Source organism: Nannobrachium achirus (assembly GCF_963921795.1).
Source record: "Nannobrachium achirus genome assembly, chromosome: 22".
NCBI lineage: Eukaryota > Metazoa > Chordata > Actinopteri > Myctophiformes > Myctophidae > Nannobrachium > Nannobrachium achirus.
In genome coordinates this window covers 13,596,107-13,668,195 of record NC_137829.1, presented here as the reverse complement: position 1 = coordinate 13,668,195, position 72,089 = coordinate 13,596,107, and the positions used below count along the sequence as shown (strand labels likewise).

The 72,089-nt window shown below is 42.1% G+C and overlaps 3 protein-coding genes across 5 annotated transcripts; all 3 read left to right on the top strand.

Annotated features, from left to right (window-relative positions):
- Nucleotides 1-589: 589 nt before the first annotated feature.
- On the top strand, nt 590-12,959 carry LOC308308068 (frizzled-7-like; the record flags this gene model as incomplete). Its single annotated transcript, XM_080753438.1, has 8 exons — nt 590-853; nt 2,018-2,131; nt 4,265-4,406; nt 6,350-6,492; nt 7,020-7,286; nt 8,119-8,240; nt 9,236-9,380; nt 10,079-12,959. 8 exons carry the CDS (start codon nt 590-592, stop codon nt 10,601-10,603), a joined length of 1,722 nt encoding a protein of 573 aa, XP_080609564.1. The 3' UTR covers nt 10,604-12,959.
- A 16,279-nt stretch (nt 12,960-29,238) lies between these two features.
- On the top strand, nt 29,239-51,971 carry lrrc41 (leucine rich repeat containing 41). 3 transcript variants are annotated; one of them, XM_080753034.1, is made up of 14 exons: nt 29,239-29,498; nt 30,722-30,808; nt 31,031-31,089; nt 31,607-31,785; nt 38,227-38,407; nt 39,006-39,102; nt 40,521-40,781; nt 42,959-43,219; nt 44,658-44,738; nt 44,909-45,073; nt 45,738-45,839; nt 49,777-49,905; nt 50,362-50,434; nt 50,958-51,971. In XM_080753034.1, exons 1-14 carry the CDS (start codon nt 29,351-29,353, stop codon nt 51,175-51,177), a joined length of 2,043 nt encoding a protein of 680 aa, XP_080609160.1. In that variant the 5' UTR covers nt 29,239-29,350; the 3' UTR covers nt 51,178-51,971. The 3 variants fall into 3 exon arrangements, with proteins under 3 accessions (XP_080609160.1, XP_080609159.1, XP_080609161.1); XM_080753033.1 differs by having other exon boundaries at nt 39,006-39,111; XM_080753035.1 differs by having other exon boundaries at nt 29,444-29,498; nt 30,722-30,855; nt 39,006-39,111.
- A 2,543-nt stretch (nt 51,972-54,514) lies between these two features.
- On the top strand, nt 54,515-68,528 carry rad54l (RAD54 like; the record flags this gene model as incomplete). Its single annotated transcript, XM_080753076.1, has 19 exons — nt 54,515-54,566; nt 54,769-54,852; nt 55,540-55,653; nt 55,951-56,011; nt 56,888-57,023; nt 57,425-57,494; nt 58,090-58,251; nt 58,612-58,738; nt 59,086-59,210; nt 59,983-60,133; nt 60,223-60,349; nt 60,716-60,790; nt 61,164-61,294; nt 64,418-64,531; nt 65,221-65,344; nt 65,433-65,511; nt 66,168-66,347; nt 67,321-67,484; nt 68,324-68,528. Exons 1-19 carry the CDS (start codon nt 54,564-54,566, stop codon nt 68,526-68,528), a joined length of 2,232 nt encoding a protein of 743 aa, XP_080609202.1. The 5' UTR covers nt 54,515-54,563.
- Between the last annotated feature and the right edge of the window lie 3,561 nt (nt 68,529-72,089).

Below are 72,089 nucleotides of genomic sequence, written 5' to 3'. Positions count from 1 at the left end.
TAAAAAAAAACTCGTGTTTCCAGGAGCTTGTTGGACCAGAGAGAACACATAAGAGACCGCTCAGACGCTTCGGATGTTTGTTTAACCATTTGAAGCGGATTTTTTGTTTAGTTTTTTTCTTTTAACCTTCAACTTTTAAGTTTGTTCTTTCCTCCCCCCTCAACTATGACGGAGCAGTTCTCCCAAGTCTGCGTCTTGTGGGGGTTGGGGGTCTACTTTTGATATCATTTTTATTTGTTTTATTTTTTATATATAAAACTGGGAACCAAAGTGTTTTCCCCCTCCTCCCTCCCCCTCCTGGCGACAGCGGTTTGCAGCTGCCTTGAACTGATTCGATTTGACTTGACTTCGTTAGATTAGCTTTGAAAATCAAATGATCGCAGACAACAACTCATCCACGCAAGACGCAACACACATCTAGGATATATAAAAAACACAAATCCCAGCACACAAAACGGAACAAACCGCGACATTTCAGATGAACGAAGCGTCAAGTTAAAAATAAACAAAACCAAGATTAACAAAGAAACACCATCACACATAAAAACAGATCAGAACATAGATCAACAACCCCTAAAAAAATATAAGCATGACACAGATTAACCCGTCCTTGTTGCTCGGGCTTTGGGTGTTTGGGGGCTTTCTGGGGTGCTGTTGGGGTGAGCATGGGGGTGATCATAATGGGGGTGTGCATGGGGGTGTCTGGGGCTCAGAGCATGGCTTCTGTCAGCCCATCTCCATCCCGCTGTGCGCGGACCTCCAGTACAACCAGACCATCCTACCCAACCTGCTGGGTCACTCCAACCAGGAGGACGCGGGCTTGGAGGTGCACCAGTTCTACCCACTGGTCAAGGTAAGAAAGTAGCCTAGGTTCTCAAACGTTTACGTTTCAAGGTATCCATTTTGGCTCTGACAGTGTACAAAATGGAACCAAATTCGTTCCATTTGTACAATGTCAGACTTGTATGGGTCCACTCCATTTAGACCCCAGAGTCCCTGGAATCCACTTTGAGAACCACTGGCCTAATTCAGTGGTTCTCAAACCTGTACATTTCAAGGTTACCCCTTAACTCTGACAGTGTCCAAATGAAACCAAATGGTCAATTTGGACATTTTCAGAGGTCAATTTAGACCCCCGCCAAAGGAACCCAGTGTCCCTGGAATCCACTAGTGGTTCTCAAACCTTTTCATGTCAAGGACACCCACATTGATACACATTAGCCTGAGGACCCCCCTTTGAAAAGATATGCCAGGGACCCTCATAAGAGGAGAGTTTTACGGCTATAATTTCAAGGACCCCCAGTTTGATATGCAGGAGGCCATGGACCCCCATTTGATGGCATTTCTTATGTGGGAACCCAATCTACAATGTAAAATCAGTGTTGCCTCTAGGCCTAATTTAACTTACAAAGGGGGTACAAATGGACCATTTTGGTTCCATTTGTACACTCTCAGGGGCCTTTTCCACCGGCAAAGAACCGGTTCCAGAACCAGTGCCGGTTCAACTTTCTTGGAACCTTGGTTCGTTCTTGCGAACCAGCTTGCGTTTCCACCAGATTGAACCACAAAAACCAAGGATTTTGTGGTTCTAGTTCCGAAACAACTTTTACGGTTCGGAACCAACTCCGGTTCTCGGTGGAAAAGCACACCTCTGGTTCATCCCATAGGCGGGAGAAAGAACCAGAACCGGTTCTTTGCCGGTGGAAAAGGCCCCTCAGAGTTACAGATCCATAAGGGTCCATTTGGTTCCTAGTATATCAAGACCCCACTTTAAGAACCACTGGCCTAATTCATTCATTCTTTTTTTCTCCCCTTCACACACACACACACACACACACACACACACACACACACACACACACACACACACACACACACACACACTCACACTGGCAACAAACATCTCATTTCTATTTTGGGTCTTGAGCTAAAGGTAGGGTATATATTTGCATAATGCATACCGAAGTGCAGTACTTGAATAATTGTACTTACATTTAATTCCCACCCTGCTCATTAGGTGCAGTGTTCGGCAGACCTGAAGTTTTTCTTGTGCTCCATGTATGCGCCGGTCTGCACGGTTCTGGATGCTGCCATCCCTCCCTGCCGCTCACTGTGCGAGCGGGCACGTCAGGTATGACCGTAAACATCCAATAGTTTCTAATTGATTGAGCTGAGGTCTCCTTTTCCAGCGGTGCAGAGATTATACCACCCTTCTCTCCCACTGCTATGGTTGGCTCTGCAATGACAAGTTGCAAACAGACATAACATACTGTATTTTAAGGATTCATATCGAGAGAGAAGCTGTACAGGTCCATATATATAATGCAATGTGAAGTGGTCCCCATCAGACAACTGACTATAGCCAGGGACCCACTGGAAACATCACGAACAAAAGTTAAGGCCATTTGTATATTCACTGTCCCATTGACGCTTTAAGTAGCATGTGAGGGGTCAAACTAGGGGTTCTTGATGATTCTGAATTCATCGCAAGCATTTGTTTTGCATGAAAAACATTCCTAGGGCAACATTTAGGGCCCCCAAAACTGTGAAAAGTGATGATTCTTTTGATGACTCATCACTTTTCACAATTGGGGGGGCCAAAATTTAGCCCAAGGAATGTTTTTCATGCAATGGATTCAGAATCATGAAGAGTCCCTAGTTTGACCCCTCACATGCTACTTAAAGAAGATGTTTTTTCTTTTTTTTTTTAATTATTTTTCTTTTCCTGTATATACTGAAGTCAATGGGACAGTGGATTTAAAAATGTCCATAACTTTTTTTCGCAATGTTTCCGGCAGAGCAGGCCTCTCATTCTGTGGACCACAATGACTAAACTAATAGATAAAACAGAAATAACAAGTACGGCATGACATCACAGGTTCAACACTATTCCTTGAGCTTTTGGGCTTGTTGGTCCCCGACAACAGTCCTCCCCAGTCCTTTAATCTTGAGTTATACTTCGCCATATAGCGAGCTTGCATGTTCGGCGCACAACCCTGTCATAAGACAACGTACACATTCGGCTGTAACCAACACGAGCAGTATCGGGTTACAATAATGTGACTGCGCGCTGTCAGTGAACGGAGATGAGACGACAAGACTGTCTTTATGCTGCCATGCACCGCTCACTCACTGACCAAAACTTGTTGACAACAAAGAATTGTAAAACAACTTTATAATCAGAATGGCCTAAATTGATTAACATTTTGCACACGCTTTGCAATGTGCTTTACATTCAATCTGGCTATATTTGAAGAATTGAATTCTGCAGCCCATTATGATACATTCATTTTACAAAATAAAATTACAAATATCGCCCAAATAATCAGACAATTAAAAAAACGACTATTCCAAAACACCAATTGCCAACATATTTGCCATATCGTCCAACCTTAACACTTGGGATGCCATTATCTTTGTAATTATTTGGATACAGAGTTCCACCATTCACTGCGCTTTATTTTGAAGAGCCCTGGAAGCCACGATTGGTCCATGTTGTGGAAATTCACTAAATCCGGAAGTAGACCGTGATGTTTACTTTAATACGGAAATGAAAAGTTCTAACTGCGGCCGACCGTCGCGGCCCAGTGTCGCTGTGACGTTTTTGGAGAAAGATTCTAAGATAAAGCAGTTTCTTTGCAGCAGCAATGAATAGGAGGCATATGGAGATGACACTCTTCCTGATGATGGCGGCCAAGTTGCATCATGGGATATGATGAATTTTCGCTCACCAGCCGCTACCGCAGCGCCTGTCGACCTGGTTACCATAGTATCCAGCTAACACGTCCCTGGACGTGATAACGGGGCCGTGGCGCGGCTGGCGCCGCACCGCCGTAATTCTTATCACGTTCCTGGATGATTTTGGCATCAGAAATATTAATATACCTCTGTAACAGAAAATGATTGTGCTGTGAAGCAAGGACCCAGACATTCTTGCCTGTCAAATAGCATATACCAAATTAAGAAAATTAATGAATTGATTGATTAATTAATTAATTTTAACATAATTTAGCATGTTATGTTTACACTTTTCAATTTCAATATGTGACCCTTCACTCACTTCATCGAAGTCAGTAAGGCCCTCTGGAAATAAATACTGCCCCACCCATAATTTAAGTTCTATCTAATACACACAAATGGTCTCAGTCATGCACAATGTAGGGATCAAATTATTATTTTGTAATGATTGATTATTGATTGTTTTATAATCAATTGAAAATCAATTAGTTTGATTTTAACCGTTGCCCTTCTATCTCCCATGCAGGGCTGCGAGGCGCTCATGAATAAGTTTGGCTTCCAGTGGCCTGAACGGCTGCGTTGCCACAACTTCCCGGTTCACGGCGGACAGGAGATCTGCGTGGGTCTGAACAGCACCGACAGCGCTGGGAAGCCTACCGTCGTACCCGGTAGGATGCTAATGGTTTAGGCCTAGAATTATTGAATGCTTTAACCAGTGGAAAAATAGCAGATATACAAGCTCACAGCGCGGCACCGAGTGCAGCGCTGCGAGCTTGTAGATCTGCTATTTTTGAAAAAAGCCGTGAAAATGTGTGCAAATCTTTGAATAATATGTATTTTCAAAGCGAACGTTTGTAACTCAAATTTTGCTTCTGGGGGGTCCCTGGAACTAAATATTTTGAGATGGGGGTCCGTGGCCAAATACATATCATTTTGGGGGTCCTTCACATGAAAAGGTTTGAGAACCACTGACACAGTAGTCTCTCAAGAACAGACTAACTGAGCTCCAGTCAAGTGAAAAGGACATTTTCTTGCACGATGGCTGGCATGGCCAGATTGCTGACATAGAAACATAAGTTTTTCAAAAAATCTTAGAAGGATTCAAAAGACACTTATAGAATCGGGTCAAAATTCTAATTTTCACGATTTTTCAAAAATAGCAGATCTAAGTGCCCGCGCTGCGAGCTTGTATATCTGCTATTTTTCAATAGTTAAAGCATAAAATAATGATACACAATAATGTGTACCCGTTCTGAATGGATTAATCAATCGACTATCAGTCAATTAATTACCGATAGTTACAAAACTTGACTGTTTGAATACTTTATTCGTCCAAACGTAATCAGCACAACAACTTGGGCTAAAAGGATAACATAAAAAAAGGTTCAGGGGACTTGTTTCCATTGTGGTCCTGTGTATACAATTCATCAACAGTTTTTGATTGATTGAGGTATTTATTAGAAGTATTGCATAGGAAAAGTTACCGTTTCATGACAGTACAGTTCACTGATACAAGGTCAACTAAAAGGAAACTCGGGTCAGACCAGCTTATTTCCGTTGAGATCCTTCTCTTTAACTCATATAACATTGAATACAGACAGACGAATAGAAAACGGGTGGGCCTCATGCATTTTCAGAGCATGGTAACTTGCTGACGAATGATCTATGATCTATCAATCAATTAATTACCTTGCTGATTGATCGATAAAGCAAACCGGCTAGCTCTTTGGCCTCTTCATTGATAATAAACACTGGACCTTACCTGTTCGAAGATATGTGCTCCCCAAATTACGTGCAGAGTTTGGGTTATGGGGTGTGCACAGTATAGTTGGTAGAACTGGTGCTCGCAAGTGAAAATGTAGGAGAACCCAGCAAAATGTGTTAGTTTAACCCATGGAGGAGTGCAATGTATTGAGACAGAGAGTGTTGTTAAATGTGTAGAAGGATTGCTGTACTATAATATTGAATGTAGTTGCAGATGTTTGTCAGTAATATGCACAGTACTTCTAAGCCCTGGTGGCTCCTTTGTGCTTAAGCTGTTCACCCTGTATGAGCATTCCCCCCATTTGCATACCTGTGCTAAGATATGAGGTTCTCTGGGTCGGGGATGGAAAAGTGACTATACATTTTAGCCAACAACAGTTGACAACATGTGCACGTCCCGTCGCCGCATCACAGACCCACAGTAAGCACAACACACACGCGCCTGTGTTTGCTGTGTGTGTGACTCTGCACACACACAGAGCCCATGGGCACGTGTATGAACGTGCGCATGCATGTTTGGCCTGCATGTCATGCATGAACGTGCACATGTATGTTTGGCCGCGCATATGCATTAATGGCAACAACTGCGGCTGTAGAGTTAAACAGAAGTGTGAAGAAAACGCTAATAAACAGCTTGAGTTTGTGCAAAATGAAAATTGGGCTTTCTCACCGTCTGAATAATGCTAATAAGTCAATGCCATGTAAAAGTTGAGATCAGTTGCTGAAGCCAGTGAGTAGATAAATGTGGAAATGAGAGAGTGACTGAGAGCGCGAGAGTGACTCTTAAATTATATGTAGGTTGTAACATGTCCATTGATGATTGAATTGAACATTTGCATCCCTATAGGTCACCTCCTGCCCGAACCCGTCACCCTGCACCCGCCCCACGTGGGCAGACCCCCCATCCAGCACCCTCCCCACCAGCACACACCCTCCCCCCACTTTACCTGCCCTCTGCAGCTGGAGCTGCCCACCTACCTGGGGTACCAGGTACTGACTCTTTGTTCTATATAAATATTTTTTACAATTATTACAGTGTCATACTAAAGTAGCAAAAAAAGCAGATCTACAAGCTGGCAATCAGCCTTTTACACACAGCTCATGACTATGAGCAATCACCTACAGTAGTCTTCGAAAAGTGTTGTCGAGCTGCGCCACAAGCTGTGTTTTTATAATTATGCATAACAACTTCTAACAAAGACACTTAATTGCGAGGCTGCATTTACTATAAAAAACCTCCAGCTCCTGTGTGAGCATCCGTGTGTCACACGCCTCATGTCCCGCTGGCCAAGACGGAATTCATTTGCACTGACCTGTTCTGAAAAAATCACAATGATGACTTCTACTAGACCAGCTCAGCAGAAGGATATAGCTGACCTGTTAGGATACAGAAGAAAACAGATCAGTGTGTGCACGAAAAGAAACAAAGCTAAAAAATCAAAACCTTCGGGACACTAAACGTGTGCTGTGACAGTGAAAAATCCCTTCTGATGGTGGTTCTTTCCTGTTACCCCCAGTTCCTGGGTGCCAAGGACTGCGGCGCCCCCTGCGAGCCCTCCAAGCCCAACGGCGTGATGTACTTCACGGAGGAGGAGGTGCGCTTCGGCCGGCTGTGGGTGGGGACCTGGGCCATGCTGTGCTGCGCCAGCACCGCCTTCACCGTACTCACCTACCTGGTGGACATGAGGCGCTTCCGCTACCCGGAGCGGCCCATCATCTTCCTGTCCGGGTGCTACTTCATGGTGGCCGTGGCCTACGCCGCCGGCTTCTTCCTGGAAGACAAGGTATTTGACAGTGGTGTAAAGCAGTGGTTCTCAACCTTTTCAGACCGCGACCTCCAAAACAATCATATTTTAACTGACGAGCACCAAGAGTTGAGCCATAACATTTTGTTATTTTGCAGTTTAGTATGTGAACGGTCACAGCTTGACTGTCTGTCTGTCTGTCTGTCTGTCTGTCTGTCTGTCTGTCTGTCTGTCTGTCTATAACGCCTGACACTGTGGTTCCCCTGACAAATCACTGTGACATCACTGAGTGTCAGGGGAACCACTCTAACAGAATGGGTTTGCCGCTCTGACATCACACTCTGACTTCACTGTGATGTCAGGGGAACCACACTAACAGAATCCCTTTTATGCTCATACATGGAGATCCCTGATGTCATCAATATTAAGTCCATATCTAACAGGACTTCATTTAGGAATGCCCATATATGGAGGTCACATATCACAATAACAGAATCCATATGGCCAAGACAGCCCATATCTGTGTGGCTGGTTCTACATACAGGGATCTCCATGTATGGGCATAAAAGGGATTGTATGTATGATGTCAGATGTCATAGACGTCATAGGACTTTCACATAACAAATAACTGGTAAGCATGCTTGGGCTCTCACAGCATATCTCCATATACAGTACATGGATCTCCATATATGGGTACCAGCAGGGGTCTCCATATATGGGTAACTGGTCCGATATACATCACTGGCCAGAAGGCCAAGACACGGCGTGACCTCGCCCTTTAGGGTCACATGTCGCCCTGAGGCCTTGTAGTATAACAGATCTATTTAGCAGATCTACATGCTGATTTGGTCTATAACATTGTCCCGTACAGGTGGTGTGCATCGATAAGTTCAAGGAGGACGGGTATCGAACCGTGGCCCAGGGCACCAAGAAGGAGGGATGTACCATCCTGTTCATGATACTGTACTTCTTCGGCATGGCCAGCTCCATATGGTATGTCCTAATTACTTGAATAAAACAAAAATGTCAAAATTATTGACATCGAATAACAAGTCAAAGGTAAGTGATTTTTTTTTTTTTTTATTGATTAAAGGGATTAAACCGTGAATTTTCCTTTTTCCTGTTTTTATGTATTTCTTTGGTGTCCCACCAGCACCTTCTATCCTCACAAAGTCCTATTTCTGACCATTGTGTCTTTCTCAGTTTATGGGCGGATCTATGTAAGCAGGTCTCGAACGGGCTGTCAGATTTTCTCACCTGCTACTGCTGAGATGTGTTCTGTGCTGAGTGGGGGTTTTCTTATAATGTTGATTAGCTCTAGGTGGGTGATCTTGTCATTAACGTGGTTCCTCTTAGCTGGTATGAAATGGTTTGGCCTGAACACATTATGACGCAATATTTTATACTTTAAATATAAAAAAATAGCAGATATACAAGCTCACAGCGCGGCACCGAGTGCCGCGCTGCGAGCTTGTAGATCTGCTATTTTTGAAAAATCGTGAAAATTTGAATTTTGACCCGATTCTATAAGTGTCTTTTGAATCCTTCTAAGATTTTTGGAAAAAACCTATGTTTCTATGTCAGCAATCTGGCCAGCCATCGTCAAAGAAAAGGTCCTTTTCACTTGACTGGAGCTCAGTTAGTCTGTTCTTGAGAGACTACTATGTCAGTGGTGCTCAAACCTTTTCATGTGAAGGACCCCCAAAATGATATGTATTTGGCCACGGACCCCCATCTCAAAATATTTAGTTCGAGGGACCACCCAGAAGCAAAATTTGAGTTACAAACGTTTGCTTTGAAAATATATGTATATTCAAAGATTTGCACACATTTTTTTTTCTTTTTCAAAAAATAGCAGATCTACAAGCTCGCAGCGCGGCACTCGGTGCCGCGCTGTGAGCTTGTATATCTGCTATTTTTCACTGGTTAAAACATTCAATAATTCTAGGCCTAAATGGTTTAATGTATTAATTGTCTTGTATTTCTAGGTGGGTGATCTTGTCATTGACGTGGTTCCTCTCGGCGGGGATGAAATGGGGTCACGAGGCCATCGAGTCAAACAGTCAGTACTTCCACCTGACGGCTTGGGCTGTACCTGCTGTCAAAACCATCTCCATACTGGCTATGGGACAGGTTGGTGAATGTTGAAACTATACTACTACTGCTGCAGTTAAAACTGTATCCATACTGGCAATGGGATATGTTGGGGAATGTTAAAACAACCACACTGGCTGTGGAACAGCTGCGTCCTTGTCTATGGGATGGGGTAGAAACAGCTGAAATCTTGTGGTACGCTCGCTCAGGTGTATTTGTACCACAGTGGTTCTCAACCTTTTCAGGCCGCAACCCCCAAAATAATCATATGGTAACTGGGGGCCCCCCACCCTGACGAGCACTTGGATTTGTAAGAGTTGAGGCATTATATTTTTTATAACACGGTTTATTGTGACAATAGCAGATCTACATGCATGTAGATCGGCTATTTTCACAATTTCTGCCTCTAATATTTGACAATTTGGCCAATGTTTAATTTGTACTTTTAGAAGTATTAAAAAGTCCTTAAATGGTCACTTTAGAAATGTGCAGATACCCTCTATACGCTTAAACGTTATGTTGGTTTGTTTACTGTTGAGTTAGAAAACAATGTTGCACATCAAGTTAATCATCTGGGGACCCTGGGGGTCCCGACCCACAGGTTGAGAACCACTGCACTACCACAGAGTCTGGGGCAGTGGTTCTTAACCTCTGGGTCGGATTTGATTGGATGATGTTGCGCCACCTGAGCCTAGTTTAATTAGTTTTTAATTATTTTTCTGCTTTCCTCCCTCAAGGTGGATGGCGACCTGCTAACGGGCGTGTGTTTCGTGGGGATCTACGACGTGGCCTCGCTGCGCGGCTTCGTTCTGGTGCCGCTGTTCGTCTACCTGTTCATCGGGACGTCCTTCCTCCTCGCCGGCTTCGTGTCGCTCTTCCGGATCCGGACCGTCATGAAGCACGACGGCACCAAGACTGAAAACCTGGAGAAGCTCATGGTCCGGATCGGAGTCTTCAGCGTCCTCTACACCGTCCCTGCCACCGTCGTCATCGCCTGCTACTTCTACGAGCAGGCGTTCCGGGAGCAGTGGGAGCGCACGTGGCACATGCGCACGTGCAAGCGCTTCGCCGTGCCCTGCCCTGCGCACAACTTCGCCCCGATGCAGCCCGAGTTCACCGTTTTCATCATCAAATACCTGATGACGATGATCGTGGGGATCACGTCGGGGTTCTGGGTGTGGTCGGGTAAAACCGTCCAGTCGTGGAGGAGGTTTTATCAACGACTGGGCGGCAGCGCCAACCAAGGAGAGACCACCGTATAAAACCTTTTCCTTCCTCGGCTTATTTATCTTAAAATGTTGATTTAAAAAAAAAATGTTTTTATGAATACTTTTTTAAGACCCTCCGATCCTGAAGACGGCTTTATAAATGACTTTGCAGCGGGATACCAAGAAAGAGACGACCGTATAAACATTTAGTACGCCGTTTCTAATCGTCTGGTCCGGGCCCCACCAGGGGTCTGTGAACCTGAGAGTATGCAAATGGACTTTCTTTTTTAATTTTTTTTTCCTTTTCTCTGGGACCCCAATCTACACTGTAAAATCATCTGTGTTGACTCTTTTACGGCCATATGTAGGCTAAGCTAGGCTAATCTTCTTTTCTGCTCTTGCCAGCAAATTGCTTACCTTTGAGAATTAATAGAAATGTATCCATCCAATAGTTCCATCCGCGGTGTTGTTTAAAAGACCCGTCTTCTAGTGTCGGTACACATTAGACTGTGGCTTGTAAACAATCTGTGTGATCACATGACTTCAGGCTGCATGCACTGTCGCTGCTGGTGGATCACACACAGCGCAGACACCCGCCCCCCTGTGCTTCCATGCACAAATCAGAAAAGTTTCTTTTTTTTAAAAAGAGACTTATAAAACGATATTTGGACAACAGACTCCGCAGGAGCGACAACGGTATCTTTTCTCTCCTCTGTTTATTTAATTCTTAGGTGAGTTTAAAGGTGATGCATAGTGTTGTTGTGTTAAATAGCTTTATATTGTGATGGTATTCTGGTGGTACTCTAATTGCTATAGAGTGTTTGTTCAGAAACAGGGGGTCTGCATGTCTCCAGCGCTGTAGATCTGCTATTTATATTACATTTGTGGTTAAAGGACAACTTTGTTTTTTTTTACAACAAGGGTTCATATTTTAGATAGTCAATAGAGAAAAGAAAAGATGAGTGTTAAAATGTTTTCATTTACTTCTTTCTATCGTTTTAGTGATTTTAACAATTTTGATCATGCCCCCAGGTCGGGGGTATGCATGCAAGTGGCTAAATATGTATTTTTAGACACAATAAAACCATTCCCAAGATGCACCGCACTCTTTCATGGGCAGATGTGACTTATGGGGGCTGGTGCAAATAGTAACAAAGACATTGCCGGCTTATTGTTTCTAAGAAGACATATTTAGCCACTTGTATGCATGCCCCCACCCACTGAAATCAAAAACTTAAACTAAAAATACTAAAATTGCTAAAACAATGGAAAGCAGTAAATGAAAACATTTTTAATCTAATTACAATCTAAAATATGAACCCTTGTTGTAAAAAGAAAACAAAGTTGTCCTTTAATTCATATTATACTGTTTCCCTATCTTCATATAATTGGTCCTCACTAATGCACATTATACATGAGCATTTCTGTCATCTCACTCTGTGTCTCATTGGTGGGGTGTGGACTATTATTAATGTAAGAGGCACAGCAATGTGTTCCGTTTCTATGGTTTTGCATTAAAGCAGCACTTTCCTCTTCTACCCTGGAATTTCACCCTTTTTCCTGCTAAGTGTTGGCGTTTTTACCATTGAGCCGTCCTGCTTTCTCGGGGGATGCATTGAATCTTGACCATCAGGTCACAATTCGTGTCAGATCCTGTGTCTAGGTGAGACATGACCTTTGACACCATCTGAATGTCTCAATAGAAGAGCAGGGAGACAAAATGCTATCACCCCAATTGTATAAGTTATATTGTATTAACATACTCTACCATGCATATTGTATGAGTTGTATCGTATTAATATACAGTACTCAATTCTTTATTCATGAAAAGGGTTACATAATGAGGGTTTAATGTAGGAGCAATGTGTTCTGTTTTTATGCTCTTGGATTAATATAAAATATAAAATACCATAAAAGAAAAGGTTGAAATCTTGAAATGATCAGACCTGCCCACAGATGGGTGCCTGATCTGGCCACAGCCCTCCTCAGAGTACACAGAGTGAGTACACAGAAATGGTGGCATCTTGTAATGAGCATGAGTGAGGACCAATTACGTGAAAGATAAGGTTGCAAATGGGTGAAGAGCTCCTTTAACACGAGCAGATTGCAGAATGTAGGATATAACGCGTTGACGGGACACAAGCGACACCATTGTGTCGACGTGAAGACCAACATTCATGTGGTTTGTCTGCGAGAAAATCCCCTGATTCTGTTTACACATTTACAATGTGTCGAATCCTCCACGTGTCCCGTGTGTGTGTGTGTGTGTGTGGTCTCTGGATCTCGGTCAAAAAGGCTTTTTCACATCAGGAAACTCCCTTTCCAGGATTCTGTCACATTCATTTACTGTGCGTGTGGATATTTTTTACCCTTAAGTGTCTCCATTTGCACACCCTCAGATCATGTGTAATTTAACAGTGGAGATTTGACGGGGACAGACTTTCGGGCCAAGGAGGCCTTAGCAGAAAGAAAGCGCTAAAGCAGGGACCCTACTATAATTGTACACAATTATGTTGCATACAATACTTGCATACTTGTTCATAGATTTCATAGATGGCTTAATAGACTTGTTTGACAGCATCAATGTAAATTCAGCTTTTTTTGTTTTAGTATTTTGTCATTAGCGGTTATCACTTTTCTTTTTAAAATGTTGAATTCATGTTGATGTGCATTTTCAGACATTGAACCACTTAAACCTTCATACTTGATCTTTGGCTCTGTACTTTGTCTGCTCTTTTCTTCCCTCCACTCCAAATCTATGTGCCGAAAGATGGAAGACAAATTGAGCTTGTAGTTCTGCTATTTTCACAAAATGTTCCTTCCAGAATAGGGATGCTAGGGTTCAAATGGTTGATGAAGAATAAATATATACTATGACACAAAGGTTTCACCCCCTTGTCGATGACCCATGGTGCTGTAGCCATTTGTCAGTTATTACTGCATGTGTCACGCCAGTTGAACCACATGCTCATTGTCACGTTTTTTCCTGGTGACAGAATCACCATGACTCGATCTGCTGATTTCTGGCGCTGGAGCAAATATGTTCTCGTGTTCAACAACTCATTGTGTTTCACAGTAACACACATTACATTGTTGCTGTCGGGTATGTAACCTTGTATGTCCAAAACCATTACCTTTGGATCCAAAGGTATTCCATTGGATCCAATGTAGTTATTTAGTCACATGCTCTTGTTAATACTTTATATTGTTATATTGTTGGTGTTGGGCAGAAAAGTCATACCTCAACCTTTTGTGTTTTTGTATTAATGTCCTGCTTCTTCATACGGAAGTTGTCACACAAAAGTAGTGAAAATAGCTGATCTACAATCTCACAAGGCCTCGCTTGTAGACCACCATTTGCTGTGTTACTCTTTGGGTACATTTGTACATTTCCACCTTCAGTCGATGCTTCATATCCATATGAGTAAAATGTCCTGGGTGGTTTGTAAATTATTCCAACACAGTTCTTATATGAGGTGATCTAAGATTCCCCTATGGGGATTTCAACACCAAAAATAAACAATGGGAACCGGGGGGAGCTTGTACATCTGCTGTTTTCACTAGTTTGGGTCCCGGGGAAACGTCTTAATTTCTCTTCTGGGTCTCAAGCTAAAACGTTTTAAAACGATAATGCAGATCTGCTGTGTCTGTTTGTGACACTGTACTATGACAAACTAGGACATTCATTTACAGGGGAAAAAGTGGAAATATAGAGATGGAAGTTTTTTGCCCGACAGCAACTGTTATGAGAAAGCATGAAATCTAAGCAGTGGGTGTGGACAGTGTGAAAGGCAGACATGCATACAGGCATACAGTCTCACGTTACCAGAACATAGAAAGACACTCTGAAGTAGGAGCTGCTTCATTTCGAACTTCATTCTATAAGTTATGCCAGGGGCTCGCAAGCTTTTTATACCGAATTTTCTTTGGTGAGTTAATAGCGCGTGCACACACACACACACACACAAACACACACACACACACACACACACACACACACACACACACACACACACTGGTTTGGATGAAGCAGCAGAACTCTTTAAATGGCATTTGATTTCCCATTAAGTTTGTTTTTAAAACGCATCACCTGGAGTGTGTGTGTGTGTAGACGCATGTGTTTGGAAGTTGCTAGGTAACATCTTGTGTTGCCTGTATGACCAGCTCAGTCCACTAGTGTGTGTGTCTGCATTCCACGGCCAACACACTACACTACACTACCTCACACTGTGAACTCTACCGTTCAGGAACTGATGACACAAACTGCATGAAGAATTCCTCAACATTAGTTTAGCTTATAAGATCAATGTGACACTGCTAGAGCAGTGGTGTTCTGGGTTATGACGGTCCCCAAATTATTATTTTCCCCCCGTTCGATTTTTTGTGTGGGCTATTTAAAAGTGTGAGAACTACTATTTTACGGTAGAAGGCATTTGTAGAATCAGCCTTGGGTCTTAATGGGGTATGTTGGTTTGGAAACTAGTCTATTTCAGTTCTGCCTTAAACACACACACACACACACACACACACACACACACACACACACACACACACACACACACACACACACACACACACAGAGGTGGTAAGGGAGTCAGTCAATTGTAAATGAAGGCAGAGGTAATACAACAGATTAACTACTAGACTATAATTATACTGACAGTGACAACACACAATGCAACAATCTCACACACACACACACACACACACACACACAATAAACATTAACACAACACTAATGCTAAACCTTAACCCTTTATGTGCCAAATGGTTCTGTTCTGTTGTGCTTTGGAAACCATAAACATCATTTAACCCTTCTTGCACCAAATGGTTATTCTGTGTGTGAGGCATAGCCCACCATGAAAGAAGTACTTTCTTTACTTCAGTACCACAATGTAGAGATAGTAATAAACTAGTAAAAAACTCACTTGAGTAAAAGTACAACAGTATTGAATCAAAATGTATTTTATTTAATTGGTTAATGTACATAATGTAGCAAAAACTGTTATGACTATATACTATGACTATGTTATATCATTAAACTTGAAAATAAATGTACATAAACATTGCAGTAGGCTACTTTAGTTTATTTACTTTCCACCAGTGGTTAGTAATATAGGCTAGATATACACGGTTTACATACTGACAGACAGACAGCCCAGTAAGTTTATTTCATTTTTCAAATGGAACTATTGAATTCTTCTGGTAAGAAAATACAAGTATTATTTTGTACACAGAGCCCTCGACATTCCCCTAAAGAAATATATTTTGCAAGGTTTCGAAGATGACAAAAGAGCTAAGTCAAAAGTACATTTTCGTAAGTGAAGAGCGCAATCTTTGTTGATTGATTGAACACAGACAAACCTCTCCATTGTGTCTTCCACAGGGTTGGAGCAGACATTTTGGGTGGTGTGCGTGTGTGTCAGTGTGTGCGTGTGTGGAGGGTATTTCCTCCACATGAAAGGGTGTGTTAATCTGGTGGAGTTGAGGAAGCTGAACCAACATCTCCACACACCTGAGGATTACACCTGTCTCAGGAGCCAGACCTTAAAGCTTGTAGCTTGTCTACATCAGAGACCTGAGAAACAGGGGTGAAATAAACATTTACTGTATTGTACTTAACCACTATTTTTTTTTTCTAAACCAAATGTCTACCAAAAATAGCAACAAGCTCGCAATGTGTCACAAGGTGACATGTTGTAGATCGGCAAATTTAACAATTTCTGTGTTGTATCTCTGTTACTCAGGTCTCTGATAGACAACAAGCAACCCTGGCTTACCTTACTGCCTGAGGACACACACACGCACACGCGCGCACACACACACATACACACACACACACACACACACACACACACACACACACACACACACACACACACACACACACACACACACACACACACACACACACACACACAGAAGCAGCTTCAGTTTCAGTTTCTTGTCATTGTGTTCAGATGAACATTGTGAAACGTGAATGAAGGCTTGAAGGTGTAACTCTGTCTCTTCTCCTCCCCTTCCCCTTTGTTTATAGGGAGTTTAGGTGAGTTTACCATGTTGCACTTCCTGCCCCTCCTGACATCAAAAAACTGCTCAGCTGAATGTTGGGGGCGGGGCAGATTTAGCTGTTCAAACACACTTTTCCGACGTCTATAAAATGAGAATGAGAATGCCATATGATAACATATAAGTACCATTTTTTTCACATTATGTAAATATCCAGCATTTTATATTCTTTCAGACACTTCAGCTCGGGATTAACCAAAACCATTTATTCAGATTAATCAATGTTACCATTTATTGCAATGATATTGCATTTACTTTGGTGGTGTAGCTCTGCTGTGATAGTACAGACAGAATCTGAGATCACAAACCCCCCCAGAGCGAAGCATTATATACATATATTACACACACATACCATTGAACCTTCAGTTGGATGATTTAAGATATCACATATTATAATCAATCCATACGATCCATAAATCAAAAACAAATACATTAACATTTACATTAACATATGCAACTACATTCCACTGGGAGGAGGCTGGGAAGGTTTTAACACTGACAGCTGTCCAAACAGTGTGAGAACTAACACGTAGAATGAACATAGAAGAGTTAAATTACCTGAGATCTACTGTGGGTAGTAGGGGAGTATGCTTGTAGCAAATGGCAATGAACGTGAAGTGACAGACTGCACTTGTGGGAGTATGAATAAATTAACTTGTTAGTGAATGAATGGGGGAGGGGGGGGGGGGGGTAAATAGCAATGAACACATCCCGACTTGGTATATAAAATCATTTAGGCTCAATTTATGTTTCCCTGCCATAGCCGTGGGAACTAGGGGTGCTGGGAGTGGGTAGTGTTCCACACTTATTGTTTATTTACTCCAACCCCTGCCCCCCCATGTCAAAAGTAGTTCCCTTGGCGATGGCCCTGCCTTCAACTTAACTTGGGGAGAGGGGTTTTGAGGACTAGTTGACTATTGTTTTAATATTTATATATATCCTGTAATATTGGTAATCTATTTGGGTTTTTGTCAGCCACGGTACTTTTCCCCCCACAAATAGTTTTCATCCCTCAGTAAATTAATAAAGATTTTTGTAAAAGAAAATCCTCCTCAGATTAGCTGTTCAGACACACACAGACATACAGGGTGAAAACAAAGTCTGGTCCGGCCTGGTAGAGACGTAAAACACTAAAACTATAGTAAAAACCAATCAAAAAATAACTTCTCAAAAAATAAGCCAAACTTCTAAACTTCTAAGACTAATCAAAACTACCCTGAAATTGAACACTAACAGTCAAAAATAAAGTATACCAACTATCATAACTTGTTCACAAGCTTGTAAACTTGTTCTGTAAACTGATCTGTCTGATAGCAGAGAGCAACACTATTGTCTTAATCTGAGCTTGAGGCAGTACTACTGTTTGTGTTGACAGTGAGACAACGTTGTTGTGTTTACTGTGTCTCTGTCATCCAATCACAGCAGCCGCTTGTCATCGAGGTTCATTTGTGCAATCTGAGCTCGATGGATTGTTTACACAACATACACGTGCACGCACGCACGCACACACACACACACACACACACACACACACACACACACACACACACACACACACACACACACACACACACACACACTTAGCCAAAAGGCCCCAAGGCAATAAAATGAGTAGAATTCGTTCCCATTCAAACTGAACTAATGTGCAGTGGTTGAAAAGGTACTCTGTTACAAGTAAAAGACCTGTATTCATACTTAGTTGAATGACAGTACAAAAGTATTGGCATCAGCATACTTAAAGTAGACCTACCTAAGTAAAAGTACTCAAAATGTTCAATCTGACACATTGCCCCCGTTGCGCCTGTGGCCCCCAGGGGCCTGCACCTCGCAGGTCTACATGTTACGTTTGTGAAGTGTTACATCTGTTGGGCAACTGGGGCCATGACCTAAGCAGTGGAAGCTCTAGCTCAGTCTGGTTTGACACAAATTCAGTTGATCCCTTACGCAAGCAGGTAGGCTCTATTAGATCAGTGGTTAAAAAAAAAAAAGGGTGAAAAAAGAATAGGTCAGCACTTGCACAGGAGGCCTAGGTTGAAATCTGGGTTGGAAGTGGAACAGGGAAGTTACATAGTGTAGCGTTACAGTACTTGAATAAATGTACTTCTTAGTTATTTTCCACCTCTGCATGCCAGTAAGATGAGAAGAGTGTTTGTGTTCACAGTGAATGAATGGGAGATGAGAGAACGCTAAGTGGATACAGCCTGCAGCTGCACTCACTACAACAACACAATGGATGGATGCACACCAGTTGGAGCTTCCTGGTCCCCTGAGCCAGACTGTTGACTCACACAATGTTCAAATACTTCTATCATACAGTTAATAGCAGAAAGAAAGCACTGAAAATATGGGAGTGAAGCAGATGCCTTGCATTACTTCTTTGCTGTCGCATCATTTGTCCTACTGTAAACCAAATTAGTCATTTAATTCCCTACTTCATCCCACATGAGTGTCGAGCAAAAGTACTGAAAACACACCTTTTGCGCGAAGCCCGAAAGCGCGAAGTGGGGAAATGTCTCCTACCGCACCGTTAGCGCGAACGAGAGGGGAGGCGTGAGGACATTTTAAGCCGTAAGAAACTACACAACCACACAATATATTTGACTAAATGAAAAAGGGTGCCCCCTGTCGAAACTATTGTACTACCACACAATATATCTTCCTGGACCCTTATTGTGAAGGGCTGAAGGCAGAGAAATGATCTACAAGCTCACGTTGTCTCGTGGATGCGACGTGTTGTGAGCTTGCAGATCAGCTATTTTGCGAGACAAGCTGAGTGCAGACAGCATAGCACTGCATATTATCAACGTTCACAAGGAGCTGCGTGCGTGCACAGTGGAGCATGTGAATGAAAAGAGAGACATTGTACTACCATACAATATCGAGCACTGCATATTATCAACGTTCACAAGGAGCTGTACTACCATACAATATCGGTGCGGTAGGAGACATTTCCCCACTTCGCGCTAACGGTGCGGTAGGAGACATTTCCCCACTTCGCGCTGGCATCATTCCCAACAGGAACAAGGAATGTTCAGACTGTAAAGAGGCCTACCTGTGTGAAGGCCTTATAGAGGCCTGAACATCCAACTATAAATTCAAAGAAACGTGTCCTCCTTATACGTGAGCTGGCCATATTTTGTCGATAACATTTTTCATTTATTTGTAATATTTTGTATTGAATTTTTTTTATTTTTTTATTAAAGAAAATCGAAAAACCACGGCCAGCTCACGTAATAGGAGTATGTTTGGACAGAGTCACCAGAAAAAATAATGTGTGTTTTTAATGAATCTATCCGGGTTAAAATGTAGTTTGAAGTTACAATGGGTGTGTATGGGGAGGAGCCCTGGACCTGAAGGGCCTGATAACATTTACATCAAATATCTAAATTGAATCAAACAAATTAAAAACTGTTCAGGGTGTTCCAAAAAGCCTGATTAGTCTTGCATACAAGCATATAGCAGTTAACATTCTTGACGGACCATAATGGACACGACATTATGGTGGTCTTGTTCTAAATTGCACTACATACAGTACACAGTTAGGCTACGCACTGTATGAGTCTTTACATTGTTTATTTATGTGAATATGTCATTATATACATATACACATTATGACATGTTAAAACACTTGTGATTACAATCTGAAATTGGAAGTAAAATTACATTGCAAGCAGAACTCAGGTTTGTGATTGATGGGAAATTAAGCTGCAGTGTTACTGCCACCTTCTGGATGAAAACGTTAAATACAGTTGTGGGGATTATCTTATAGAAAGGGTTGTCTCCATTTAAGACAGTGATGAATAGTGGGGCAACAGTTAATCAAACTAATCGATTTAACTGATTAGAACAAACACATTTATGAAATGATAATCGATCCCCGATTCAGGCATGTCATGTCAAAAGGTTAAAACAGTCGAATGGTGAAAATAGCTGATCTACAAGCTCACAAGTAGTCACGATGCAACGCGTTGTGAACTTGTATTTTCACTATTTTTGAATGTGTAGGGCACAAGAGCAGCAATGTGGGTTGTGAAGATATTGCCCCATGACCACTAGATTTAAAATTTAAATGTCTATATTCTGAATCTAGTGCCAAAGTGATTGGGAAAATGTGTGCTGTGTGTGTAAAAATAGAGAAAAATAGCATACACACAATGTAGCTCCTTTTCAATTATTTTAATGACCAACACAAGTTGTCTTCATCAGGGTGTGTGCCGCACACATTTACACTGATTTGCATTTCTAACCACATCAACTTTGTCAGGGCTTGACATTAACTTTTTGAGGAACTTGTCCTTTGGACAAGTACATTTCCCACTTGTCCGGATAAATAATTTACATTTCACAGTCATTTCTTTCTTAAATGCATGCATAGGCATCAGATATTGAAATAGAATGAACAAAAGGACTGCTAATGACCCTTTGCTTCCTCCACTCCATATTATGGGCAGTCCACAGTCTGCATAATAATAATAATGAATTGCATTTTTATAGCGCTTTTCCAAGTGCTCAAAGCGCTTTACAATGGTTCATTCATTCATACATTGGGAAGTGAAGCGGCGAACATTCGACGCCAGCGTCCTCACTTCCCACATTCACACACCAATGGTGGCAAGCTTTCACCAACCAACTCATTGGGGGCAATGTGGGGTTCAGTGTCTTGCCCAAGGACACTTCGACATGTTGACAGTAGGAGCCAGGATTTGAACCTCCGACCCACGGATCATTGGCCAACTCGCTCTTCCTCCTGAGCTAGCCACCCATTTTTAGCATACAGCACAAAGCCACCAGGAGCGTCACAGAAAAAGTTAAACCAAGAGCCACTAACAGACAAGTACATTTTTAATGAGCTTTTCCGGCAGGATTTATTACTTGTCCTGGACAACAGCACAAACCTTAATGTCCATATGGGAGTGTGTTTTAAAACAACTAGTGAAAATAGCATATTTACAAGCTCATAACGTGCAGGGGATGAAGCAGGGTTCTACTGTTCACAATTGTGTTTCAGTATAGTTATTATTATATATATTCTCATGGATTTCAAAGATACATAGACTTGTTTTTTGTGTTTCTTTTTTCTAATCTATTTACTTATGATCCTTCCTATGAATAGGTTATATTCATGAGACATTTAACACATTAACACTTTACAGAGTACAGCATAAACATAAAAGGGAAAAGGACACTGGACTTAATACACTGAAAGAATGGGAATAATGATTTAAAAAGTTACAAAGAACTCTGGTCAGAACTAAATATAGACTCAATACTAAACATTGTCTTACACAATTTAAGATATTTCAGACTAAATATTCTCTTACAGAATTTAAGACATTTCAGACTGAATATTGTCTTACACAATTTAATTCTGTGAACTACACTACACAGTAGGTTTAAGCCATAATATATCAGTTTAAGCCCCCAGGGCCGAGGGGGATTTTTGAAGCACGACTTAAGTAGTGGCAAAACCTGGTATTGCAGGCTTAGCACATAAAAGGACACATGCTTTGCCTGAAACCCTAGTGCACTTGCCCTATTGACACCAACATTGCATCGAACAAACACTCTGGTGCACTTGACTGATCTCTGCACCTACTGCATCTCTGTCTGGTTTGAAAGCTGCAATGCATCGGACTGGAAGTTTGTTCAGAGAGTGGTGAGGACATCAGAGAAGATCATCGGGACTTCACTGCCTTCCATCAAGGACACTGCTCACAACCATTGTCTGACTAGGGCCAATGACATCAGAACAGACTCTACCCACACACATCATGTTCACTGATGTGTGTGGGTCTGTTCACTCTGCTGTCCTCTGGCAAAATGTTTCTTTCACTCTTGATCACGAATTTTGCCCTGAATGAGTACTGATGTGTTTTTTAGAGTAGCCCTTTTACCAAAGCCTTTGCCAAAAACTGTACAAAGAAAGGGCCCAGTATGAGTCCTCATGTGATCTTTTAGTTCGCCACTATTAACAGAGCCTTTGCTACAAATTGTGCAAGCACGTTTTGCCCCGATATGTTAACCTTTTTTTTAGAGCAGCCCTTACACCAAAGCCTTTGCCACAGACTAAACAAATAATCGTTATTCTCCTGTATGAGTTCTCATGTGTATTTTTAGTGTGTTCTTTCGTCTAAAGCTTTTGCCACAAACTGCACATGAAAAGGGCTTTTCCCCTGTATGAGTCCTCATGTGCTCATTTAGCTCACCACTGTGAACACAGCCTTTGCCACAGACCGTGCAGGTATAAGGCTTTTCCCCTGTATGAGTACTCATGTGTCTTTTTAGAACAGCCCTATCACCAAAACCTTTGCCACAAACTGTACATATATAAGGCTTTTCCCCTGTATGCGTCCTCATGTGTTCTTTAAGACAATTCTGATGACTGCAGCCTTTACCACAAACTGTACAAGCAAAGGGCTTTTCCCCTGTATGTGTCATCATGTGCTGTTTTAGCTCACTACTGTGAACACAGCCTTTGCCACAAACTGTGCAACTAAACGGCTTTTCCCCTGTATGGGTACACATGTGTCTTTTTAGAGCAACCCTTGCACCAAAACATTTGCCACACACTGTACAAGTTAATGTTTTTTCCCCTGTATGAGTCTTCATGTGCTCTTTTAGATAACTCATGTGACTCCAGCCTTTGCCACAGACAGTACATGTAATGGGTTTCTCCCCAGTGTGAATCATTGTGTGTCTCTTCAAATGTCCCTTCAGAGTAAACACTTTGCCACAAATTGTACAAAGAAAGGGTTTATCGCCAGTATGAGTCCTCATGTGGGCTTCTAAATTACTCTTTTGACTGAATTCTTTGCCACAAACTGTACACGTATTGGGATTTCCCCCTGTGTGAGTTATCATGTGTGCTTTTAGATGATGCAAATTATCAAAGTCTTTGTCACAAATTTTACAAGTAATTTTTTCCTCTGTATGAGTCTTCATGTGTATTTTTAGATCACCTTCTCGACCACAGCCTTTGCCACAAACTGTACACGTAAAGGGCGTTTCCCCTGTATGAGTCTGCATGTGCTCTTTTAGATAACTCATGTGAGTATAGCCTTTTCCACAAACGGTACATTTAAAAGGTCTTTCCCCCATATGAAGCATTGTGTGTCTCTTCAAATGTCCCTTCAGAGTAAACGCTTTGCCACAAATTGTACAAAGAAAGGGTTTATCCCCAGTATGAGTCCTCATGTGGGCTTCCAAATTACTCTTTTGACTGAAGTCTTTGCCACAAACTTTACAAGTATTGGGCTTTTCACCTGTATGCGTTAACATGTGTGCTTTCAGATTATTCAAATCATCACAGTCTTTTCCACAAGTTTTACAAGTAAAAGATTTCTCCCCTTTATGAAGCCTCAGGTGTATTTTTAGTTCACTCCTTTGACTGAAGTCTTTGCCACAAAATGTGCAAGTACTGGGCTGTCCCCCTGTGTGAGTTATCATGTGTGCTTTTAGATGATGCAAATGATTTAAGTCTTTGTCACATATTGTACAAGTTATTTTTGTTTTCTCTGTATGCGTCCTCATGTGTATTTTGAGATCACTTTTTCGACCACAGCCTTTGCCACAAACTGTACAAGTAAAGGGTGTTTCCCCTGTATGAGTCTTCAAGTGGTCTTTTAGGTAACTCATATGAGTAAAGCCTTTTTGACAAACTGCACATTTAAATGGTTTTTCCCCCGTATGAATCATTGTATGTCTTTTCATATGTCCCTTCAGTGTAAACGCTTTGCCACAAAATGGACAAAGAAAGGGTTTTTCCCCAGTATGAGTCATCATGTGGGCTTCTAAATTACTCTTTTGACTGAAGTCTTTGCCACAAACTGTACAGGTATTGGGATTCCCCCCTGTATGAGTTATCATGTGTACTTTTAGATGACTCAAATGATTACAGACTTTGCCACAAACTGTACATGGAAAGGGTCTTAGTTTGTTTAAATCTGACTGACCTTCCCTGGTCTCCACCCAAGCATCACTGTCTTCAGTGTCAAATTCAGAACAGTGTGAAGAGAGGAGCTGGTCATCACTAGTTGGTTGAGATTTTGAGCAGTCCTTTCTTCTCTGTTTGTTCGCAAATACATTAAGTTTGTTTAAATCTGACAGACCTCCCCTGGTCTCCTCCCAATCATCACTGTCTTCAGTATCAGATTCAGAACAGTGTGAAGAGAGGAGCTGGTCATCACTAGTTGGTTGGGATGGTACCCAGTACTCCACGCAAGCTTGTATTTTCGTGTGTTCAGTTGAGGTGCTGGCTACAGGCCCTGTCTCTTGGTTTTCATAATCTTCATTTTCTACTGCTAGTAATATTGACCCATCAGCTCCCTCTCTTCTTTGAAGTAGCTCCTCTTGTTCCTCTTTAATATGTGGAGGCACTGGTTCCTCCTGGACCAAACTGGAGCTCCACTCTGCTCCAGGGGAAACCTCTTTAGACACAGGAAGGTGAAGAAAGTCTAGGCAAAATATGAAAAGAGAAGGGGGAAAAACATTAAACGTTTGAACTGTTTCCTGATTTAAAGCTAAATAAAAGTAAAACATTTCTAGTTAGTCATTAACTACCAGCTGCATAATTTCCTTTTTTAATCCTAAAAGGTAAAGTTTGAAAGTTAATTAATTTAAATTAATGAATGGACAAAGCCAGCCACATTGGTTTCTACAGACCATTGTGTAGACACTTTTCCAGCGAATGAAATCCTCTATCTTTGAACTTCCGGTCCTGTAATGAAACCGTAAACGCAGCGAGGGCCTAAGTGTAAAGTCTACCTTGTTCACTTCTATTGGAAGATTCTTTTTTACAGCAACCAGCACTGCTCTGCAGAAGGTGAAATAGCGAAAAAGAAATCCACAAATCATGAAAGCAACGGTCAACTGCAGTGAAGCTTTTCACACACTCTCAGGAAAAAAAATACAAATCTCCAACCCAAGGTTTTCAAATCAGCCTCATGGTGGCGGTATAACAGGCCACTTCACGTTTTGGCCTATAACTGTTGAAATGTAGGTAGCACCATGAGAAAAATCTATTCCCCTGGATTCTTTGGCTCATGACAACCCCCATAATGGCCTAGATTTTCCACTATTTTGTGTTTTCTTCACACCACACTTATTGATACAACTCTGAATTGGGCAATCTCTTCTGTATGAGTCCATTTCAATTGTCTATAACTACTTTCCAAAATTTGCGAAAGGAGCATCTTTCCAATTTACAGTCAAACAGAGGACGAGCAGAGGGGTTGAAGAGTAGGCTTAACTTTAAGTCAAACTCCTCTCGTGGGAGGGTGTAGAGCAAGGGGGTACTATTGTGTGTGGAAACGGGAGACATAAATCAGCAAGGCCTGGCACGGACCAGCAGTCTTTACATATCGAAACCCGGCCCACTATCACCCCTGGTGATAGACCTACAACACGGCACAATAAAATGAATAAAAAGAGAGAAAGCTTGACACTCACTGAGATCCAGGTGGTCTTCAGGTTCCTGTTTAATTGAAACCGTCCTGGCTGAAGAACTCATCTTCACCTGCAGGCTGGACTCCACAGACTGGTCTAGAATGAAGGCATAGAATAGCTACTTAATGTTTGCCTCCTAGAGGGAGAACTCAGCCAGGTTTAGCTCTCATGTATAGTATAGCTAGGGACTGTTACTAGCCTAAAAATACATTTTAAAGAAGGTTCCTTATCTCCAATACCTAATTGAAACCTTTAAATCATATGCTACTCATCTAGACTGAGAGGCAAAACATAAAGCAGCATGAAACATTGGAGTTTGGAAGCGCTCATTGGGAAACCTGCATAACTTCCAGGTACGATGATGTCACGCGCATACTGGCAACTCTAAACGGGAATGCCAAATATTCAAAACTTTTTGCGATTCTGCCAATAATCATACAAACTGAGACACACATCCAAGTCGGATGTGTGAATCGCGTGACGTTGATTCCCTTCCCCTACTCGCTAATAATAGGACATAATGTTATGTATGATGAATAGACCATCCAAAATGACTGAGCTTTAGCAACCGGTGATTACGTTTATGATGAGACCCGATCAAGTCGAGACCGTGTAAACCGTCACCCTAGTAACTACAGATGTTGTACACAGCAACAGAACGCCTAACTGCTCGCGCCAATGCCAATGCCTTTTTAATCATAATGCCAAAATAACAATCTGATTCTTGTTTGGATGAAGAAACGTCGTGCAGAAGAACACTCATGTTTCTAATATATGTACGGTAAACGACAAGGCATCTGCTTGCGACTGCAACCTTTGCAGATGACACGGCTCTCCTTGTCTCAGACAGGGACAAGTTGCAGGCTGAAAAGGCCCTTAGCTCTGAACTAAATAAGATCTGTACCTGGCTCAATGACAACAAACTATCAATACACCTGGGTAAAACCGAAACCAACCTCTTTGGGTCAATTCCTAACCTCAGCAAGGTCAATAACTTCACAATCAAAGTGGGTGACAATGTAATAACAAGAAAAGACAATATTAACTACTTGGGTTCCATCCTAGAGGCAAATCTTTCCAGTGAAAAAATGACTACTAAGGTAATAAAAATAATCAACCAACGAACTTGTTTCTTACACGGATCGCCCCACTGGTTGGAAAAAAATACATTGAAGACTCTAACAGGAGCACTCATTGATCCCTTCTTCTGCTTAACCTTCCAACTCGAGTTCACCTTACAGCTAATCACTTTCTAAGCATGGGGCGGCTCACGGTAGCTGACAGAGTATAGATCATCTTGCAATGAGACACCACTAAAATATCCATGTACCTGACAAAATACTTCCAAAACGTCAAAATTACAACACCAGAGGCAGCTCCACAGATCACGTCCAAGTCCAACCCAGATTTGGCACAAAAAAGGCGTTAAAATTCCTATTGTAAAAACCATTAATTTTGCATTGTCTAATCGTATACCTACCCCAAATAATATGACTTGTTTCACCGTGTACAACATCTATAGTAACTATAGCTCCTTACAGAGTTATAGTGGGCTAGTCCCGTTTGGGCGGTGTAGCGATAAGGCGGTGTAGCGATAAGGCGGTGTAAACAGACTGTAAAGCAAGCGATCTACATCCCATTTATATATACATATAACCATTGTATTGCTCATCAGTACGGTAGGAGAGCCTGTTCGTACATTTGCCCCTGTTAGTCTACTTCGCCGTCGCTACACCGCCCTATCGCTACACCAGCCAAACGGGATTTTCCCGATATAGTTACATCCTTACATCCGAAAGGAGCTATAGTTACTAGGCAGGGTTGCCAACATTGGACAGTCAGAATTCAAGAGATTTTTTTTCTCCCCAAGCAGGGGCCTGGAGGTCCTCCCCGAAACAGAGTAGATGTACGTATTCTCTTTTGTTCCGGCGAATTTTACGATTTTTTTTATTAGGCTTGCAGTTGCTTTACTCACATTGGAAAATGATGGGTACAATTTCAGCAATTAAAACGCTAAAAGTAGGTGTACAGAATTGTATTTGATAACTAAACAATGCAAGACCCATCTGTACTAATATTCACTAATTACTCTAAGTGAATATCTGTGTGATTGCATGCACTGCTTATCCCCCCTATAAGCGGGGGTCTGAGGGTCCCCCCCAGAATTTTTTAAACATACATAGAAGTAGATGTAATTTCCTGTGTTCTGGTGAATATTTGGGAGTAGATACCAAATCCAGCAGAATGACAATCATCAAACAGAGACAGTCATCTCTTCGCACATGCACAGTTTAACTCTGACACATTTTTCCACGCAAAGCCACAGAAATCCCCCTATCCAGGAGAAATTCAGGAGAAACAAATGACCATTCAGGAGCATGGCAGGAGATGGAGTCAAAATTCAGGAGACTCCAGCCGAATTCAGGAGTGTTGGCATCCTTGGTTACTAGGACGCGGTCTCGACTTGTGAGCGCTTCCCGTCATAAACACCCGGTAGCGATCGTTAGCAAGTGTACCTTTAAAAAGCTAGCTAGTTTCCACAGAAAACTAGCCGTCTTCAGTCTCGGTCTGTCTATGAAAAACGCCCTCCATTTGTAACGCATAGATAACTACACTAACGGGAGTAACAGCAGCAAACCTTACAGTTCAACATTATTAGCAAGCAAACAATTGATGATTTAACTGACCATTAACAAGTTAAGTTGTGCGTTCTCGTCGTGACTCACTGCAGGTTTCACACGACCTTATTTACTTCTGGGTCAAAGTGCATGCGTTTTGCCTAATAAAAGATCCAGGCAGACAGTGTTGCCTTAATGCATTTCGCCACCTGGTGGAGGGGGTGTCTAACTAACTGTCTGAATAATGATGGATGAGGGTCATGGTCCGTGGCTATGCATTACTACTTGGATCTATCAGAGACACACTGAGACACGCTGCTACTACCAGCTAGCCAACGGCTAGCTGACGTTACTGAATCGCCAAAACAAAAATTTAAAGGGGTGTGGCTAGCGATTCAGGGTCTGGAACTAGGCTATTACCATAGAGTATAATTATATAAAAGGCTATTACGAACAATGACGAAGAAAATAATTGTGTATTAGACTCTTATTTTGAAGTACATGACCGGAAGTACATAGATCCATGTTGGCATTATTGACAGACAGTGTTGTTGGTGTTGTAGTTTAGCAAGTAGCCTACTCTGTTAGCTTCATTTAGAAGTGTCAAGTAAACAAGGTGGTTTTGTAGTTCAGCAGAACTGTAGTGTTGCAGTAATGAACGGTGTGAGAGATGATGAAGAAGATGCATGAAGATTATGCTGCAAACATTCAGAGCAGACAGGCAGCAGTCAACACGTCATGTGTGCTCAGTCTCAAACAGTTATGTATGACTGCTGCCAGCCAGCATGTCAAACATGTGGATATGAAAGCTCTGCTGGGTGAGTGGCATTGATTATTAATATTATAGAGTATTTTGATTGTTGATCTCCGTTTGGAATACGGAGCTAACTGTTGTTGGTGAGGGGAATTGATTAGGGCTACTACTACAACTATTGATCATTTATGCATCCATAACATGCATTATTGGTTAGATTAATTATTGAGCCCCTATTGACATTAGATTATTGTAGATTCATTGATTGTTGACATGGATCTGAAAGCTCTGCTTGGTGAGTGGAGCCTTACCTGATTGCAGGCCACGGCACGGGGCGGAGTGACCGCGGCAAGGGGCGGAGTGAACGCGGCGGTTATCGTGGGCTTCGGTGACGTGTGCAGTGGGGCGACGGTGAGATTCGAACTAGTGATCTCTGGCACTCAAGTCGGCGACTCTATCCATTCAGCCATCAATGCTGATGTTTATCGTGGGCTTGCCCAGGCCTTACGGCCTGGGCATAAATATAACGATTGCATTCACCACGGCTTCGTAACTCGCGCGGCGCTCCGCCGGCCGCGCGGCCCTGGCCCGCTCTTCGCGGCCACTCGCGCCTGCGGCGCTCGGGGGCGAAGAGCAGGACCAAGGTCCGCTGGCCTTCGCGCCGCTTGCAATGTCGTGGACAATAATCAAACGCCTCCGCCCACCGCCGCGTTCACTTACAGTAGCGTTCACTCCGCCCCTTGCCGCGTTCACTCCGCCCCTTGCCGCGTTCGCTCCCCTTGCCGCGTTCACTCCCCTTGCCGCGTTCACTCCGCCCCGTGCTCCGGTCTGCAATCAGGTATACTTGGGTGAGTGGGATAGGTAGTTAGGTAGCTAGGTAGGTCGGTAGATAGAAGGTGACATTGTTTACCTGTATCATGTATTTGTAAATAAATAGGCTATACCTGACAAAAACATCTCAAGAAGTGGGGGACAAAATTATATTGATTTGGCTACTTTGCTCGGACGTGGTCGTCCGCCTTGAGGAGACATCCTAACTAGTTGGGAAAGGCTAAATAATATTGAATAGAAGTGTTTTGACTGAGTGTGGTTTTTAAGAAAGTGAGGTAGGGGGCTGTCTGGTTGGGGAGAGCGTTCCAGAGGGAGGGGGCAGCAACAGAGAAAGCCGTGTCCCCCCCAGCTGGTACACTTGGCCTTTGTCCTCACCTCCCTTCAAAAAAAAACTAGTTCCTAATATGGAACTAGTATTTGCACTTATTCAAACCTTTGACTTTGTCCTCACCTCAGAGCTTCCAACATCCCTCATTAAAGACCTGTTGCCTCATCTGAACATCATTGACCTGGAAAGACTCCAGCCAGCTCTAAATGGTAGAGGTAAGCTCTGCTCCATGACTATGGGGCTCAACAAAATAATGGTCTTGGTAAGTCCTTAAATTTGTTCTGTTCTCCACTAGTTGTTTTGTTGACTTGAAGCGTGTATACCAGATAAGAATTTAAGGCATTATCTCATGAAAGTTCTTTGATATTGTAGAATCATCCTTTAGGCGCAATTTATATACAGTGTTTTCTAGTAACGGTTTGTCTCCTTGCATTTAGGTATATCTACCTACTCGGCATGGGTTGCAATACTGCAAGATATCTGGGGACGTCGTCATGTAAGTATTCTGCTTTTTAGCCAACACATTCTCAGTCTCACACATACTGTAGTGCTGCATTAGGGAGGGGAAATGACAGAGCTTCCAAAAGAAACACGCTTTGGTAGCTTCAAATGTCACGAAACGGGTGGGACATTGCTGTAAGAAAATATTTCTGGCAAATCTTTGGCATTTTCCCTAGACCACCCATTATTCATGTTTTACCTATATATATAGTCAAAGAGTGCACATAAAAAAGACAAAGCAACAAACAAAAAACACTTTGGTTTGATCTGTTTCTATTTATGAGAACATTCTCTAAATGGAATTAAGAAAAGTCATACACATATCCGTGCACTTTTCAGAAACAAGTACAACAGGCTTACCTTTTCCTTTTTATTCTTCTTTTTTTTCACTTGTCATCAATGTGAGACCCCACCTTCACTGTCCCGTGGCCTTACTTGGGATCCCGACCCATAGTTTGAGTACCGACGTGTTAGAAAGAAAGCTCCTCTAACGTGTGATTGGTGTGTTCCAGGCCATGGACTTCCACACAGAGGAGGAATGTAAAACGGAAGCAATGGACAAACTGTTTCGCTTGGTTTTCTACGGTTTCAGCAACGGAGGCGTCATCAAACACCTCCCTAAAGTCAACGTCAATTCCCTTCTCCTGGTGATCGCCAAATACCTCACACGATTCCACGTCAAGCCCTCCAGGTCAGTGCTGGAAAGTACACTCAAGAACTGTAATTGTTTTCGTTGCTAAATTTTTCTCCTCAATTTACTTGTTAGGCCAGTTGATTCCTCCCCACACACATGTATGTGTGTTGTCACTGGCACTGCTGTTGTATCCTACTGGGTCACTAACCTCGCCCACCAGGCTTTCTGAGAAAAAGCCTGGTGTTCGTTCACAACAGGCCGTTTGGCCTAAAGCGCGGAAACCACTAGAAGAAGCGGCGTCGCTTTGATTTGGTTCCCTCCGTTTGTTTCCCCAATCCCTATTAAAATGCTCCAGTAGCCTAGTGTAGTCTTGCCAGTTGCTAACAGTTGGACTAAAAGATGCATATACCAAACGATTTTTTCAAAAGCAAAACTACTCCGCATCAAGGAGTTTATTAGGTAGGCCCTAAAAGTATGTCCTTGAGCGCAGGGGAATATTTTGGGTTAAAACTGAATCCGGTTTGATCTTTCCGGCAAATTGTAGTCCTTTGAGTACTACAACATGACGTGTTGTGGTTTCCGCTCCAGACCGGTTACAAGACCGAAAAGTGAAGTGATCCCAGACTACTGGGTCACCTGCCTGTGACTACGCCCTACTCCTCCCGCCCAACACTCACTGCTTACAGGTGCCACCCAGCTCGTAGGAGTACACATACTACATACAGTGACAAATAGCACCATCCCAGCTTCCCTTCCCCAAACACAGACCAATTGGGTTTGTACAGATGCTCGACACAGCCGGATGCAACGCGGTGGATTCAAATCCCTTAACCCCCACTGTGCCCATTTTCAACCTACCTTCATACAGTATGAATTTGGGACTCACTCATGCGTCTAGTCGGCGCCCTGGCCAACTCGGGAACAATGTAAATAGGGAATGAATGCCCCGCCCTGTAATGCAAACCCCATTATACCTGTTGTCATAGGATCTGTTTTGACCATCTGTTTGCGTGTGTCCATTTATGCCATTTATGCCCATATATGGAGTTATCTGTCTGTCTGCATCCATTTTATGCCCATATATGGAGATCTCTGTAGGACCCGTATTGACCATCTGTTTGCCTGTGTCCATTTATGCTCCTATATGGAGATATCTGTATCTGTCTGTGCCTCCGACTTTGTTGCAGACACAGTGCCGGTTCCCTCTTTAATGCAAACCCCATTATACCTGTTGTCATAGGACCCGTTTTGACCATCTGTTCGCCTGTGTCCATTTATGCCCATTGACTCATGTGGTGTACGTGATGTCAGAGCCTTTTATGAAGTGATGTCACAATGAGTCAGAGCTTGCGCCGATTTTCTCCGGAACAGCCTGATGTCAACAATCAGCTCCGCATAAGGAGATTCCGAACGTTTTGCGCCGGTTTCGGAAAACCTTGGAACGGGTCGAGGCCCGGCACTGCACTCCGGGCCCGCGGCGGGGAACGCGCGTGCCGAATTTGAAGCCGGTGGGACGAACGGTTCTCAAGATACGCGGATTACATACAGACAGACAGACAGACAGACAGAGATTTGTCGCATTTATAGATCGGTTACTATTTTTGTCTACTTACTCAGAAGTGGGCTGTGAACAGTGCAGAAACCTGCTTGTGCTTACCAGTGACATCTTGGATGGGGAATCCAGGCTTGTCTTCCTAGAAACCTATTAATAGTGGCCATTGTTCCCGCATTATTAACACAAAAAAAATGTTTTGAAACTCTCCACAACCCTCCTCTGAGACTATCATACGGTAATATAAAGCTTCAACTTTTTAACAGTTTGGCCAGTAGTGTGCCAAACTGTAGTGTGCCAAACTATGAATTTATTAGAGAATTGAAATTTCCCATTGACTTTAATGGGAAGATGGGAAAAAGGACGACCCTTTAAAAAAAATTGTTTTGTTTATTCGTAACATATCACTTAACAGCACCTTTAACCATTTGAACCCCAGCACTCATATTCTGGGGAGAACACTCCCTGACCCTGTTGACAGGAGTATGTGCAACTAGAAATACTGTTCCTTCGAAACAGTGTGGGCTCGCTTCCAACCCAACAAATAGGATACTTTAAGGTACTGTAAGGTACAGTACCTTACAGTATTGTACTGTACCTTACTATACTGTACTGCACCTTACTGTACTGTACTGTACTGTACTGTACTGTACTGTACTGTACTGTAACTTACTGTACTTTACTGTACTCTACTGTACTGTACTTTACTGTATTCTACTGTAACTTACTGTACTTTACTGTACTCTACTGTACCTTACTGTACTGTACTCTACTGTACCTTACTGTACTGTACTGTACCTTACTGTACTATACTATACTGTACTCTACTGTACCGTACTGTACCTTACTGTACTGTACTCTACTGTACCTTACTATACTGTACTTTACTGTACCCTACTGTACTTTACTGTACTCCACTGTACCTTACTGTACTTTATTCTACTTTACTGTACTTTATTGTACTTTACTGTACTCTACTGTACCTTACTGTACTGTATTGTACTTTACTGTACCTTACTGTACTGTACTCTACTGTACCTTTCTGTACTGTACCTTTCTGTACCTTACTGTACTTTACTGTACTCTACTGAACCTTACTGTACTTTTACTGTACTCTACTGAACCTTACTGTACATATTCTATGTGTTCTAGAGGTGTATATTGAGTGCATATACTGTAGGTTAACAATCCCAGATCACATCTGTCCTCCACTATGTCTATAACCAAGGCGTTCTTCTATGTGGCCACTCCAGACTGAGGAGTGGAGCATGACTTTTATTGTGTTTGTGGATCTGATTTGAAAATGCATTGGTTGTGATATCTCCCTGAAAACCAACAACAACCACTAATACGGCTGATTGTCCCTGCGGGTTCTAGGATATATACTGTAAATCCCATTGCCCGGGATCCTAAAACCTTATTCTTTTTAAGTAACATTTCTAAAACACTACAAAACATGTCTCAAAGACAAATACAAGCAAACGTCTCCACAGTAACACAGTAACAGTTGTGTGTGTGTGTGTGTGTGTGTGTGTGTGTGTGTGTGTGTGTGTGTGTGTGTGTGTGTGTGTGTGTGTGTGTGTGTGTGTGTGCGTGCGTGCGTGCGTGCGTGCGTGCGTGCGTGCGTGCGTGCGTGCGTGCGTGCGTGCGTGCGTGCGTGCGTGCGTGCGTGCGTGCGTGCGTGCGTGCGTGCGTGCGTGCGTGCGTGCGTGCGTGCGTGCGTGCGTGCGTGCGTGTGCACATTGTAGATCAACTTCATAGCAGTATTAAGTGGTCCATCTATGTTTTTTATTAATAATAAAATCTGCAAAGTAACAAGTAACTGAGGCTGTCAAATGCTGTATTTATAGTAGAGTATATGTAACAAAAATGGAAAGTAGAGTAAAAGTACCTCAAAATTGTACTGTAGGTACAAGTACTTGTATATACTTGAGTAAATGTACTTGGTTACTTTGTAGCACCACAGAACAGCCAATGACAGACAGGCCTTTAATCACAGCTGTCTCAATCAGTAGAGTGGAGAGGGACATTTATAGATATTTGTAGTTTTAACTCAGAATATATACATCACAAAGCTTAGATATTTGGATCAAATCAGAGAGCAGACCTGTGTGAACGCAATGATATAGATAGCATATCTGAAGTGTGAACACTGCAGCCACAGCGCCTTAACATAAACATGGGTCTATTATCCTTCTCTCCACTCTGTCCCCACTCACTAAACCCATTGGAAATGCATTGGGTGCTTAAAGTTAAACATTTTTATTTTTTATATTTATACTACAAAACATTTCAAAACCAAGAATACAAGCACACCTGTCCTCAGTAAGCTGAACACATAAAAATGTGAATGGTGTTGAAAGGTGTAAGCGTTTAAGAGATGAAGCGCGCCAAAGTTTTGAGGAGATACTGACTAGTATATAAATATAGAAATAAACTAGAAATACTGTTCCTTCGAAACAGTGTGGGCTCGATTCCAACCCAACAAATAGGATACTTTAAGGTACTGTAAGGTACAGTACCCTACAGTATTGTACTGTACCTTACTGTACTGTACTGTACTCTACTGTACTGTACCTTACTGTACTTTACTGTACCTTACTGTACTGTACTCTACCTTACTGTACTATACTATACTGTACTCTACTGTACCGTACTGTACCTTACTGTACTGTACTCTACTGTACCTTACTATACTGTACTTTACTGTACTCTACTGTACTTTACTGTACTCTACTGTACTTTACTGTACTCCACTGTACCTTACTGTACTTTATTCTACTTTACTGTACTTTATTGTACTCTACTGTACTTTACTGTACTCTACTGTACCTTACTGTACTTTACTGTACTCTACTGTAACTTACTGTACTTTACTGTACTCTACTGTACTGTACCTTACTGTACTTTACTGTACTCTACTGTACCCTACTGTACTGTACCTTACTGTACTGTACTTTACTGTACTCTACTGTACCTTACTGTAGTGTACCTTACTGTACTATACTATACTGTACTCTACTGTACCGTACTGTACCTTACTGTACTGTACTCTACTGTACCTTAATATACTGTACTTTACTGTACTCTACTGTAATTTACGTTACTCTACTGTACTTTACTGTACTCCACTGTACCTTACTGTACTTTATTGTACTTTACTGTACTTTATTGTACTTTACTGTACCTTACTGTACTTTACTGTACTCTACTGAACCTAACTGTACTTTTACTGTACTCTACTGAACCTTACTGTACATATTCTATGTGTTCTAGAGGTGTATATTGAGTGCATATACTGTAGGTTAACAATCCCAGATCACATCTGTCCTCCACTATGTCTATAACCAAGGCGTTCTTCTATGTGGCCACTCCAGACTGAGGAGTGGAGCATGACTTTTATTGTGTTTGTGGATCTGATTTGAAAATGCATCGGTTGTGATATCTCCCTGAAAACCAACAACAACCACTAATACGGCTGATTGTCCCTGCGGGTTCTAGGATATATACTGTAAATCCCATTGCCCGGGATCCTAAAACCTTATTCTTTTTAAGAACAATTTCTAAAACACTACAAAACATGTCTCAAAGACAAATACAAGCAAACGTCTTCACAGTAACACAGTAACAGTTGTTTGTGTGTGTGTGTGTGTGTGTGTGTGTGTGTGTGTGTGTGTGTGTGTGTGTGTGTGTGTGTGTGTGTGTGTGTGTGTGTGTGTGTGCGTGCGCGCGCGCGCGCGCGCGCGCGTGCGTGCGTGCGTGCGTGCGTGTGCACATTGTAGATCAACTTCATAGCAGTATTAAGTGGTCCATCTATGTTTTTTATTAATAATAAAATCTGCAAAGTAACAAGTAACTGAGGCTGTCAAATGCTGTATTTATAGTAGAGTATATGTAACAAAAATGGAAAGTAGAGTAAAAGTACCTCAAAATTGTACTGTAGGTACAAGTACTTGTATATACTTGAGTAAATGTACTTAGTTACTTTGCAGCACCACAGAACAGCCAATGACAGACAGGCCTTTAATCACAGCTGTCTCAATCAGTAGAGTGGAGAGGGACATTTATAGATATTTGTAGTTTTAACTCAGAATATATACATCACAAAGCTTAGATATTTGGATCAAATCAGAGAGCAGACCTGTGTGAACGCAATGATATAGATAGCATATCTGAAGTGTGAACACTGCAGCCACAGCGCCTTAACATAAACATGGGTCTATTATCCTTCTCTCCACTCACTAAACCCATTGGAAATGCATTGGGTGCTTAAAGTTAAACATTTTATTTTTTTATATTTATACTACAAAACATTTCAAAACCAAAAATACAAGCACACGTGTCCTCAGTAAGCTGAACACATAAAAATTTGAATGGTGTTGAAAGGTGTAAGCGTTTAAGAGATGAAGCGCGCCAAAGTTTTGAGGATACTGACTGACTGACTGACTGACTATAAATAATGAAGATAACATACGTGTGCTCAATAATGAAGATAACATACGTGTGCTCGCCTTCCAGGCGAGCCCACAATGAATGACCAGTATCACCCTCCGGCCTCCCCGCCCAGCTTCCCTCCCCCAAACACAAGCCAATTGTGTTCGCATAGACGCCGACAAAGCCGGATGCACCACAGTGGATTCGAACCCACAACCTCTGTGGTGGTGGGCAGGTACTTTGTCTTTTACCACTGCACCACCTAAGCGCCCGAAATCACGTTTGGTTCTCAATAGGTTTAAATAATTAACGACTTAGGGAAAGCTTTCGCAGAAGTTGATCGTCGATGGTCTATTTTCAGCAAAAGCTTTCCACACAATAACATAACACAGAAAAGACCTAGAGCCCTGTGGGACTCAGGACTTAAAGTGATACTGTATGTTGAGTGCATGACTCTTACTGGTAACAAAGTACCTTTACACTGTGGCATTGTTTCTTATCCTCCGCTCCAGGTACTTGCCTAGCCTGGCTACCGAGCAGAAGGTCCTGCTGAACAGCTTGGAGAGGACAGTGCAGTGTGTGGAGGTCAAGCAGCATTTATTGCCCTCCAGGGGGCAGTGTGACTGCATTCTGTACATCTTGCATAGGCTGCTGGACCACGGCCAAGCCACCCAGCTCGTCATACATAATCAGGTTAGGGCTGTCACAGTCATCGCACGATCGCTTTACCACAGTTATTTGAGATAATCGCAATGATTTTTGCGTAATCGCCGTAATTGTTAGAGCAGTCACGATTATGACATTTTACTTGACGATTAATTGCCACACACACAGTTACGATTAACGATTGAATTGTGTTTTTGGCATTCAATATTGGAACATCTGAATGAAAAAAATGTGTTTGGCCTTTAGGTTCCATAAAACCTTGCAAAGGGCAGATACTTTAAGGCAAATAACTGACATATACAAAGACTGACATATTTAATAATGTACCAATAGATAAATGCACGAGGTTGTAGATTGAGAACCACTAATTAAACAGTATAATCGTTGTATCATTATTATAAAATAATAATCAGTGTGACCATAATATAATCATTGTAATATAGTGAATAGTCAATGTAATCATTGTATAATCAATCATTATAATATAATGAATAATCAATGTTGTAGTGATACATCTTCTGATGCTTAGCTGGGGCACATCATCAGTGATGGATTTTAAAATAATCTCTAATCAGTGTAATCATTGTAGAATCATCAATAATCAGTGTAATCATTGAATAATCAGGATGCGGTGGTGGTGTCCTGGATGCTTCAGGACCGAGCGTCCAGCTGCCACAGGACGCTTGTGCACGGGCGGACAGGCATCTTCGCACCTGCTGCAGGTGAGCTTGGTGAGCTGCTTTTTAATATGCATTTAAAATTGCTTAGAGGATGGATTGGTGGACGATGGACACCACACATGCTCATGCAACATCGGAACTTGCAAGCCGTGCTGTTGCTCCAAATTCGCACCACTCTTGCCACAAACACTGTTCATGGTTCTGCCCCATTGGCGAGAGACACACGGTTTGTCCAGTACTGTTACAGCAGTACAGCAGTGTTTAAGCCTTCAAATGGCCATATCGTGGTGACGATTGCTCTGATCAGCACAATATAGGGCTATACAGTATTTTCATAATTTATTGCGACCATTAGGTCGCGAGTTACTATGAAAACCTCCACCGGCTGTCTGTCAGTCAGTCCCTCCGTCAGTCAGTCCCTCCGTCTGTCCGTCACGTCACACTTTTGGCCCTACTCTTATCTCTGCCACCGTTGCCCCTATCCATGCCAAACTTTGCACACACACTCCTTGGCTGACAAACCACAACCTCCGCACCTGATTTCTTCCCCTCTTCTAGCGCCACCATGAGGTTGCTACCGTCAATTTGTGCATACTTGCGACCCCGATTAGGAAGTCTTACTGCTTAAATTGATTTGTTCGATTAAAAGAGTAGTTCACCCCCAAACAATTACTTATTTTCTATCAATTTCACAACCTATGAAGCCTCAAATTCATTAAGATGTTTTTGTCACATTCTTAACTTCGCCGCCGCCAATCACGTCTTTCCATGTTTTCGCTAACATATGAGTCACCAGATCTTTCTCAGACACAAAGAAATTCAGGAGATCACGTGATCGCAAGATCTCATTCGCTGTTCGCTTCCTGTTTATTCCATTTGGCGAAAAGCCTGTATCCCGCCCCATTGTTCTCCTCTGCATTTTTGGCCAGAAATGCTAAAACATATATTCAACGGCCCATAACTAGAGCAGGGGTTTTCAAAGTGGGTGCACCCCCTGGGGTGCCGTGATGGCAGTCCAGGGGTGCCGCAAGATAATTTGATAATATTTTGAATTTATTTGGACACTTAAAAAAATATCTTTATATGTGTAAACATGTACAAAGTTATTTTCAGTCAGTTCTAACCAAAATGGCTATAATCTCAACGTTGCCCTTGCAACGGGGAGAATAATGGCAAAACATTTTTTATATAGAGTTGAATTAATATAAGGTGCTGGGAGAGAAAATTATGAATATAATGTAGGTTATGTAATGCCTCAGATGAAAACAATATTTAAAGGGGTGCCCTCAGCCAAAAACGTTTGGGAACCCCCTGAACTAGAGAAAGGATTGTCCAAATGTAGCTCCATACAGGCGCTACAAGCTCCATGAATTCAAGACTTAATGGTGTGTGTAATTGATAGAAAATAAGTAGTTATTTTTTGGGGCGAACTAGTCCTTTTAAATGTTGCACCCTTTCAGGTGAGTGTGGCCCCCGCCTCCAGGAACCTGACAACGAGGAGGCCCATGTCGTGCCCCGCAAACGTCCCAAATTTGAACCAGAGGAGGAGGATTGTGGAACGCCCGGCGAGCACCCGAAGGATCTCCTGCAGCCCCCGCTGTGTCCTCGGGGACACATCGCTTCGCTGCAGCTCAGGGAGTGTGGCCAGGATGTCATCAGCATCCTGACACCACTGCTGCCAACGTGGCTGAGCCTTCAGTCTCTGTCCCTGCACACCCACTGTGAGTCACATTTCTTTGTTTGCTTTTGTCTTCCCTTTTTGTTTTCAATTGTTTCATTGTCTCCACCAGCCGAAGGCAGGGGGAGAGTATGTTTTCGCCCCTCTCCGTCCGTGCGTCCGTCCTCCAAGTTTGTTACCAGCTAATCTCCGGCACCGTTGGCCCGGTCGCTGCCAAAATAAGCACACACACTCCCTGGATGGCAATTCAGAACCTCTGCCCAACATTTTTCAAATGGCCCTGTTCTAGCGCCACCATGAGGCCGATGTTTGCAAAACACATTTCTGTACACTACTCCTACAGATTTTGTCCAAAAATCACGCAAATCGGTAGACGGTATCTCTACAGTCATGTGATCGACACGGATCTGTCTGATTGTCCATATTCCATCCTGATTGGCTGATATTGGCTTTCAAAGTTTGTAATTGGTCCATTTTGGACAAAATGCCTCAAATCATAAACGCAGAGTGCAATTAACATGAAACTGCGCACACACGTTCCCACTAGGCAGAGGAAGAAATGGCACTTCAAATTTTCTAAATCAGCCTCATGGTGGCGCTATAACAGGCCAATTTGTGGTTTTACCTATAACTCCACCGATCTGTTTCAAAATTTGTAAGCGCACTCCCTATAGGCCAAGGAAAAACCCTTTCCTTGCATTTTTTACATCAGCCTTTTATAGAAGAAATTACACTACAAAATGTTCAAATCAGCCTCATGGTGGTGCCATGAAAGGTCTAATGCTGCGTTCAGATGGGCTCAGGCAAGCGGTAGACGGCAAACCGGAAGTCATTTTAGTGGACGGGAGTAGAACGGCAAACGGTACAGTAGTCCGGCAGTCGAAACCGGTGACGGTAAACGGCAGACGTGCCGTTCAAAGTTAAATTAATGTATCTTTTTACCGTGGTACAGGACGGAATCTGGAACCGGATGTTACGTAGCTCCATCTCACGGGACAAATTCGAGCAGAGCGCCAACACACACAGAACACACATCAGCCAGCAGTAGCAGAGAGAGCAGCATGGAGCCACCTCAACCACCGCAGCACGCGTTTTCATTTTGCGCGAGCGCTTTAAATAATTAATTAATGTTGCCGTACCGTTCCGTCGGGCATATTTTGTTCTACCTTGCCGTACCGTCCAGCAGGTGGTGCTGTTTGCCGTCTACCGCTTGCCTGAGCCCATCTGAACGCAGCATAAGATTGGTGAAGAACACACGCCACCCTTTTTACATTTGCCTATTATAGCACCACCAGGACGCGTGGCCTGGTGGAGACCTGTGCTCGGAAGAGCACTTCTTCTAAAAATTAGTTTTGGCTGGCCAGCCGGGGTGCCTGATGGAGGGGGAAAGGAACTGGTTGGAATAACGTATTCCTTCCACGCGCTACATCCAAACCGGGGAAATCCCCACTGTCAGGTGAAAAGAAACAACTTGGACTACTTATGCAATGAAGGAAGCATGAAGTCAGTCCGTTGTCTCCCCAGGCGTGGCAGAGAGAGAGCAGAGCCCAGGATTACATAGGCAATTGGCACTGGGTGAAAATGGGTTACAAAGTTAAAAAAATAAAAAGAGAAAATTAGTTTTGATTCATTTTTAAACGAGGGTAGTTTGTTGTTTTAGTCATTTACTGTCAAACTAGTCCTTACCCGTTCAAATATATGAGCTCCGAAATGATGTGCAGTGTGTGGGTTATGGGATGTGTGCACCCGTTTCGTTTAATGGCTACAGAGATACTGATGCAGAATAGATAGTAGATACACCATAAAAATGCTAATATACAGCATATGATTTGTGAAAGTGACAAACGGGCTTCACAGTTATGTTAGGTGTGTTCATATGCTAATGCGATTTCAGATCAATTGCTCCAGCCACTGAGGAGAAACGTTGTTTCAGACAGACAGACAGACACTCACTCAGACATTCGGAAAATTATATGTTTGATAAAGTCCAGTGCAGTGTTGCCATGTCTGCTAATTATAAGCAACTTTGGGCTAGTTTTTCTGTAAGTTGATATATTAGTGGTTGCGTCAAGGAAACAATAATAAAATATTATTATTATTATTATTGTTAATTATTATATTAACCTTGGTGTGTGTGTGTGTGTGTGTGTGTGTGTGTGTGTGTGTGTGTGTGTGTGTGTGTGTGTGTGTGTGTGTGTGTGTGTGTGTGTGTGTGTTCAGCGGTGTGCAGAGGCGCTGTGCTGGGCACCTTGCTGAGGAGTCTGGAACAGCTGTGTGCAGCGAGTGGCAGCCGCCTGACTGAGCTGAGCATGCTGGGAGTTCTGCCACACCCCTCCTGCATGACAACCCTGCTGGACGCATGCCCCACCCTCACCGCCCTGTGGGTGGAGCTTCACCCCATGCCGGAGAACCCCGCACTACAACCAACTAGGGATGTGAAAAAAAATCGAAAATCGACTCACGCTCACCGCGACTCAAAAAGTACGAGTCGAAAAATCGAAAAATATATATATTTTTTTATTTTTCAAAAGTTTTTCCCCCAAAAAAGGTTTTAATCGTTCAAAAACGTTATAAGCGTTAATGTTTTCCATAAGTGAGTGGACCGTGTGTGTCTGTGTCGGAGACGAGTGCATGTCTGTGTTGTGCATTCGCATGCATGCGGCGCTAGTCAGGTCCGCGGACTACTGGTTGCGAAACACTGCTGGACCAGGCTGATGCGCGCGTCATAGCAGTGCGCGCTGACTTGCCTGACTGTATCAACTCTATGGACTGGATGCTTTTGTTTACCTCCTGCCTCTGCATGCATGCTTGACACGAAAGCTTGCTTGTTAATGGCAGCGTCGCCGTCGTGTGCGATGATCGCAAAATCACGTTAATGCGACACTCCCGTGGACGCGGTCGGGGAGAGAGCGAGGCAGACACTGCTCCACATTTGATACACTAGCCTGGGGTGCACCAGCCTGAGCGCCCCCACTACGTTCCATGGAATTTATCACTCCGCTTCTAGTCTCTAAAGAACAGACTCCATGGTAACGCAAGGAAGAGCAATTATTTATTATAATTATTATTAGGGCTTTGATGCAAGTTCTGATGGGTGCAGCTGCATACGTTGTGTTGCTTAAAGTAATGCGCCGTTGTGCTCTCCTCTCAGCTGCTGCTAATAGCGAAAAAAAAAGTGAAAAAAGTCGATCGACGCGTCGATTTTCGGCCGCGACGCGTCGATTGCCAATAATGCGTCGATTAACATCCCTACAACCAACCACCAGCGCCGTGTCGGACACAGGTGTGCAAAAACAACGATTCTCGAACGTTGTCATTTCAAAGAAAAACATGTTTGACATACATTTTACTCAAATACTGAACAGGAATAGGACACTTTGGAAGAGATTTGGGATGTGTATTTAGTAATATTTACCTTGTCATGTTGGAACTAGTACCGATGTGTTGCTTCATTGTGCTGTTGATTATACATTACAAATCCAAAAACACTACACTTACAACAAAGTGTTTCGTTACTCGCTACTTTGTAGATTTAGATTTATTTTGACAAAACAAAAAAATAACATATCTACAAGCTCATAATGTGTCTCATGGCAAAATATTGTGAGTGAATGTTGTACATTTCCAGAAATGTTGTAATGTCATACATTTCCAGAAATGATGTAAAGTATTATATATATTTAAAAAAAGAAATCTCAAGTAAATTTACATTGTCTGGTACGAGCTAAGGGCTACTCTTTAATAATTTGTCTCAACAAAATTGTAAAAAGAAAATGGGCTAATGTCTTGCGTGTGTCTGTGTGTGTGTGTGTGTGTGTGTGCTCCATGAATTCAAGACTTAATGGTGTGTGTAATTGATAGAAAATAAGTAGTTATTTTTTGGGGCTTACTAGTCCTTTTAAAACTTTCACCCTTTCAGGTGAGTGTGGCCCCCGCTTCCAGGAACCTGACAACGAGGAGGCCCATGTCGTGCCAACCACCAGCGCCGTGTCGGACACAGGTGTGCAAAAACAACGATTCTCGAACGTTGTCATTTCAAAGAAAAACATGTTTGACATACATTTTACTCAAATACTGAACAGGAATAGGACACTTTGGAAGATGTCTTGGGCTAATGTCTTGCGTGTGTCTGTCTGTGTGTGTGTGTGTGTGTGTGCGTGCGTGTTACAGAACTCTCTCTGTCTCATCTGTCAGTGAAAGTAGCTCAGGTGGAGATTGACGTGCGTCATGTAACACGCGTGTTGAAGAGATGTCCACAGCTCACATCACTGCATCTCTCAGGACTCAGGATGCCTAGTGGCTTTTCTAACACACTGCTCTTACGCTGTATCTCAGGTAACCTGGCCAACAACACCAACAGTACATACACTAGACCAGTGGTTCTCAACCTGTGGGTCGGGACCCCAGGGGGGGTCCCCAAATAATTTTGGAGGGGTCCCCAGATGATTAACTTATTGTGCAACATTGCTTTCTCACTCAACAATAAACAAACAGCTTTCTCACTCAACAGTAAACAAACCAATATAAAGTTTAAGTGTAGTGTATATGCACATTTCTAAAGTGACAATTTAAGGACTTCTAATACCTCTAAAATGACAAATTGTCAAATATTAGAGGCAGAAATTGTGAAAATAGACGATCTACATGCTCACAACGCCTTGCAACGTAGATCACTTATTTTCACAATAGAACCGTGTTATACAAAATGTAATGCCTCATCTCTCAAGAAATAATCAAATTATTCAATATATTTTTAATGTTCTGTCCTTCATAAGAAAATCATCATATTAGTCAATGTATTGTTAACTGTGCAGTAGAATTTGAACTAAATCAGTCAGTAATAGTCAGTGTTGTACATGCCTTAGAAATCACATTATTGTGTACCCCGTTTGAAATTAAACCTCTGGTCTGCCATTGGCACAAATAATGAAGTACATTTGACTTATTGTTATTGTTATTTGTGTGCTGTCAGTAATACATTGTGATGATAATTGTTCAGAGTCAAGGGGACACTTGAAGAAGCTCCACTTGGAGGATGTGAACATGGCTAAATATCTGCCTGATGTAGTACATGTACTGACTACATGTTCTTTGTTACAAGGTAATGTACATAATGAGTTCTTTTAGGTTTTAAGTTAAAGGAGAAGACCGTTCATAAAGGGTTTCTTACTTTTTAGTTGTCTCCCCTCAGATGTTGACTAGTGGTCGAGGTCTTGATTTTATTTCCCAAAGCATTGTTGTGATTTTCGTCCAAACCAGAAAACCGAGTTCCATCTCACAACGGCGGTTCATGGGCAAAACCAAAATCCGAGTATTTAAACATGTCAAAACAACAAAATAACGCCTCAGGGGCCTGTTTCACGAAACCTAGATTAGGGATAAAGCCTGGCTTTATCAGCTATCCTGGCTTTAGTAAGTCTGAGTCAGAGCTCAATCGGTTTCATGAAAGCTGAATTACTTGGCAGATTAGCCTCGCCAGTTAACCTGGATATTTTAAGCCTGAACTCGGTTTCATGAAAGTTATCCCACTTTAGTTACCATGGAGATTAAGCTATGAAGCTAGCCTGCTCTAGACCAGGCTCATAGCCAAGATTTGTTAATCCATGTGCCTTTTTGTTCAAGTTTTGTGAAATAGCTGTTAGTCCTATGACTCCAAATGTAAACTAATGACTTTTTCCACATTTAATTCAACACCTATGTTAGTATATAGAGTCTTGTTAATTACTCTGCATTAAAATGAAATAAAAAATACAAAGATATATAATACATTTAATTATAAGCCTATTACTAAAATACTGAATAAATCATGAATCATATGACTCATGTGATATGTCACTATAGTTCATATTGTTAGATGTGTGATAATAAATTACTGAAATTCTTGAGATTATAAAAAAAAATGGCTGACAATGTAGCAAGGTTGTTTTCAATTAAGTTAGCGATAAGAGTAATATAACAGCCTGTCTAGGTGTGTGTAAAGTAACTAAGGACATTTACTTAAGTATTGTACTTAAAGGGGCACTCCACCACTTTTCAACCTATGTTCATATAATTGGTCCTCACTCAAAAATAGTTGAGTAGAAAAAAATTGTGATATTCATGGACATTAGTGGGGACCTATTATATGAAGACAGGTTGAAAAGTGGTGAACTACTCCTCTAGGTATAATCTTGCAGTATTTGTACTTTACTTGAGTATTTCCAATTTCCAATACTTTATTTACTTCGATCTACTCCACAATACATCTCAGATCCAAATATTGTACTTTTACTCCAATACATTTATTTGAAAACTTTAGTTACTTTACTTTGTAGATCTACAAGCTCACAATGCAAAGCATTCTGAGCATGTAGATCTGCTATTTTCAAAAGATTTTCCTATATTTGAAAACTTGAAATGGGATATCTGCATAATGAGTACTTTTACTTTTTGTACTTTAAGTACATTTTGATACTTTTACTCAAGTACATTTTTTATTCTGGACTTTTACTAACAGAGTATTTCTTCATTGCAGTATTGATACTTTTACTTGAGTAAAACATGTGAGTACTTTTTCACCACTGATAGCAGCTATAGCATGCCTGTCTTTTTTATGTGGGGGGAGGGAGGACACTGCTCTGTTCTTCGGTGCCGTGATTGGTCACGATCAAGGAATCGATGCTCGACTGCATGGGCTTTCCAAAGAAAAGCCCATGCCTTGTCGAGCCAGGCTTTACGATCCTGGCTCAACAAAGTCTCTCCTTCTCAGCCTGGCTTGGTGTTAGTGGAACGGAATAAGCCAGGCTATATGGAGGAGGCTTTGTCAAGTCTGGATATGTCTTAAATTCCAGCTTAGTTTATTCTACTTTCGTGAAACAGGTCAAGTGTCTCCTTCTTGGACTCCCAGCAGGGAACGGATGTCAACAAACTGCACGTGATTGCAGCACTGTTGTGAAACAGCCGTAAAGCGAATGCTGTCTCCAGCATGGAGATGTTTTTTATTCTACCAGCAGGGGCGTAGTTTTTCCAATACTTTTACTTCTACTCACTGATCCAAATATTCTACTTTTACTCCACTACATTTATTTGAAAACTTTAGTTAGGCCTACTGCAGTAGTATAACATATAATATTATAAAACAGGTTCAAATTTGTACTAGGCTTTTTACACGTTATTGTCACTGGAATGTTCTTTGTTGCCTTGGCTGAATAGACTACTAGAGTGTGTTGCAACAATCAATGCCAATGGCTCATGAATATGCAACAACATAAACGTGCAGTAGATACAGTCATACAGAAGGGGTTTGGAACATTATAGAACTGCAGAGATCGCTTTTTCCATACATTTAGCTGGGAGAAGCAACAAAAGATTGCAAAACTACGCCCCTGCTGGTAGAATAAAAAACATCTCCATGCTGGAGACAGCATTCGCTTTACGGCTGTTTCACAACAGTGCTGCGATCACGTGCAGTTTGTTGACATCCGTTCCCTGCTGGGAGCAAGCCCCCAGAACCCTGGGGGCGCTTTGAAGCAAAAAGTACATGGTGGCCGTTTGAGGTACTGCAGTTGGGGCTACTATTCAAACAGTTAGTTCAGTTGAGGCAGATAGCCTCCCGCTACCCCCGCCTCCCCGTTTCTCGCTCCCCGACCGTCGCGATTGGCTCAGAAGCCAAATAGTAGCCCCACTACGTCACGTTTCAGAGGCGTTTCAAACGCGGAAGTACGCTTCATGCGCTGGGTGAGCAACTCAATGCAAGTGGACGGGCGGGGATATCAGTTGCCCTCTCTATTCTTATTATAACTCTATGGCTGGGAGTCCAAGAAGGAGACCTGAGGCGTTATTTTGTTGTTTTGACATGTTTAAATACTCGGATTTTGGTTTTGCCCATGAACCGCCGTTGTGAGATGGAACTCGGTTTTCTGGTTTGGACGAAAATCACAACAATGCTTTGGGAAATAAAATCAAGACCTCGACCACTAGTCAACATCTGAGGGGAGACAACTAAAAAGTAAGAAACCCTTTATGAACGGTCTTCTCCTTTAAAGTATATTCTGATGTTAATACTTTAACAATGTGACTTAAGTAATTTGCAGAACCTTTACTTTTATTATATTGTGGTATTACAATAATAGTTTATGGAACAAAGTGACCAATTAAATAAATAATACTATTTTAAGGCTATACAATTCTGCTAACAGGTTTTATTTATTTATTTATGTACAAATAGAAAGTATAAATAGACTAATCACATTCAGTTGAATGTAAAATCTGGTATTCAGTGAGATATTATACATTTTACGTGAGCAAGATTATAACCAAATATATTTTTTTTGTGGCAGGAACTTAAGGCCTCTACGGGGGGGGGGGGGGGGGGGGTAAGTGTTAGGATTTAAAGTTCAAACTGGAGCCACAAAACCACATAACCACCAGGACAAAGGTTGCAATCAATTATCCAGTTTTATTTCTTTTCCGGATAATGATGAATTGGTGAATAGGTAGGTGACATTAAATGATGATTGCCATGGTTCTAAATAAGAAACACAAAAAAAGGAACAAATTATAATATGTCTATTAAAATATTAAACATAAAGTATGGCCTTCAAATACATTAAAGTATTTCAGATAATTCAAATAATAATAAGCCAAGTATTTAGTCATTTCATAATATTAAATGAATCAAAGTGTGGTTAAACATCAAGTAGAACACTGAAACTTACATAGAACAATGTTCAAAGACGCATGGCAAAACATCAGTTGTAGACACACAGGCCTGCTGGCATTTGTTTGGAGACAAAGGGACTAATGGAGAATGGGAATCCAGGCCTATTGTAGAGTGTGGGAGGAAGTGAGGTGGCTGCACCTCACCTGTAGCACAGGTTCCACTGAGCCACTGTGGTGTCTCCTTGTGGACGGAGGGGAAATTAATGAAGAAGCCTTGTAGTTTGTCACAGTAAGGGACCTGAATATAGAATAGGGAACACTGGCAAAACAAAAATAAATCTGCATACTGCATTAAGTGATTGGCATGTGTGTTGTGTCTTGTGTGTGCCTCTCTTTAGAGTTGTCGCTGAGGGACTGTCGTCTGCTGGAGAGGTGCAGTGACAAGGAGCATGCTTTAAGACAGCTGGTGGACTGTGTGAAGAGAGCCTCATCGCTGCGCTCACTCAGCCTGGCACAAAACCGCCTCGGTAAGCCAGTGGTTCTCAACCTTTTCAGGCTGTGACCCCCAAAATAATCATATTTTAACTGGGGACCCCCCACCCTGATGAGCACGAAGAGTTGAGGAATTACTCATTTGGCTCAAAACCCCTGACAGGTTCAACTATACCAGACTGATCACAATATGAGAGTCCAAACAAACCACAGCCTCTTTTTTCCCATTTGGATATTTCACAGAGGTACTGTAAAGAGTGTGACAAGAGTTTCAGTCTGTTATGTCACCTGACGAGACACCACACTAGAGAAGAACCTTTTCACTGTATACAGTGAAAACCACCATCTGCACAATGGACGCGACGTCCATTGTGCAGATGGGTGACGTTGTGACGTCACCCAGAACGCTGAGGAGAAAGTAACGCAAAATCTAACTTGAAATAACACAGTCCTTTTATACCAGCTTGCTGTTGTTTTGCTTGTATCTACAGCCAAGAATGTCTCCACACTGACAGAACTGTATGCTGGACCTTCACAAAGCACTGTCACAACGCTGGATATCAGGTAAGTACTGACATGTTCACAACTTAATTACATTTCAATGCAATTGAATTTATTGTATTAATGCGCATCTCCTGGCTTTTATTTCCATTTATTTTTGTTTGTTTGTTTGTTTTTTACTTTTACCTTTAAAGCATAATTTATAGAGTATACGTGTACTACAGTGCCGTGCACGAAAAGAGCAAATCTACACATCCACAACACGTTGCACTAGTCAGTGACACATCAGAATAGCTAAGAGCTCAGGGTTCCTCCTTGCGTTCAGTGAAGCAAATTAAAAAAAGATAATGTTGTCTAATATTTCTCTTGAACTGTTATAATCCAAATCCAAGCTTCAGAGCCTGTAGATTTTTTACAAATTCGAAATATGCCTAACCCTTCTAAATATCTGTTTTTGATATGTATTTGTTTGGTTAATTGACCTGCCCCATTGCCCTAGGATGGCATGAGTTTCATTCTGTTATTTTGTGTTCTTATTTTGTATTCTTCCATTTTCTGGTCCTGTGTTTGGCCCATGGGGGAACAGCTCTAACTTCATCCAGCCAGCTGATCTGTTGGAGTTTGCGCAGCGTCTACAGCAGAATCCCCCAGCGCAGAGAGTGACCCTGGACCTGCGGAGAAACCCCTGGGACCGAGACCAGCACGCCTGGAACTCTGCTCTGCGCTGTCTGCGCACAGTCTGTGACTTTATCCTGGATGACTGGAGGTCCACTGACACCATGGCAGACCACATCAGTATGATGTGACGTTATATAGGGATGGATCATGGGACAATATGAAAATGTCACATCACGATTATTGTGACAAAAGAAATTGTAATTTACGATATTATCGCGATGATCAAAATCCATTATCCTGGAACGGAACATTTGCCAAAAACATATCGCTTATCGTCCCATCCCTAGACTGGAGATCCACTGACACCATGGTAGACCACATCAGTAACAGGTGACTTTATGATGTACCTATAGATCTACTGACACCATGGCATACCACCCACAACTTCCCACAATTGTTTTCTTTATTTTTTTTATTTTTTTTTCAAAAGATTTTCAGGAGAAAAATGACTTTGGGATACTATTTCCTTCACCGGTTTACCAATGATGCTAATTAAGGCTGTGTTTCTCTCTCTCTCTCTCTCTCTCTCTCTCTCTCTCGCTCTCTTGCTCTCTCTCTCTGTCTCTCTCTCTCTCTCTTTTTTTTTCTTTACACATTTCCAGAAAAATAAATGAAAAACATACAGTATATATTATATATTTTTCTCTCTCCTGTAGGCAGGGAAATCTCACACCTTGACACAGAGCAGGATGGAAATGCATTTAAGAAGAGTCATAAGCTTAATTCATTGCGCATGCAGTTGGGATAGGCGTATCACAATGTATGACATAGGGGCCTTTTCTTACATTTAGTTTTTGATATTTACAAAGTGAGGTGTTTGCTGATGCTGGCTATGGAAGGTTCTTGAGTTTTAGACCAGTAGCCTGATTTGTGCTGAAGCATTAGCCCTTAATGTTTTCAATAATAAAAAATAGCCAATCTACACACTCACAACGCATCACAATGCATTGTGAACTTGCATTATTGGTTATTTTCACTACTTTTGCAAAACAATATACAGTAGGGCATTGATATATGGGAGAGAAGAGAGGGGGACATCGGAAGAAACCTACAAAGATACAGTACCAGGGGTCTTCAACAGGGGGTCTGGGACCCCTAGGCCTAGGGGGTCCTCATGAATCCAAAATACACTGATGATCGTGCTGTCAAACGATGAAACTATATGGAATCTATGAAAAGGTTGTGGGGGTCCCTCTCTCTCTCTCAACTAAGGGGTCCTTGGCCTGAAAACGTTGAAGACCCCTGAATTAGACTATTATGGAGATGCAAGGTTTCTGCCCAACAGTGACGATATATGATATTCAAATACAACCAAGTTGTATTGATGATCAGATTGGTCGAAGTCAGTGTATCCCAACCTGGGGTCGGGGACCCCTTGTGAGGACTTGTCTGTTTGGTGGAAGCCCAAAAGCATAAGTTGTGTTATTGGGTCATTGTATATACTACAAAGTACAATAATAGTTTATATTATCAGAATTCGGGTCCCAGGGGGAAAAAAGGTGCCCGAGGGTGTCTTATGCATCAAACTGGGAGTCCTTAATAGAATAAAAGGTTGAGAATGACTGATCAACGGGAGCATAGCAATAACATGTCATGGATGGGACCATTGTGTGCACTGCATCAATATACCTGTTGAATGTTACTAAGCTGAGATTGTCACTGTGTGCAAGTCAAGGTCAAGTCCAAATCTCAAGGCAACATTTGAGATTCATATACCAATGCAAATTTGCCTCTATTGTGCCTGCTATCTCTTTAACTCTGTAAACATTTATTTTTATTCCAAAATGCCAAAAAGAAGACATTCTTCTTGCTTTATAATTTGCCTTGGTATTGGGAAATTGGTGCACAAGGTAGCCTACTGATATAGTAATAGAAGAAAAGAGATCCCTCTTCCACTTCCAATTCACCCTTTGTTAGCCTTCTGGTTGGTCCCTGGCTCTATCTGCCTTGACCCGCCCTGGTTCCGCCTTTTTATTTTGAAAAAAAAAACATGCTGAGCCACTATACTGCCACTGAGCAGCTCCATTTTACTGAAACCAAGTTTGAAATTAGAATTGAACACCGAATAACAATACGAAGCACCTGAATTACAAGGGTAGTTCCCACCAAGATACAGCAACCAATGGGTATGAAGAGGAGCGGGACAACGGGTGGGACTTGACAAAGGGTGAATTGTGACTGAATGTCTGCTGCTCATTTCTTTGTTTCATCACTTCCAACTTTACTTGTTTAGCCTGTATCAGTGTATCCTGTGTGAGTTATCTCTCCTTGGATTGGATGAAATGGGTTATCACATGTATGTTATATTTATATAACGTCTGGGGAGACATGGAGACGCTGTTACTGAACAACCAATAATAACAACCACTGTATTATATGGCTTTACTATTAGTATCTGAGTTCCCAGATGTCAGGTACAAAACTTAGTATCGTACCTGGACCAACCTGGTGATGGAGCTACCGTTTCCACCACCAGGTGGCATTAGAGTCTTTATCACTTGGAGTTGATGGCTGCTCTCTAGCCATACAGTGCGGTTAGGTTTTAACTACAGTAAGTATGTCGTTTTTACAGACAAGGAATGAACATACAAGGCATTCTTTTTTATTAAACACATCACGCGTTTTTATATTATATAACGCGCCCGCACACAAACGTCAAAAAGACGCCCGAATCAGGACTCCTCCTTGGAATGGGAAACAGCTTCGCTCGTAACACCCTCAATGGTGCCTCGCTGAAGAAAAGCGTCACGCAGAATAACATTACGTTTCCCTGGGCCCTGCAACGTTGTGCTTTGTTTATTTTCCTTTTAACCCGGAAACAGTTATACAATGCGCGCGCTGTTTAGTCAACGTAAACATGAAGTGAATACGGTAAAATGTTGTGTATTTCATTTTATTGATACAAACGGTTAATCGATAACACCTAGTATTGTTAATTTTATACAAACACGTAGTAACATGCATCATGGGGATTCATTGCAGTGGAAGACAGTTCTGTCAGATCAGTGCATCTGAAGCGAGCGAAATTCAAAATGAAAAACTAGTTGTCTTTGGTTAAAACAAGTGCTTTTAGTCAGTTACAACAAGGATCAACATTTAAGATTGATGTGTAATAGACCAGTAGTTCTCAAAATGAGGTCCGGGGATCCCCTGCAAAATGCTGCGTGAGGCAGCTTTCTTGAGGTAATCAAACATTTTACACATGTTGCTGCAGCAGTTCCACTTAATAACTGTAACTTGCATTTCTCGGTCATTTGTCAAAATTAGACCCATAATATTAATATATGAAGATATTATGTTGAAATTGTTAGAATTCAGAGAAGTGGAGGAGGAGGACAGTGCATCAGTGTTATGGTTTATTCATACTCTATGAGTTTATATTAACAACATTTATTGTACATTTCATACAGACACCTTATTAACAATTGATTGAACTAATTGATCTTCAATTTTCAGTGTGTTGGTGTGGAGGGAGGCTTAACATTTAGAAGAAACTCATCTATACATATTAAACATGGTAAGAACATGAACAACACGTGTGGTTATGTGACCTTGTGATGATGAGGGCTGGGCCATATGACTTCAAATCTTTTGCCTCAATTATGATTAATGAACAAAATAGTGAAAATAGCAGATTTACAGACTTGCAGCGCGTCACATTGTGACATTTAGGATATTTTTGCTACTGTATCTAACGTTGTGTTTCCCTGCCTCTCCAGAGAAGAAGCCTGGCTCCCAGTCAAGTTGCCAAACGTAAACAAGCTGGAGATTCATCTGAAGATGAAGACTGGAGCCCAGAGGATGTGAGTAGGGATCGCCGTCATCACATTTTAACTGACAATAAATTCATACATTAAAGGACATGGTTGTGATGTCACTCTGTGATGACATAACATAGGCTACACAATGACATCACTCCAACTGACTGCTAGATGATGAAGATTATAACAGAAAGTCAATACATTAATTAACCCTAATTCCTATATTTCACACGTCAGGTAGGAAACATACTAAATGTTAGTTTAGTTCATTGGTTCTGAAACGATTTGGGCCACCCCAGAAGTTCTCTGAACACTCCCTGCTCTTCTATCGAGACGTTTAGATTGGTTGATGATGAAGACATAGTATCTATCTGACACAAATTTTGAGCTAATGCTCAAGATTAAATGTATCCCCTGAGCATGCAGGCAGGCTCTATTAGCTCAATGGTTAAACAAAATGCAGCACTGCACTGGAAACTTGGTTTAACTAACAATAGTGGCATACAGAAATATAAAGAAATAGTCACTCTAGAAGCTAACTTGTCGTAGCAATGTGGCACGTTGTGAGTTTGAAATTTGTTTTTTTAATCGTACAGTAAATTGAGGCAAAAGTTTGAAATAATCGTGATTGATTTGCACTTGCAGTCATATCGCTCAGCCTTAATTGTGATTGCATTCATTATGAATTATTGTGGTTCATTTTGATCATTTCTCCAAATTGTTTTACAGAGCAAAAGGAAGAACAAAAGCGGTGGTGAAAGCAGAGAGAAGTACATCTCTCCTTTCAGGAAACCACTGACACAACTGCTGAACCTGCCTCTATATGTGGATGCAGGCAAACATGTAAGTTATATCATGTACTAAATGTTATCTTATACAGAAAATGTTGATGTGGTTTTAGTCATTGTGTTTTGAATCAACTACATCTGCAATAAATTAAGTAGACTAAAATATATTTTGGCGGGCCGTGATGACTGATTTATAATCGGTTGAGGAAATTAAAACGGCTTATGTGTCCTAATCGCCTTATTTTATGTAATAGTTTGTTTTTTACAATACATTTTTATTATCCTGTATTCAGGTCCCATATGTTATTATTGTCATTATTTTGATTTTTTTTCCCTCCTCTGTTTTCAACAGGAAGCGTTTATTCGAAGTATTCTCTCCAAGCCATTTAAAATCCCTATTCCTAATTACACAGGTTAGTATTCTATTTTGTATTCTGCGTTTACAATGAGGGCCATTTGACAACAATGGTATCAGACTTCAAGGGAAGGTTAAAGGGAAAGAAATGTTTTGGTCAAATACTTACACTGTTTAAAATAAAAAATGTTATATGGTTCATTCAAATACAGTAGATACAGGTTGTTGCTGTCTGGCAAAAACTTGTATCAACATATGTTTTTTTTAAGATAATTGTAGCAAAATTAGACAACTTACAGTACAAGCTCACTACTACGTATTTCCTAAACATTCAAGTGAAAGCCATTAAATCTGATTGAGTTACATAAATATCACTCTGAGGGAACGCGGACATTATTTGTTGGCCAGCGGATCTCGCCGCGTCCTCCGACGTCTCAAAATGACGCAGAGGGGTACATGACTCCTGCTGCTGTCTGCTTTGAGTAAATGAGGAGGGACATGACTCCCCCTGGGCCCTGCTGTCTACTTTGAGTAAATGAGGAAGTGATCCACGGTGGAAAACGACTGATAAATCATAGTGATTTTATCATTATAATGGATAAGCCTAAACAAACCAGTTCACATGAACAATACTGATGTAAAATAAGATATCTGAACGGCTACATTTATTTATACAATTAAAATGTCATGAGCCAGCACAGTTATAGGGGGGTTTGCCCAGACTTCTTTTTCTTCCGATCACCAAAAGAAGTCTGGGTTTCCGAGGCTACATAAATATTAACAAGAGCTTGTGACTAAATAATAACTATATTGGGTCCATTGGAATACTTTTCAGGGGGGGGGAGGGGGGGAGAAAAGTTTTGGACATACAAGGTTTCTACCTTACAGTGAGCAGATGTGATGATATTAAGAGTTGTGTGTGTTGCATTGCCAGGTTCTCTGGGAGTCAGGGCGTTGGGCCTAAAGCGCGCGGGGGTGAGGAGATCCCTCCACGACCCGTACGCTGAAGGTGCTCTGGTCCTGTACGAGCCTCCGGTGGTGAGCGCTCATGACCTGCTCAAAACCGACAAGTGAGTCTCAAACAGTCTTTTGCAGAATTAAGTTGACAAATAATCTAAATATACAAAGAAATGACTGACATGTATATCTGCTATTTGCACTATTTCTTATTTTTCAATGCTTATATACCGATTCTAACGATTATGCAAAATAATTACAAATTATGTCAATAATATTTGACATAATCGCTATTGTCAAATTATTGCGATTAGGCGATTACGTGATAATTGTGACAGGCCTAGTACATTTATAAATGAGTGGGTTGTCAGGAGGATCAAAAGTGGCATTGATGAGCAGCAGTACTCCTCTCAAATGTTGAACTATTGTAGGGCTTGAACCACTCTGATGTGTGTGACATTGTGTCGCGTGTGTGTGTGTGTGTGTGTGTGTGTGTGTGTGTGTGTTCGTTCAGGGAAAAGCTCCCGGTTCATGTTGTTGTCGACCCGGTGTTGGGAAACGTCCTGCGACCTCACCAGAGAGAGGTACAAGTACTTATTTATTGGTAAAAGTAGCAATGTCGAAATACTCTGCTACAAGGAAATGTCCTGTATTCAGAATTTTCGCTTGAGTAAAAATACAAAAGTATTGGCAGCAATGTATTTAATGTGTTCAAATGTATTTAAAGCACAAAATACTAAACGTATTCATTATGCCAGAATATCCCTTTTCACGTTTCCAAAAGTTGTCAAGTCTTTTGAAAATGGCTGATCTACAAGTAAGCTTTTAGATCGCCTATTTTCAAATAGACACAGTATGATATAAGGCTGTGGCTATTTGGGGATCATCCTTTTACATGGGACAGTTGGATGGAGCACTTCACCCATTTTCAACCTTCAACTTTATCTTACTCATGCTGATTACATTATGGCTCCGTTTCTGTCTACTCACTCTGTGCCTTGCTGTGGACAGTTCAGAAACCTGCCTACCAGCGACATCATTGATGGGGATTCAAAATAGAAACGGCAGACTTTCTTTTCCTGGAAAGTCAGCACGCTGAAATAGAGGCCATTGTTCTTTAAGATAGGCTGAAAATGAGTCAAGCGCTCCTATGAATCCAGCTGTGTGGTTTTCCTCCAGGGGGTGAAGTTCCTGTGGGAGTGTGTGACGGGGAGGCGCATAGCGGACTCGTTCGGCTGCATCATGGCTGATGAGATGGGTTTGGGGAAGACGCTGCAGTGCATCACCCTGATGTGGACCCTGCTCCGCCAGAGCCCCGACGCCAAGCCCCACCTCAGCAAGGTCGGCTAGGGCCAGTGGTTTTTATAGTATTGTTTGCAGTAATGGTCTTTTTTAATTTAATTAATAATAAATATGTTATATGTATTTTTGTATTCTTAAAAAGCTTGTGGCAATCAGCCAAAATAACAGACATTTCACATTCTGACAGCTCACCACTAACACACAGTACACACCCTTAATTTATGTCAGTTAGGAGGCTCTGGTTGGCCTCATGAATGTCCATGCCCATTGCCCAACCCCTTACCCCTGGATGCATGCTTAAATTGTCACTTTATTGTCATCTGGGACAAAAACACAATTAAATCATCAATCATAATGAACTGTATGACAATGAATCATTAACTAAAATGTGATCCCCAGGTCATTGTGGTGTCCCCCTCCAGTCTGGTCAGAAACTGGTACAACGAGGTGGCCAAGTGGCTGGGAGGACGCGTCACGCCGGTCGCCATCGATGGAGGCTCCAAGGAAGACATCGACAGAAAGCTAGGTAGCTGTCGTTTTCGTACAGGACTCTGTCTTTCAGCCCAGGTTGCGCCTAAACCTTAAAAAGTAGTCTTTCAAGAGACAAGAATTGGAACATTTAGCTTAACAAAAACTATACCTAAACCTAACCTTAACCCTAACCTCACAAACACTAAACAAATACTTTGAGATCAGAGGATTTGGTCTGCGGCCAAATACATTTAATTTTGGGGGTCCTTGACATGAAAAGGTTTGAGAACCATTGATATAGCATCACACATTTTTCAGAAAACTGTTGGGATTTTGAAGACATTTTTGGAATCAGGTCTTAATGGGTTAAAGGTAATGTTTATGTTTGCTTGTGCTCCACAGAGAGCTTCATGGGCCAGCAGAGTGCGAGAGCTCACACTCCCATCCTGATCATCTCCTATGAGACGTTTCGACTTCATGCTGGAGTTCTGCATAAGGGAGAAGTTGGACTGATCATTTGTGACGAGGTACGGTGTCTGTCTCCTTATGCCCCAGCTTCATGCTGGGCTTCTGCATAAGGGTTTAACATTGCAGGTTTTTTGTGTGTTAACGCACGTGTCGCAAAATCACAGGCAGTGAAATTCTCGTGGCGAAAATGTGACACGTTGTAGGCTTTTAAAGTGTCTATTTAGTTGTTCTTATTTAGTTTAGTTTAGTTAGTTAATGCATTTGTATTGTATTGCAGGGGTTCCCAAACCTTTTTGTCTCAGGGCACCCCATAAATATTTTTTTAATCCGAGGCACCCCTACATTATAATTTTCACTCCCAGCACCTTATATTTATAGCATATCGTCGTTGTCAGGTGGAAACCTTGTATGTCCAAAACCGTTCATTTTGTATTTATCATCTATTAAATGTACTAAACTAGGCGAGGCGTTGTGTGCTTGTAGATCGGCTGTTTTCACTAGTTTTGTGCGACAGTTTTGTATGATGAAGTAGGGCAAAAGACGTACACATTTGAAACTTGGAGATACAAGGTTTCTGCCCGACAGTGACGATATCTTAGTGATTATGTTGCGAGGAAAACGTTGAGATAATAGCCATTTTGGTTGGAACTGACTGAAAATAACTTTGTACTTCAAGTTTAAAATCATACAAAATATTTTATAAGTGTCCAAATAAATTCCAAATATTATCAAATGATCTCGCGGCACCCCAGGACTGCCGTCACGGCATCCCAGGGTGCCCCGTCACCTACTTTGAAAACCCCTGTTGTATTGTATGTCATGATGTTATAGGGTCACCGGCTTAAGAACTCAGAGAACCAAACGTATCAGGCCCTGAATTCCATGAGTGTGAAGAGGAGAGTGCTCATATCTGGAACTCCTATCCAGAACGACCTGCTGGAGTACTTCAGCCTGGTGCATTTTGTCAACGCAGGAATTCTTGGTAAGCAGACATGCCCAAAGTAGCTGTAAATAAGCAGACTTGGTAACACCGAGTATGACTTTAAAATTGTGTCAATTTGTCAATACCAGGGACTGCCCAGGAGTTTAAGAAGCGCTTTGAGCTCCCCATTTTGAAGGGCAGAGACGCCGATGCAAGTGACAAGGACAGACAATGTGGAGAGGACAAACTGAAGGAGCTGATCAGTGTTGTCAACAGGTGATTGCACAGACACTGTTACTGTACGCACCACGCATTGACAGATATAAAGATATTCAAAACAGCAGTTTACCCTGTTTACCCTTGCATTCTACTCTTTTAGAGTTTTTACCTTTGGTTATGGTTAAATAATAAAGTTGATGTTATGTGTATATTGTGTGTGTGTGTGTGTGTGTGTGTGTGTGTGTGTGTGTGTGTGTGTGTGTGTGTGTGTGTGTGTGTGTGTGTGTGTGTGTGTGTGTGTGTGTGTGTGTGTGTGTGTGTGTGTGTGTGTGTGTGTGTGTGTGTGTGTTCGTGTTTTTCAATTTATGGTCTATGACCCCCCAAACATTGACTGATAAAGCACACAATGTGTTTTGTTGGCAGGTGTTTGATAAGGAGAACGTCAGATATCCTCTCGAAGTATCTGCCTGTGAAAATCGAGCAGGTGGTCTGTTGCAGGTATGCTCTTGCCTTTATTGTGAATGAAGACATTCATAGTATCAAACCATTGATATTGTTTTGTTTGAATTCAGACGTATTCAGAAAATGCAACCTTCAACTATTGCCTGTTTTAAAACACAAAACTAAATGTTTGTTTAATTTCTGCATTATAATCTATATTCAATCAGTTTATTGATGCAGTCAAAGCTGTCTGCCATTGTACAGTAAGATGCTTTGTGTGGTGCAACAACTTCCATTTTAGTTATGACTTAGAAGCTATGATTAGGCTAAGTTTGAACTTAGTTTGTTGTGCTGCAACTGGCTACTGGTTGACTGCGGTCAACTACTGTTTAAGTGGTAAATATGTGCGTTTGTGCTGAATGTCTTGCAGGCTGACACCTCTCCAAACAGAGCTGTATAAGAGGTTTGTGAGGCAGGCCAAACCCCTGGAGACCCTGCAAGAGGACAAGATCACCATGTCCTCCCTGTCCTCCATCACCTCTCTCAAGAAGCTGTGCAATCGTTAGTAGGACTGTCACAATCCTATCCTATATACCATATTCAAAGTGCCAAGAGGATGGGTGGACGTCACAAATAGGGATGGGTATCGTTTGGATTTTTTAGGGTCCGGTTCCGGTTCTGCTTATCGGTTCCGGTTCCTAGCGGTTCCTATTTCAGGTTCCAAAATGGTTTGGTCTTTACCCAAAAACCTAATTTGTTTTAATTTAATTTTAATGTTTAATTTACAGTTTTAACGAATCATGCAAATTAAATCATATTTCAGTGTCTTCAGGGCAGAGCCCTGCAAGCCCGACGGGACCCGACCAGGGCCCGGCCCGGCCCGCCAAAACGGGCCGGGCTCGGGCTCGTTTAGAAACTCACCAACGGGCCTAGGGCCGGGCCCGGGCTCAGAACCATGCTCGGAACATTTTGCGCTGTGAATTTCACACATGACGTCTCTGTGACTGTGTGCGCTTAGAATGGAGTGTGGTGTGTGTGAGTGAGTGAGTGCTGCCTGCCTGCCTCCCATAGCCTTCTAGGCTAATAGCCTTCTAGGCTATGGGCTCTATCCGTATCTATAGCAACACGGCTCAGATTGGTCGTGACATGAGTACATTAGCCAATGGAAAGCCGCAACGAGCCGAGGGCGACGGCTTTTCTTCTCACACACTCACACAAGTCTACTCTGCGACTCTGCGTGTACATACACAGCGAGACTAGAACATTAGGAGCACTACTGTAGTTTCACCCATTTCACCATCATTTCTCAAATAAATCGCCCTGTAATGATTCCCCGACCTCCCGAGTCCCGTATCAGTTACGGAATGCGTGCGTGCGTCTTTACTGGTTACATCCCGCCATACCTGGACGATACTCTGTATTTTACGAGATGGCGAAACCACGGGCGGCAAGCCGACAACGACGATAATATCAATATCTAATTGCAGTGAAGATATACAGTAACATAACAAACGGTGGGTGGAGGAAGATTTCTTGCGTTGTGATGTGTGTGTAATTACTTGCTGTGCTGTTGTGTTGTGTTGACTTCTTTCTTTTAATCAGAGCGCAAGACGAGCACAGCTATAGTATAGAGGGCTTACATACGTCTCTCAGTCTCCGTCCTCTCCGACTATAGTTTTCGTCGGAAAGTTTTGACTTTCTGACGTGCGTGCAGCTTTCCGAACTCAAATTATGAGTAATCCTTTTCAGAAGTTGCAAGAGATGTCATTTTGTAGTTGAACTGGACCTTTCCGACGCGAATTTCGGTGGTCTGTGACAGTATGGACTCCCCTTGAGAGTGCAGCTGCAGCGCACAGCAGTGAAAGCCACGCACACAAATAATTAATTAATAATAAGGCGACGGGCTTCGGGCCGGGCTCGGGCTTTAAATAGCGGCACCAAACGGGCCACGGGCCGGGCCTGGACTGAAGTCCACGGGCCAGGGCCGGGCCCGGGCCCACATTTTAGGCCTGTGCAGGGCTCTACTTCAGGGATACTCTTATTCTGAAGAGATTAAGAAATCGACCACCGTCTGGAAGTCTTATTGCATTAAGAAATCGACCACCGTCTGGAAGTCTTATTAGCCTTATTCACGGCCCGCCCACCTACTTCCGTTTCTCAGTTTTCCCCGGGTGCTGACTTCAATTTAGAAGGGGAAACTATACTGGACTTAAAGCCAACAAATCGTTATTTCTAACAGTAAAGTAAATTATAGTGCTTTGTGCCGTTTAGTATCTTGTGTTCTTGATCATGCTAGCCGTATTTTATACTTTACTATTCGGAAATTGCATCAAATTTGCGATTTCTGTGCTAACTCCATAGGCTATGGTAGGATTTACCCCTTCAAAACGGGACTTCAGCACCCGCGGGATGCTTAGTGGGCGGGCCGTGAATTAGGCTAATTGCTGCTAGCGCAACATAGCTTATTCTGAAGAGATCGGCCCCCGGAAGTGTTCGATTTGCCAGCTTAGATTTGACAAAAGAACACAGCTCGGCGAGAGAGAGAGAGAGAGCTGAGCTTGCAGTCGCAACATAACCCAGAGGGACACAGGCGTCCGCAACACAAGCACTGTTGCCGTACAATCTTTCAGATGAATGCCACACTGTCATAAATGTTTCGTCTCTCTGTGGCTGTGCAGGGCTCAGCTGTACTGGTGGCTGGGCTGCTAATGTTGCTAGCATTGCTGCCAGTCAGTGTTGTTGTTGACTGGCAATGCAACACGTTGCGTTGTGGGTGGATTGTGTGTGTCTGTGTGTGTTTGGAGGAATAAGAGTTGTCACGTAACTCACGTTAGCCTCGGGAACCGGGGACAGGTCCTGACAGATAGTCAAATACGTCTTTGAAGATATATGTGTAATGTAATCATGAAGCCTTTTTTTGAACGGATAGAACGTCTTTTTTTTTACTGGTGCGTCTAGGAACCGATAAGCAGTACAGAAATAAAATATTTTTTTTTTTGGGTTACCCAGGAACCATCATGTCCTTATCGTTTATGTCCCGGTACCAAATTTCGGTACCCATCCCTAGTCACAAACATAACATCCAGACTTGCATTTGCCCAAACTTGGCACAAACACTGGCCACACCAGGGGCCACATGTGGCCCCCAGGGTCCTCTGGGTGCCACAGGCGCACCGTTGCTCCAATCACCAAACTTGGCACAAACATGTTGCATTGGAGAAGTAGTATTCCTGAACTTTATATCTGACACTTACTGTACAAGTGTTATTGCAGTGATGTTTTTAGCTGCGCGTCACACATTCAAAACAAGTCTGTATGTCAGACCGGCGGACCCAACATGACATGCTGCATCTGTGTGTTTCTGTCTGCGCGACGAGGAGTGCTATGCTGTCGACAGAGTAGCTTTACGGGACATTTGTCATCAAACTGGTTACTTCGGAAAACACTTGACAACGGGCAATTTGTGCAGTATTTAAAAAGAACTTAGAACTTGTCTGAATGGAAGGTGGCGAGGGGGCCATATAATATTAAACACAAGTTTAACACAGTAATTTCTCAAAAACAACATTTTTTTGGGATCCATTCAAATGACCAATCATGGGACCCACACTACATTGAAACATTACTGTTATTGAATCTTAGAAATACATTATTTTTTGTGTGTGTGTGCCTGTGCGTGTCCAGATCCAGGTCTCATCTATGAGAAGTGTGTGCAGGGTGAGGAGGGCTTTGAAGGAGCGGTGGATCTCTTTCCAGCAGGATACAACAACGCTAAAGCTGTGGAGCCTCAGCTCTCAGGTATACAGTAGGCCTGTCACTGTTATTACATGATCATCTAATCACAATCACTTAAATTGAATAGCCGCCGGGGGTCTGACACCGTTTTGTGCGTCGACTACTGCCATTCAAATGGACACAAATAATTATCGCAAATAGCCACCTGGTTCTTTTAAGTTGACAATTAATTATCAACTTACATTTTGTAATTATGACAGACCTACGTGTCATCATCAACACTAATGCTGCGTCCACAGTGGCAGCTTTCAAAGGTACAAAGTGACGCAGCATATCTGTCACTGAGTCACTGTTGAAGACTTGAAGTGTCTGTGGTTAAAAAGAACACAGAACTAGTGATGCCTCGTGTTTTATAGATCAGATGTACTGTATATAAAGCAGTGTTGAGTCATGGTATATATGACTGGAACATGGACTTCATAGGCCAGTTTGAAGGATCACTTTGTCCTTAAATCGTACTGTGTTTTTAGGGAAAATGCTGGTGTAACGGAGGTGATCTGAACCTCCCCACCCGGGTTCGTACCCGGGTCTCCCACGTGAAAGTCCAATATCTTAACCACTAGACCAAAGAGACATCTCTTTGGTCTGGGGGAGATACTAGACTTTTGACGCTTCAAGGCTGGGGCTGCGACTCTCTCCGTCACACTGGTTCTTGACTAAATCCTTAAATATCTGTCTTATTATGCTTGTAGGGAAAATGCTGGTTCTGGACTACATCCTTGCGCATACAAGGAGCACAACAAGTGACAAGGTGGTACTTGTGTCCAACTACACCCAGACACTGGACCTCTTTGAGAAGTTGTGCAGATCCCGCAGGTAATGGAGACCAAAACATTTTAAGTTCTATCTGTCTGCCTGTATGCCAAGGTGATCGACAGATAGATCTCCATCTTGTATTTCACAGGTATCTTTACGTTCGACTTGACGGAACAATGTCGATCAAGAAACGGGCCAAGATCGTGGAGAGATTCAACAGTCCATCGGTGAGTTTGACGAACCAAGTGTTTGGGTTCAACACACTGCAGGTAGAAACACGCGTGCCTGTCACAATTATTACAGAATCCCCTGGTTGCAATTTATTATTTGAGATGAATTTTTATCATCACCATGTTTTTATTTTATTTTTGATTTAAGAAATGTTTATTTTAGTTACTTGCCACAATATCTGCCTTGTGTTTGTTTACAAAGCCTAAAAGTCAAACAATAATGTAATTGTAAATGATATGTTCCAATTTTCAATGCAATCATTAACACATTTGTTATTTGGTCCTCTTGCGCAAGCATAACACGAGTGACAATCATGTATAATAAATAAAATATATATTCAAGGATTCAAATTGGTAGGCCAAACTAGCAATGGAATGCAGTTCAGAAGCATCTTCCATAGATGTTTCATAAAAGCAAAGGTTAAAGCCTCATCTGCAGTTTCTTCAACTGGTTGGCTGGATGTAGAACAGCAAGAACATTTAGTTTAGAATGACAATACCTAAACAATTCTACATCATGTGCTAAATGTGCAAAATCTAAGTCATGATATCGGTTTTTGCCTTAATCCCTGCATATTTCAAGACAAGAAACATTGCATTTGAAAAGAACCTATACATAACACAATCCTATGGGCATGTGTTCCTGTGGTTAGAATCCAGAGTTCATCTTCATGCTGAGCAGCAAGGCAGGGGGGTGTGGCCTCAACCTGATCGGGGCCAATCGCCTGGTGATGTTTGACCCGGACTGGAACCCGGCCAACGATGATCAGGCCATGGCCCGCGTCTGGAGAGACGGACAGAAGAAGACCTGCTACATCTATAGATTGCTCTCTGTGAGTCTGATCTTCTTTACTGATAGATAGGGCTGCAATAACGAATCAAACTAATCAATTTATTTGATTATTGAAAAATAATTTCCGACTTTTCAAATTTGTTTTGAAAATAGCTGATCTACAAGCTCACAACTTGTTGCAATGTGACTAGTTATGAGCTTGCAGATCGGCTATTTCACCATTTCGACAATACCTCCATATGATCACTGTCGGGTGGAAACCTTGTATGTCCAAGAGTCTGTGTTCAAAAGGATCCAATGCAGTTATTTAGTCAGCTCTTTTTATTTTTCATTTGTTCAATATTCCATATTTGATATTCTGCATGACATCTATAATCTGTGTGATGGAGGTACATCCTTCCACTTAAAGGAGTCGTTCAGACCAAAACACATATAGGGTTAAATCTGCCTTTTATCATACCCCTTCATACCTGCTTTAGTCGATTTTTTCATAGCTGCCCCTGTTGCTAGATTTCGGCTGCCCCTGTTGCTAGATTTTGCGGGCCCTCTCATAACTAACATAGTAGATAGACTTTATTCTAGTGCGGTTATTTCTTTAGCTTCAAAGTTAGTATTTTTTCATTGTATCTTGTTTACACAACGTCCTGAGACCAACCAAACCGCTGTTTTGACCTCACAGGCACCCTTACTTGTCAAACAGACGGGTTAGGGTTAGGGTTAGGGTTAGCAACCCGGTCGGTGGATAAGCGACCCGGTCGGTTGATTTTGCGGCCCGGTCGGTAGATTTAGCGACCTGGTCGGTAGATTTAGCGACCTGGTCGGTGAAAACTACCGACCAGGTCGCAACCCGGTTGGAGGTCGCTAAATGATCTCGCCCTCTCTCAGAGCGAATGAGGAAAAATACAAAATGAAAGTAAATAATGGTGGCAATACAAAAAACAAATACAGGGGTCAGGGAATGAACACCATAAAAAAAACATCATAAAAATTATGTTTGTTGTGTTGGGTGCCAGACGGGGACCATCGAGGAGAAGATCTTCCAGAGACAGACGCATAAGAAGGCTCTGAGCAGCTGTGTGGTGGACGAAGAACAAGATGTCCAGAGACACTTCAGCCATGACGAGCTCCGGGAGCTGTTCTCACTCAACCAGGAGACCCACAGTGACACCCATGACAAGTAAACATTAATACCCCCTTCCCCTCCCAGTGACAAGTAAACGCTACTCACCTTTGAGTTGATTGAAAATACATAGACGAACATGTTCGAAAACAGCTTAAAATACCAAGCTCACAACGTGGTGCGATGTGACGTGTTGTGAGTGTGTAGATCTATTTTCACAATTCGACGTATGACAAATCAAGTGTTTAAAATTAGGTGATTGTGATATATTAATAAACAGGTAATTCTACACCAGTGACAGACACCATTGATGGAAGTTTGAGCTTTAAAGAAGCATTTCACCAATTTTCAACCTATGATGAGGTAGTTTAATATCAACTTCTTTTTATGCAACAGCAATAGCTTCTATTTCAGCATGCTAACTTTCCAGGAAGAAAAAGGCTGTACTTTTTATTAGCTTGGAGTCTCTGATGTAGGCAGGTTTCTGACCAGCCCATAGCCCACAAATGAGACAATGAGTGAGTAGACAGACAAATTATGTGAAGATAGGTTGAAAATGAGTGAAGTGGTCCTTTAATCTCTTTATTATTTCATCGTACAAATGTGTCGCACAAAAATGATGAAAGTAGATGATCTACAGGATCGTAGTTTGCCTATTTTGGAAAATGTTATTGATTATCAATAATCTTTTCTTGTACAGCAGTGTTTGTCAAACTTTAAAATTTCAAGGTCTCCCCTTAACTCTGACAGTGTACAAATGGAACGGGTTCATTTGGTTCCATTTGTACACTGTCAGAGTTACAGACTTGTATGGGTCAATTTAGACCCCCCAAAGGAACCCACAGAGTCCCTGGAATCCACTTTGAATAATCTTTTGTTGTGTTGTGTTTCACCAGGTTGCGTTGTGTGCGCTGCGTGAACGGGCGGCAGGTGCGCCCGGCTCCTGACGGCTCCGACTGCACCAGCGACCTGTCCCAGTGGAACCACTGCTGTGACAAGAGAGGCCTGAAAGACCCCGTGCTGCTGGCCTCCTGGGAGCCCACCACGGTGTCCTTCGTCTTCCACCAGCGCTCCCATGAGGACCAGAGGGGGGTGGTCTAGTGCGGCTTTACCCCTCAGCGTCTTCTTGTGGAGACCAAAAGGACAATAGGCTCTAATGCACAGCAGCAGCCATGTTGGAAAGAAATTGGGCCTCTTCTCAGAGTTACACATGTACCTGTAAAGGGGCCATTTGGAACCCGCTCGAGGTATCATCCCTGGACTGGATTTTCCAGTGCGCCAGCATGCACAATATCAGCACCCTGTCATAAGTTTCACCAGAAAGGAACAGAGCCTTAATTAGCTTCATTGGTAAGGAAGTAAGGAAGAGGCCCAATTTATTTCCAGTATGGCCACTCTGCATACAGCCTACGTATTTATGCCGAGACTGAAAATGGCGACCAACGCGTCGCACTACGTGCCTCAACGCTCCGCATTAAAAAGAGCATTCTAAAAGCCATAAAACTGTCAACGTGGAAGTGAACGTGGTCTCACGCATCTCCATCGTAGCGGAGTTTACCTCGTCTTCCCAACCATTTATTTAAGAAGTACATGTGTCCTGTCTTCTGTGACACATTCTTTGTGGTTTTGAGTCTCTTTCGCCGATGAAGTGTCGTCCGACACATGTCGCTCCAAGCATAAATTGGCCTTTCTGGTGCTGTCAAAACGACAAAGAGTACTCCGCGGAGGACCTCCGCCATTGTTCTTCCTTAAAATGGAAGCGAACAGAATGCAGTTGCTTGTGGTGCTTGTGACTCGCATGTGGGACCCTGCCCTAATTCCCGCTCTGAAATGTAAAAGTGTCCTTTTAAAAAAAGAGCAGATTTACAAGCTACCGACACATTGCAGCGCAACGCATCGATAGCCCGTATAGATCTGTTCTTTTTGGTAAGCGACACCCTCTCGCTTTAGGACGAAGTTGAGGTCTCTCCGCTCGCTGCCTAGAAGAAGGAATTTCTGCTGGTCTGGACTCAAAAACCAGTTGAGACTACTGGAATCCTAACCCGGGTCCATTGAATCTACTTGAATCGTCCATTTCTCTTGGAATAGATCGTCTCTGTCAGGTCATGTCTGTCATGTCCAAAACTGTAAATGTTAAAGGACTAAGATTCAGAAAAGGTCTCTGTAAATAATTGTTTACTCATGTATGTTGTTTATGTTGTGATTCTTTGTGTTTTTCTTTGAATATGACTATTTTCATTTTAATAGAAAGTAAAAGTGTTACATGAGCCAAGTTTGATATGACTTTGCTTTCTATCTGCGACGGTTCAAAAAGGTGGGAGAAAATATCCCTAAAAGTGACCAGAAGGTGTCGACAGTTTCCATGCAAGTTTTAATAAAGGTTGTTGTGTACAGGATCTGAACCCCCATTGCTCAACGTCTATGAACTGAAGACAACCAGTTGATCAACAAACTACTGGTGGACGGTAACAAATCCATTTACTTGAGTCTGATGTTCTTAAGGATACACCTTATATGCCTCAATACATGAGATTTACCCTCTAAACTACAAATAAAAAAACTAAAACCACATTAAATATTACATTTATTTTACAAATAGTTCATATGTTACTGAAGGGGGACAATGCCCGTCCCAAGTTCATGTAATTTGTCTGTGTGGTTCAGCCCTAACAATACTTTAAATACAGCGCTATGCATACATAGCCTACGATACATTCCATAGGGCTGGAACCACACATGGACTAATGACATAGTCAACTTGTGACTGGCGTTGTCCCCTTTGAGTAAAAGATGGAACTATTTCTAAAATAAAATATTTAAGGTGTTTTTTGTTTTAGTTCTAGAGTGCAGTTGTAATGTATTAAGGCATATGGCTTATTAGCCAGGGATCCTTTTAAGTAAATGTATTGAGCATCTGTACTTGAGTATCGGTCCCTAGCTAAGCTAAATTATTTACCCCCATTGATTCCGGAATCAGTGAGTGTCAATTTACAATAATAATTCTTGTGTCTTAGGAATGTGATAAATAGAAGAAATTTTTTTTTATTGAACAGCATGGCACAGCATGTTTTAAGATGGGGATCTGCAGGCAAATGCATGTTCATTTGGGGGTCCTTGACATGAAACCGTTTGAGAACCAGGATCTAGTCTAGTCTGTTCTGGATTCTGGTTGCCTGGCTCCAGCCCATAGACCCGCCCACTCTGAGCGGACTGGTTCTGAAAACAGGCTAGGATTCTGGGGTTCTGGTGAACATTGACAACAGAGCAGAGACAAGAGTGGTTATGTAACTGCTCTTTGCACTAATCTTCAATCATGTATGCCCCCCCCACACACACACGTTTATTATTATATTTACAGATTTTAAGTTGGGACACGTTGCACTTTAAGAAAATGCTGTTTGCTGACTAATCTGGAAAATGCCCACTTACAGGATTTTGAATTTCCGATCCTGACTGACCGCAACTATACAGAGCTGGGTGGGGTGATTACACACCTGGAGGACATTACAACTGCCAACACTGCAAAACTATTTGACTAATGTGAACAACACCAAGCATGCAAACATCTCACACTAAAGTCTTCAGTAACTGGGTTCTCAATCATCATTCTTTTATTTTATTTTTTATGCATTTTGGAATTTTCACATAAAACCATGAATGAAGTGCCCTAATGGGGGGATGGAAACAATGACATTTATAACATTATAAAAAAAAAAAAATGCTAACCTTGAAAGACAGTTTGCATAGAGCTGTCCTCCAGGTGTTTAATTAGAAGTTCATGTAAGGTGACAGTAGCATCCTGTTCACCCCACCCAGCTCTGTTGTTATACAAACTGTCTTCGTTCATCTCTGAAAGGACTTAATGAGCAGTGAGGACAGAACAACTATAGCCTTGAGCCATTCACCATCTTTAGGTGGTGTGTGCGTGCGTGCGTGCGTGCATGGGCACATTCAGGGCTGCATGCGTGCATCAGTGCGATGCTCAAATGCTCTAAAATCGAACTGTACTACATAAGCTATACTAAACATAAAGATTGTATCATGTATTGAATGCAGAGTAACAACATGAAAACATGGTTTTGAAGGCCTCCATCCATTATTTATCAAACATATTAGGACTTCCGGTTCTACAATCTTAAAACAAAGTCAAGGACAACACAGCTATGCTGACATTTACAGAATATGGACACTGTGTGAGGTGGAAAACCTTTCATGTCCAGAACTGTTCAGGAAATGGAAACCAGATGCTGTGTTCTAATCTATCTAATGGATCCAATGTATTATTTAGTCACAGGCTCGTATTAATACATTGGTTCAATATGTATAAAAAACACAGACACACAATCACTTTCACCTAAAAACAAAACTTAAACCAGTTTTCAAAAGAATCAGATCTACAAGCTCACAATGTGTCACACGAGGCATTACTTTCAACATATCAAATAATGTGTGCCAACTGCTTATCTGTCTGTCTGTCCTTGGTGTGGGTGGAGCTACAGTAGCTGTATAGCAGTATTTAAGTACTTCTCTACTGTACCTGGACCATTCCACTTGCTGTGACCACAACTCAACGCTCTACTCTGCAAAACGTAAGTCAAACTATCACTTCATATTAGGGAAGCACGCCGCACGACCTTAGACATGTAGATCTGTGCTATAGTT

Bases quoted from the DNA above. Each gene is read 5' to 3' on its own strand.
- lrrc41 (XM_080753033.1), top strand. From the start codon at position 29,351: ATGATGAAGAAGATGCATGAAGATTATGCTGCAAACATTCAGAGCAGA. The intron at 44,739-44,908 runs GTGTGCAAAAAC...TGCGTGTTACAG, and splicing joins CAGCGCCGTGTCGGACACAG to AACTCTCTCTGTCTCATCTG. The intron at 45,074-45,737 runs GTAACCTGGCCA...ATAATTGTTCAG, and splicing joins GCTCTTACGCTGTATCTCAG to AGTCAAGGGGACACTTGAAG.